The sequence below is a fragment of the Hippocampus bargibanti genome, unplaced genomic scaffold (genome assembly GCF_051943395.1).
Source record: "Hippocampus bargibanti isolate YZ-2025 unplaced genomic scaffold, ASM5194339v1 Contig00139, whole genome shotgun sequence".
Lineage (NCBI taxonomy): Eukaryota > Metazoa > Chordata > Actinopteri > Syngnathiformes > Syngnathidae > Hippocampus > Hippocampus bargibanti.
Genome location: NW_028297012.1, coordinates 13378 through 79023, shown reverse-complemented (window position 1 = coordinate 79023; position 65646 = coordinate 13378). Strand labels below are relative to the sequence as shown.

Sequence of the window (65646 nt, the reverse complement as noted above, 5' to 3'; positions counted from 1 at the left end):
AAGCCTAGGTGTCATTCTTGACAGCGCACATCTTTCCCTCCCATCTAAATAACTGAACCCGGCCACCGATCAATATCAATCGTCTTCGCCCCTCTCACCCTACACCACTGCTATCCCGTTCTGTCTTGTCACCTCCCGGATTGCATATTGCAATTCACTTCTCTTTGGTGTCCCTCAGGAATTCTCCACAAACTTCAACTTATCCAAATTCTTCAGCCCGGATCACACCAGAACCTCATCCTTTCACCACATCACCCCCGTCCTCCAAGAGTCCACTGGCTCCCGGCAAATATAGAATCAACTTTAAAATTCTTCTTTATACATTTAAAGCGTCCATAACCCCCCCCCATATTACTGACCGCTTCAAATTTCTATTCCCTCCGTTCCCTCAGATCCCTTCCCCCCTCCACCTCTGTGTGCCCCCCACTCCCGTCTCAAAGACGGCTGACAGGCCTTCACTGCGCTGCCCCCAAACTTTGGAACTCACTTCCCCTAACATTCGAACATTGATTCTCTTCCACCTTCAAGTCCCATCCAAAACCCACCTATTTAAAATTGCATTTTCGTTTAGCTCCTCTCTTGTTTCTAATTATAAGTATTTTATTTATTGCTTCTATTTTGATTGTATTTTATTTATTAAGTCTTATTTGTCTTGACTGTAAAGTGTCCTTAAAGCTTTGAAACGTTTAAAATGTAATTATTATTATTATTATTATTATTATTATTATTATTATTATTATTATTATTGTTGTTGTTGTTTTTGTTGTTGTTATTAATAATACATTATTATTATTTTATTAATTATTATTATAATAATAATAATAATAATAATAATAAATAATAATAAAAAAAATAATATTAATATTAAATAAAATAATAGGATCTTAAAATAACTCTAAAATGTAAGAGAGCCATGAAGGGATGCCAATAAGGGCTTGTGTCCCGCTTCAAATCAGTTAAAGGCAAGCGGCAGCATTCAGACCCGGAGACGCTTTAGGAGGTTGGCTTTCTCTAAAGAAATGCATTATGTATCCCGGGGGGACAAAAAAGAATTACAAAGTACTCATAAAGGTGGGGTTTACTTCAATGAATTACTAAATCGGACTTGTGCTCAGCAGACCCTCCCAGGAAGCGTGCGGACTCACCAATTCTTAGCCTCGTGGGAAGCGGCGACCAGAGAGGAAGTCAATGGAGGTGCTTAGCGTCACAGAGGGAGGATCACCCGTCCCGGTGGCGAGCCATTACATGGCCATGACAAGGATGGTCAAAGGTAGGAACTAAACTTTTGACCTGAGACTTTCTTTTCACCTTCACAAAAGTTCTGAACTTTGCAATTTAAGATAAGATCTCCAGCACAATAAGAGTACTTTTATTAGTGCAACGTTTACTTTTCTAATCTCAAAAATACAATTATTTCCATTCTTTGATACTTAAAATTTCCTGAATTCCATCCAAAATAGTATAAAAACAAAGACGCTTTCCGGTCCTACCAATCCTATTAATTCAATACTGGGCACTTGTCTTTGTATTTTCAACTTTCCCAGCTTCACCAATCAGCAGGTTGTAAAGTTATTGTTGATAATCTTAGTCGTTATTTTTAAATTTCTTTATCATTATTATTAATTTAGTTTGATTGTAGCATTGCATGCTTGTTCTGTCGGATTTTTTTACAACAGCCTTTCTTTTGTCATTTTTCTTTTTTTTTCTCCACCCTCATTTTTAGCAAATCGTTTTCAGTAAAACCTTGGATATCCAAACCTAACTCCGCAAGGAAGAAAGGCATTCATCCATTTTACTTCCATTTGTTTGTTTTCGTGGCGTCCCCTTAACCCTTCTCTCTGAATTTCATGACTATTTTTCTGTAGTGAAAGGCTCATCAACAACTTAGCATTCTTATTGTACAGTATTGAGTTTTTTTCTGAATATGAACTCGGTGGAATTGATCATTTATAGCAAGGAAGAAACGACACTGCTTAGAATATCTTGTTTTTATTCTTTCACCCCCACCCCATCCCCATCCCCTTTCAATTGCTCTGGACTGCAAATTTCCCCATTTGGGACAAAAAATGTCACGGTTTTGCGAGGTGGTGATGGCGGGTTCGGACCCAAAAAGCAGGCAGGAAGCAGGAGGTTGTTTGACAAATTGTATAAAATAAAGTCGCAAACAAAATGTAAAACATCAAAATGATCTGTAAAAATCAAATCAACAGAAAACCCAATTAAAATCCGCCAAGGTTAAACAAACCATAAAAGCATGCTGAACCAAGCAGCAAACAAACAATGAATCGGCCCGGTACGTGCCAGGTGTTTTTAATTTATTATTATAACGACCACCCTCGGGCTGCCGGCAGGGTGACGTCGCAACCGCTTCGCCAATTGATGGGACACCAGCATTAGGTGCCGGGGCCCCCTTGGTCGCCAAAGAATGACAGTACCCCCTTCAAGGGGCTCTTCCGAAGTCCCAAATCCCAAAAGGTCCTGCCAGGGAACGGTCGGTGGAGAGGGCAATGCCTCTCCAGCACATGGGGGCCCGGTGATAAGGGACCGGCCGGGGTGGACGAAAGGGACGGTCGTCGTGGGCGTGAGTGCATCCCTCTCGACGTTCAGCGACGGCGCATGGCTCTGCTGGACGTCGAACCTGCCAGGCCAGAATGGCACCCCGTACGGTATGGGACCAAGGCGCAGCTGGACAAAAGTCAGGCTTCATGGCTTGCTACTGCCCCAAGCTTAAACCTGGGAGGGGTCGTCCACAGGGACCGCAACCTCGTAATAATCCCCATTGACGTTTATGTATGAAGTGTATAATTACCAATAGATTTGTGTGCAGGTTGAAGGTGCATCATTTTCAAAAAGAGGGGTATGAACTTTACGAAAGTAAAAGAAAATATGCAAGTATTGTGGGTTGTGTAAAATGAACCCCCAAGTTTTGTGATTCGTCAGATTTGCCTTACTTGGATTTGCCCTATGACCACCCTGAAATAATGCAAATAAATAATGTAGGGAGGATTGCTGGCAAATGTGTACAGTAATACCTCGGTTTACAAACCCCTTGGCTTACGAACTTTTCGGTTTACGAACGTTACATTTATGAAAATTTTCACCTTGGCATATGAACTTTACTTTGGCATACAAACTTTTTTCGTACACGGAGCTGCCTCAATGAATGATGTGTCGTTCGCGAACGAGCTTTTCTTCTAACAACAAAATGGCAGTGACATGTTTTTACATCTATTCACTGCCTCCAGTCTTCGGTTAAAGCCACGTGATTGGTCAAGAACGCAGCAGTGAGGGGGGGTGGTTTAAACATTAAAGAGAAAGGCAGACGACAGTGAGACAGTTTCAACTTTGATAGTTCAAAGGCAGAGTGTAGACTGCAAAGTTAATATATCCCATCAATCGGGCTCCACAAACAACCAGCACAAGCCATCTGTACACTTGATGCAAAAAGCTATCTTCTTCTTTTCCTTCGGCTTTTCCCTTCAAGGGGTCGCCACAGTGAATCAGTAACCTCCATCTTCAGAGGTATGATACGCATGTTTGTTTTGGCCCAGCTTTTACGTCGATGCCCTTCCTGACACAACCCTCTGTATATTTATCCGGGTTGGGACCGGCCCAGAGATTAATGTCCCTTTGTGGCTACAGAACAAGCACCGCACTCAGTAAAAGGGTCAAACACAAAATGGTCATGAAGCAAAAGCATAATCATAAAAAAGAACAATACTCACCGATGATATTCATCTGATCTTACCATGAAAGGCATGTCTTTCCCTATATTACATTACAAACAAGACTTCAAAGTCTACGTTTTACAGCTCATTGAATTATCTACTATTCACTCATTCACCACAGTGACCGAAGGCCATGATCAAATTCTATAATAATAATAATAATAAAAATAATAAGTAGGATTATAATTAAGGGTATGCGATTGCCTCGCAGTTCAGAGTTTCAGAGTTTAAATCTCAGCTCTACCTTTCTTGTGTCGGTACTCCGACTTCCCTCAACATTGCAGACTCATGCATGCTTACGTACCGTAATTGATGTGCTGTGAATGGATTTTTTTGTCAATACATTTCCCACAATTAGCTGGACAACATGTTGTCAAGAAGATTTTTTACCACACAGAAATAACAAAGTTCTGTTTTTTTGTTTGTTATTTTACACATCCAGTCCGTATGTGACTGATTTTCCTCGATTATCTTGCATTTTCCTGTGCTTCCCTCCTCAAAACCAACTTGTGAAAATTTTGAAAAGATTCTATTTTCTTACGAGATGAAGTAATTGCATGCATGTGCGTTGCATAAAATACATTTTCCGTTACAGATACTTATGTAAAACGAGTACCCCATTCAGCCTTAGTGTTTACCATTCTTTGCTGTTATGTCAGTGTATTATTATAATGATCATGATCATGATTATGATTATGATTATGATTATGATGATGATGATGATGATGATGATGATGATGATGATGATCAGAATCAGAATCAGAATCAGAATCATCTTTATTGCCAAGTATGTAGGACACACAAGGAATTTGTTTCCGGTAGAACACGCTGCACTAGTATCGTTGTCAAAAAAACTGCTAAGTGGCACTATACAGTTCCATTTTGGCTACTTTTGAAAGAGTTCAAAGAGTTAATGGCTTGGGGGAAGGAGCTGTTTAAATGTCTGCTGGATTTGGTGCGCATGGATCGGTAGCGCCTGCCTGAGGGGAGTAGCTGGAAAAGGTGGTGGGCAGGGTGCGGAGGGTCCAGTAGGATTTTCCGCGCCCTAGTTTGGATTCTTGCAGTGTGCAAGTCCTCGAGAGTGGGTAGGGCGGTGCCAATGATTTTTTCCGCCGTCCTAACTGTCCGTTGAAGTCGGATTTTGTCCATTTTTGTGGCGGTCCCGAACCAAACGGTGATGGAAGAACACAGGATGGATTCGATGATGATGATGATGATGATGATGATGATGATGATGATGATGATGATGATGATGATGATTATTATTATGATTATTATTATTATTATTATTATTATTATTATTATTATTATTATTATTATTGTGAGTATAGTTTTGCTTTTTTGAATGTTACTGTGCCGATGACCATTTTGTGTTTGTGAGCCTTTTACTGATCATCTTCATCTTTATTAAGTTCATAATAGGGTTGCTTGTTCTGTAGCAACAAGGGGACACAAGCTAGTGTCTTATTGTGCCGGTCCCAAGCCCATAATCAGAAGGGTTGTGTCAGGAAAGGCATCCGATGTAAAAGCTTGGCCAAAACAAACATGCGAATCAAACCTCTGAAGATGATCTTATGAATTGAATAATTAATGCCAGGTGACTTTCATTGTTTTGTGCACATGTGTAGGTCGCGGTCAATCAGTGGAGTATCCCCTGGTCTTTCTATCAGTCCACTCAGCAGTCCAAGGGTAAGCGTCTCTACTTGTTACCAATTGATCTCCATCATTGCAGCCACACTGACTTGCTACGTAGCCATGCCACCTTGTGCACATACATGCAGATACTTTATTGTACAGGTAATACAGGAACATTAGAACAATGTAAAAATATTCATCCATTTCAGTAGTTCAACTTAAAAGGTGAAATGAATACATTATTTAGGCTCATAACAGCCATTGCAAGACATTTCAAGATTTTATTTGTGAGAATTTTGATTTATTATGGCTTACAGCTTATGAGAACTGCAAAAATCAGAGATTCAAAAATTTACAAATGAAAACTCGTGGTCATTGAACCAGGCTTTTGGACTTTTAGCCGAGTGAGCATGCAGACGAATCCTGGATATGTACTTCAAGTGTCGTATTCCTCCGGTTAAGCTACTCCTGAACAAAAAATACCGCCAGAAACGTCTTACCTGGGCCAAAGAAAAAAAAGAACTGTTCTGTGGCTCAATGGTCCAAAGTGCTCTTTTCTAATGAAAGCAAATTCAGCATCTCCTTTGGAAATAAAGGTCCCGGAGTCTGGCGGAAGAAAGGAGAGGCCAACAACCCAAAATGCTTGAAGTCCAATGTGAAGTTTCCACAATCTGTTATGGTTTGAGCTGCCATGGTGTTGGTCCACTATTCTTTATAAAGTCCAGAATCAATGAAGCCAGGTATCAAAATATTTTAGAGCACTTCATGCTTCCTTCGGCAGATCAGCTCTTTGGAGATGCTGATTTAATTTTCCAACAGGTCTCCGCACCCGCTCACTTGGCCAAAAGTACCAAAGGCTGGGTCAGACCATGGGATTCCTGTGCTTGATTGGCCAACAAACTCACCTGACCTCAATCCTCAATCCTCAATCCCATTGAAAATTGTGGTCCATCGTCAAGAGGAAGATGAGAAACATGAGACCGATCAATGCAAAAGAGCTGAAGGCCGCTATTGAAACATGCTGCTTTTCCATAACACCTAAAGAGTGCCACATGCTGATATCAAACATGCCACGCAACATTGAAGCAGTAATTCAGGCAAATGGGCACCCAACCACGTACTGAGTACTTAAAATAATTATACATTTATGATGGCTGACATTTCAATGATTTAAACTCATTTTTCTGTTAATTTCATGTGATGTTGAATTTTTTTAGACTGATTTTACGGTTTTCATAAGCTGTAAACCATAATAATAACAATTCGAACAAATAAAAGCTTGAAATATCTTGCAATGCATGTTATAAGTCTAAATAATATATTTATTTCACTTTTTAAGTTGAATTACTGAATGACTTAAATTACCTTAAATTACTTAAAATAACATGATTAATTTTCTGAGTATTACATGTACGTAGGTCACTCATCATCAGCTCAATCAAGTTTGATTTGCTTTCGCGGGCCGAATAAAATGACGTGGAAGGCCAGATTTGACCCCTCGGCATTGACTTTGACACCGATGCACTTGACTGAAGTCTGTACTAAAAATACAATACAATACAGCTTTATTTAGATAGTGCCTTCACACCAGCTGCGGCTGTAATTAAGCGCTTAACAGATTATTTTTTAAACACCATGTCCAAGAAATGTGAATATTGATCCTTATATACAATCCAAAATGCTTCTCGGTGCACCTTACATTGTGGGAAATATGGTATTTAAGGCTTGCTGTTTTCTTTCATTTTCACATGCACAGACATATACTTGGTCTGTGAAAAACCATTTGTGGTAAAGTGGCTGGCAAACATCTTTTATAATGTTGCCACAAGAACAAACTGAATGGTTATATCAGACTGTAGCAAATAAGTGATTGACCGTCATGTGATGAGCACATTGGCATTGATAAATGATGAGTGTGGGTCAGGGGGAAAGGGGTGCCAATAGAAATGAGACCTTTTCGAAGCTATGCTTTGTTAAAATTACAGTGATACCTCGGTTTACAAACCCCTTTGCTTACGAACTGTTCGGTTTACAAACGTTAAATTCATGAAAATTTTACCTTGGCATATAAACTATTTTACGGGATACACACGGAGCTGCCAAAATGAGTGATGTGTCGTTCGCGAATGAGCCCGTTCTCCTAAAAGAAAATGGCAGCCGGCTTGTTTTGGTCTTCTATTCCCCGCCCCCAGTCGTCGGTTAAAGCCGCATAATTGGTCAAGAACGTAGCAGTGAGGGGAGGTGGTTTAAAAATCAAAGAGACAGGCAGACTACAGAGAGAGAGGTCTGTGTAAGCTCTCAGTCGTACAGGAGTGGTCCATCGATGAGAAGGTTTCTTCAGCCGTCATCTGTACAAAAGTGAAGGTTTCGGACGTTTCGCCTCCTATCCAAGAGGCTTCGTCAGCGAACTAAAGTCTGACTGGTCGTATCGGCCCCATATATATAACCCTAATGTCCAGACCTGGTGGCGCCGGACACAGCTATGATAGGTCCCTACTCTCAGGTTGGGGGGGGCGCGGGACCCCCCCCCCCTGTGGCCCCACTGATTGTTCCTACATTCCTGACTAACGATTGGCCTATTACCCCCACTCCCCCCGGTATCACCTCATCAGCATAACGACCCTCATCAGCATTGCGAAAGTTGCCTAACCTGTTTTGCCTGAGCAGGCTATTGTATGAACGATCCAAATTGAACCTCACACCACCAGACCGGTTTAATGAAGGATTTTGTTGTTTTATAAGAATCGCCTCTTTTACCCCCCTTTCAAACCATCTATGTTCTTTCGCTAAGATTTTAACCTCATTGTCGTCAAATGAGTGGTTGCTAAGAGTGACAAAATGGATTGAAAACAGTGAAATTTGGACTTGTTTCAACTTTGATTGGTCAAAGGCAGAGTGTAGACTTCAAGGTTAAAATTCCCATCAATCAGGCTCCACAAATCAATTTTCAGTTCAATTTGAAATGAAAAGACAAGCAAGGGAACCAGCTATTAATGATGTTTCTAGTGTGTCTGCTTGCATATGTTGCTGTTGCTATATCACAACTTCCAAGATGTACCACCCAGAGCTCATTGAGACACTATGCAATCATGCATCAACGACCATCACAAAGGTAAATAAACCGACTTTATTTTACATTACAGTTTATTTATTTAATTATAATACCATATCACATTTATTATACATACAATAGGCTATATTTTGTGTAGTTTTAAGGCTTAGAAAATTATGGGGACCAGTGAACGGATTATTCTCATTTTAATAGTTTCCTATGGTAAATTAATTTTTGGAATACACACTTTTCGCCTTACACACTCTGTCTGGGAACCAATTAAGTTCGTAAGCCAAGGTATTACTGTATTCAGAGGGATTAGAGTCTTGGGAATTGTATTTTTTTTAAATGATGGTAAGATAATAAAAATCTACACCCGTAACGGTTGGATTGAAAAATAACCAAAAATTTAGTTCAAAAAACAAGGCAGAGATAATTCCAACTTTATGAGCGATTCATTGAACCTACAAAGAAAAACCAAGCCCAAAAAGTTGCGTGATTTATTCATTTGACACAATAAGTAAACACTAAAGTTCAATCTGTCTGTTTTTCGTTCTTTTTTTTTTTTTGTTAACCTAATTTGAGTTAATTTTGACCTAGCAGGTCAAAGGGTCATATAAATCCATAAAATCGGTCAAGTGAGTGGAAACTCAGGTCTGCTGTTATGATTTCGGTGAATCTCCGCTCTTAATGCATCATGAATGCTGCACTGCTGCCTAATGATTGGCTGATAAACACTTTGCTAATCGCATGTTCTGTTTTTTTTTCTTTCTTGCACTCTCACCACTTCCTGCCTGCTCCACTTCTCAAAACACGCCTTGTTTTGCCATTCCCTGCTGTGTTTTATTCATGTTTATGAACTATTGGGCGATGGTGATGCCGCACTTACTCTTGGCTGACTCTGTTGTCATGTTCACTGATGCATGACAAATCACAGCCCAACAGGCGTTTTTTCATCCCACCCCAGTCCCCAGACCTGTGTCAGTCCCCCAATTGCAGCCCCACCCATTCACTTGAGGTCCGCCTTAATGGAGTAGGCGCTCGCACACCCAACTCCTTCCAGCCCAAGAGAGGGTCTCCCCAAATGCACCCTCAAACTCAGACCCTCCCTGCCAAACCCAAATTGTCTGCAAAACCTCTGCTGACAACCAGATCCAACCCACCGTCCAACACAGCTCAGACTTCCTGTACTCTCAAGTCTAAGCCCTCGACACCCAGCCAGCCTTTAGCATCCTGCACCCCCAACAGCCCCCATGTGAGGTGCCAACCCCCACTTAGCATCCCCCTAAAGCTCTCCATTCCCCTTTCTCCTATGCCACCTATGTCACCCCTGCGGCACCATCACCTGCACCCTGATCACAATGGCAAATCTTTCCCCAACTCGCAGGTTACCCCCCATCCTTCCCCCAAAGAAAGCCCTCTCCCCACTCCCAAAGGCACCCCGGTGCACACGCCCAAGGATAGCCCAACCGGCACACCTAGGCCAACACCTCCACCCAGCCCCTCGATCGGGGGAATGCCCTGGAGGACGCGCCTCAACTCAATTAAAAACAGCTTCCTGGGCTCCCCTCGTTTCCATCGCAGGAAAATGCAAGGTAAAGGTCGGGCAGGGTTGAGATCGGGTCATTATATATGTACGGTATGCAAGACAGCAATATCAATTTACTGATCTAATAGTAACTGTAACCCAAACATGAAAGTGACATGACTTAATAAGATATACAATGGATGATGTGGTGATAAAAAGTACAATTTTATTTGTATACATACAAAATCTATGGGTAAAAACTGAGATGTGCTTGTCTGAGATGATTCATTACCAACGCTTATCGCATCGCTTTTAACTGACGCCAATTCGTTGTCACAATGTGTTGTTCACACACAGTTGTACATGACAAAATAACACCTATGGTTAGTGATAATGCAACAAAATACTTTTTCAATGCACATGATGATGTTCTTTCAACAACACAAACACTCAAAGGGGAGTAAAAGAAGCTATTTTTGTAAAACAGCAAAATCCTTCACTAAATTTCTCCACTGTGAGACTACTAAAGGCATATCCAATCCAATCCAATCCAATAAATCGGCATGGTGGGGGTTCAATTTGGATCGTTCGTACAACAGACTTCTTAGGCAAAAAAAATCCAATGTAAAAAACGTGCCCTGGTTCAAAAAAGGTTGAAAAACACGGGTTTATTCAATACATTGTAAAAATGAAGATTGCATTGGTGAGACATTGGGGAGACTAAACAAATTCTTAAAAAAATAGTTTGTCAACATCGCAGGGATAATACTAGTGGGCCTCAATCTGCAATACATATGCACCTGAAAGCTAGCAACCACTCATTAGGTTAAAATCTTAGCGAAACATAATAGATGGTTTGAAAGGGGAGTAAAAAAAACAGCAAAACCCTTCACTAAATCGCCATGGTGGTGTGAGATTAAATTTGGATCGTGCTTACAACAGGCTTAGTTCATAGGCTTAGTTATGCTGATGAGGTGATACCAGTGCAAATGGGGCATTCAGGTCAGTCGTAGACCTCATACTCAGGCAGGACCATAGAAGTAATCAGTCAGGACAATAGAAATAATCAGTGTAGCCGCAGGGAGTAGTCCTCTGCTACCAGTATAAGACTTTAGTTCGCTGACGCGGCCTCTTGGATAAAAAGTGAAACGTCCGACACCTTCAAACAACTACAGATGACGGCTGAAGAAACCTTTTCATCGAAACACTCATTTTGTATTATTTTGAGAAAATAATTTCATTGACCCAGATCTTCAAAACAGACAGCTCATAATATTTTTGGGTGTTAAATCAATTAGTTCATTAGCACATCAGCCTCACAATTCAGAAGTTGCGAATTTGAATTCTCGCGTGGACTTCCCATATTCTCACAGATATTTTGTGGGTTTTCTCCTCACATTCCAAAAACATGGATGTTGAGTTCGCTGAAGACTCGAAATTGTCCTTTGGTGTGAATTGTTCTCGGTCTATTCTTGGTGTTCCCTGTAATTAATAGGTGACCAGATCAGGGTGTTGCCTTGTCTATAGCTACAAGTCAGCCGGAATACACTTCAGCATGCTGTACATGCAGCCCCAATTGGGAAAACTGAATGTAGAAGGACAACCGACACCATTTTTTGTTTCCTAACTGACATCTGAAAAATGTTTTATAGCATCTAAAATACCCGAAACATGCAGGATGATATTTTTGTCAAACGCAAAACACCAATAAAAATGACTTAAAGTTGCCCAAAACTGCCACTAATGGCTCAAAACTGGAGAGATTCAGAAAGTCCCGCTCCCAGTTAGTGTCGATCATCAGGATACCCCTTCACAAACTGCCTTGCTCCCAAATCAAAACAATGGCCTCAGAGAGTTCAGATTCAGAAAAAAAGATCATTTCTTGTTACTCATCCAGTTATGAATATGATTCAAATAGTTCTGAAGAGTAAAGCATAAGTGTTTGCGATTGATTAAAGAAGTCCTTCCATATCAATTCAAACCGTGTAAGCAAAGCGACAAAACTGGTGAAGGACACGACATATGAAGCATATATGAATCTCCGTGAATAAGCAATATTGCATCAACGTGGGTGATATGTGACATAGAAGGACATGAATAACAAATAATATGCTACAAGATGTAAACATCAATGCAGATTGTTTAATGGTTGTCCATGCAAAATGGTGTTTAAACTTTCAAGATGAAGAGTTACAAACTTATGTATGAATGACAGCTGTTCACTCCGGTTAGCTCCTCGTTGCAGCAGCTGAATTTTTGTCTGATTGGTTTGCTCCACTATTATGACGATTGCTCTCTTTCACCACTGGAAGCAACTTTCTACCCATTGTCAGGCTGAGAGGGTGACGGCAGTTATCCAAGCGGGGATTCACACACTCCGGGCAGCTCCTCGGCTGGCGCCATACTGCCCTGTTCCGTTGGAAATGGCTGGTTTGTCCGCTGGGAATTTGTGTAAACTTACAACTTCTTTATGTGTGTTACCGCAATTGGCTGCCACACAACAATTCACCATCGCATTATTTATGTAGTTTTCCTTCTAATTTCATGATCAACACAGTGTTTTCAAAGTAAACAAAGTACCCAAAATGCACTTTGTATCGCTTTCTCGGTCAGGGGCGTACCAACTGCGATGTCACTTCCGGCATTGTCATCAATTCGAAAACAATACTTCATGAAAATTCAGCAGTTTTAAAACAGAAAATATAGCTACATGCGGAATGTGGAATCTGTGGATTCTTTGTAAAAGGCGGTCAGTAGAAGTCATTTGAAGTGATTTTACAAATTATGGACACAACTTGTCTGGGGTGTCGGTTGTCTTTTAAGTTAAAGTTAAAAAAAAAGTTAAAGTGATGCTATATTTAGTAATACTAATATTATCTCAAGGCATTTGGCTCTAAAAAATATTTCATACTTTCATCACAATTTGGATAAAAGCTCTACAAACACAAATGCATATACACCTCCCCCACCATGTCCCAAATGCTGCACACACACACACACACACACACACACACACACACACACACACACACACACACACACACACACACACACACACACACACACACACACACACACACACACACACACACACACAAAACCATTCAAATGTCTCCTGACCAACTTCTTGCATGTGCAATGCCCACACAGGAAGACTTGTCCAGTCTCACGCCGGACTCTTCTCCAGAGTGAGTAACACACCAGTATACTTTCGGATTCTCCAGTATCACCAAACACTTGGAAAATTGTTTTTTTGTTTTTGTTTCTTTCTTTGTTCGTTTGTTTTTGGTTGTTTTTTTTTTTGGGAGGTTGGGGGATGAAGAATGAAAACCTTTGAAATATGATTTTTTTTTGATTGTATGATTGGGTATTTGTCTAAACTCAAGCAAATAATAAAACTTACAGAAGTTATGTCGTTTCAAAAAGTCGTGTTAACTGCAGAAGCATATTTTATTGATGAGACCTGCTTTCTAAGCTTCACTTTTGATCTCATCTGTCTCATATCCCTGTAGACTTGCAAAAAAGGCATGGTTTGGTAACTTCATCAACATGGAGAAGGAGGAGCAGATTTTCATTGTGATCAAAGATAAACCTCTCAGCTCCATAAAGGCAGACATCGTCCACGCTTTCCTCTCTGTAGGTCTCTTTTTCTCTCTTCTCAATAAATCCGCTTGAAAAGTACTGATATTAGGGTGGCCCAGTAGCCGAGTGGTTAGCACACCGGCTCCACAGTGCAGAGGTCCCGGTCCAGCCTCCCTGTGTGGAGTTTGCATGTTCTCCCCGGACCCGCGTGGGTTTTCTCCGGGTCCTCCGGTTTCCTCCCACACTCCAAAAACATGCATGGCAGGCAGATTGACCACTCCAAATTGTCCCTAGGTGCGAGTGTGAGAGTGACTGTTGTATGTCTTTGTGTGCCCTGCGATTGGCTGGCAACCAAATCAGGGTGTCCCCAGCCTAGTGCCCGAAGACAGCTGAGGTAGGCTCCAGCAACCCCCGCGACCCTAATGAGGAATAAGCGGTACGGAAAATGAGATGAGATGAGAAGTACTGATATTTACATCATAATGTTTGCTTAAGAAGATGACATGTTTGCTTTAAATCCACGAGGTAGCGGTGTAACAAAGTGGCAAAGCTGACTTGAAGATCTGTCAGAACCAATGCAGAAAATACAGTGAAACTCCTCTAAAACAAAATGATGTTTGCAGCAAGATATTTTTCACAATAGAAGATATTTTTCACGATAGTAAATTTTATCTCTGATGTAAACAAACACACACACTTGCACATGCCCACACGTGCGCGCTCACACGCACACACACATATGTTTTCAGGATTTACAAAATGTTCTGGTCAACAAATTAAGTTATTTGCTGGTCAGACACGTTTAGAGGCGAGATTTTATATCCATTAAAGATAACGTCTGTGTAAGCTCTGAGTCGCACAGGAGTGGTCCATCGATAAAAAATGTTTCTTCAGCCGTCATCTGTACTTTTTTGAAGGTATCGGACATTCCGCTTCTTATCCAAGGAACTTTGTCAGCAAACCAAAGTCTTATTGGTAGTTTCGGCCCTATATATATCCCTACTGTCCAGATGTGGTGGTGCCGGACTATGCTATGATAGGTCCCTGCTCTCAGGTTGGGGGGAGCAGAGGACTAATCCCTGCGGCTCCACTGATGGCTTCTACTGTCCTGACTAACGAATGGCCTGATTGCCCAATTCGCCCTGGTATCACCTCATCATGATGACTATGTTGCCTAAGCAGTCTATAGTACGAATGATCCGAATTTAACCTCACCCCACAATTACGGTTAAGGGAAGGATTTTGCTATTTTATGAAAATAGCTTATTTTACTCCTCTTTCAAACCATCTATTGTCTTTCGCTAAGATTTTAACCTCATTGTCGTCAAATGAGTGGTTGGTAGCTTTTAGGTGCATATGTACTGCCGATTGAGGCCCACCAGTATTATCCCAGCGATGTTGATAAAGTATTTTTATGAGAATTTGTTTAGTCTCCCCAATGTATAGCTCTTTACAATTTTCATTATTACAATGTATAGAATATACTACATTACTTTGTTTTTCATTTGGCAGCCTGTATTTTGGATGCACTATTTTTTGCCTTAAACTGTTTAGCAGTTTGAAATAAGTAGGAATTTTGTGTTGCCAAATGACTCTGTAGTTTTTCAGAAACTCCTGCAATGTAAGGTACTGCTACTCCTCTCTTTTTTGTATCTTCAGAATTGTTGTTTCATTTCTTATTCTTTCCTTTTGATATTTGTTAATAGACCACTGAGGGTAACCACAGTTTGTGAGTGCTCTCCTGATATGTTTTGACTCCTTTTCACGACCTTCAATGCTTCTTGGTATTAGTTTAGCTCCTAGTTTGTGTTGTAGAGTGAGGTTACAATCGAAAAGTAAGTATTGGTCAGTGTGCGTAGCCTTCCTAAAGACTACTGTTTTAGCGCTCTGTCCTCTTTTATAATTACTTTACAATCCAAAAAGGCTAGTTGGTTCTCTTTAATGTCCAGCAGGACATTAAAGAGAACTAACGTTTGAAGTTTGAGATACATCATTCAGTCGTGCGTTGGGTTAGCAGCATAATGCTCTTCCGTAGCTGACGGATATGGTCTTGTTGAAATGGACGAGTTAATCAGTTGTTACTTTCAGATCGGGTTTGGTAACAAAGAGATCCTTCAAGTCTTGCCACAGAATCACAATGTTGTGATTTATATCAGGAGTTTGAAGAGGTGGTGCCGTGTAGATATTTTGTCCTTTTTGGATTGTAAAGTAATTATAAAAGAGGACAGAGCGCTAAATACATACGTCTTTAGGAAGGCTACGCACACTGACCAATACTTACTTTTCAATTCTAACCACCCTCTACAACACAAACTAGGTGTTCTCAGAACCCTCCAGCATCAGGCTAAACTAATACCAACAATCGTCGAAGGTAGAGAAAAGTAGTCAAAACATATCAGGAGAGCACTCACACACTGTGGTTACCCTCAGTGGCCTTCTAACAAATGTCAAAGGGAAAGAATAGGGAATGAAACCAACAATTCTGAAGATACAAAAAGGAGAGGAGGAGCAGTACCTTACATTGCAGGAATTTCTGAAAAACTACAAAGAGTCCTTTGGCAAAACAAAATTCCTACTTATTTCAAGCTGCTAAACACTTTAAGGCAAAAAATCCAAACGATGGGCTGCCAAATAAAAAACAAAGTAATGTAGTATATTCAATACATTGTAAAAATGAAAATTGTAAAGAGCAATACATTGGGGAGACTAAACAAATTCTCAAAAAAATAATTTATCAACATCGCAGAGATAATGCTAGTGGTCCGGCACTACATATGCACCTAAAAGCTAGCAACCACTCATTTGACGAAAATGAGGTTAAAATCTTAGCGAAAGAAAATAGATGGTTTGAAAGGGGAGTAAAAGAAGCTATTTTCATAAAACCGCAAAATCCTTCCCTTAACCGTAATGGTGGGGTGAGGTTAAATTTGGATCGTTCGTACAATAGACTGCTTAGGCAACATAGTCTTCATGATGAGGTGATACCAGGGCAAATTGGGCAATCAGGCCATTCGTTAGTCAGGACAATAGAATCAGTGGAGCCGCAGGGATTAGTCCTCTGCTCCCCCCAACCTGAGAGCAGGGACCTATCATAGCAGAGTCCGGCACCGCCACGTCTGGACAGTAGGGACATATAATTTAAAACAGATTCTTATCTTACAGACAGTGTATTGTCGGTGTTCAAATACCTGACATATTTCGGCGTCTACTTCTGCCTTCGTCAGAGTGTCACGGATGTTGTTGTGACGCGCCATTTTCAGCTGGTGTTGCTATGAGGGTGTGACCTACCTGTCAGATCGGAGTAGACGCCGAAACATGTCAGGTATTTGAACACCGACAATACACTATCTGTAAGATAAGAATCTGTTTTAAATTAGATATCAGGTAGACAGGATGAACTTAATACAACTAGTAGGGACATATATATAGGGCCAAAACTACCAGTAAGACTTTAGTTTGCTGACGAAGTTTCTTGGATAAGAAGCGAAACGTCCGACACCTTCAAAGAAGTACAGATGACGGCTGAATAAACCTTTTCATCCATTAAAGATAACTAAATATATTTAAACGGAGAATTTCATCACAACACAAAACTATTAACAAAACTACATTGGAATACAATGGTTACTTCACAATCTTGGTTTCGTTTCTGATTGTCTGGTAGACTGTCCCCCTTGCGCTCAGTGTAAAAAAAAAATATTTGCGTGGCTGCCTGTACAAGTCTCGTCATTCGTGTTTAGGGTTGTGCTGTGCCTATTTCAGCATTTTTGTACATGGACTTTCCTCAACCCAAACTCATCATACAATTTGATTACAGAAAGTAACCCGCACTCGGCATAGAACTGGGGGGGCATTGTTTTTTTTTTTTTGTTTATTCAAGAGGGACACAGGTCTAGTTAAGTACGTTTACGCGTTTGCTCGACACTCTGTTCCTCAGTGCACCATCAGTGCATTTGCAAATTTATCAAAGTAGACAGTTTTAGATGGGATAAAAAGATGTCTATTGTACAGGCCAGGTGGGTTTGCCGATTTTGGTGTATTTGATCAAGGCGCAGCTGGACAAAAGTCAGGCTTCATGGCTTGCTACTGCCCCAAGCTTAAACCTGGGAGGGGTCGTCCACAGGGACCGCAACCTCGTAATAATCCCCATTGACGTTTATGTATGAAGTGTATATTTACCAATAGATTTGTGTGCAGGTTGAAGGTGCATCATTTTCAAAAAGAGGGGTATGAACTTTACGAAAGTAAAAGAAAATATGCAAGTATTGTGGGTTGTGTAAAATGAACCCCCAAGTTGTGTGATTCGGTCAGATTTGCCTTACTTGGATTTGCCCTATGACCACCCTGAAATAATGCAAATAAATAATGTAGGGAGGATTGCTGGCAAATGTGTACAGTAATACCTCGGTTTACAAACCCCTTGGCTTACGAACTTTTCGGTTTACGAACGTTACATTTATGAAAATTTCACCTTGGCATATGAACTTTACTTTGGCATACAAACTTTTTTCGTACACGGAGCTGCCTCAATGAATGATGTGTCGTTCGCGAACGAGCTGTTCTTCTAACAACAAAATGGCAGTGACAGTGTTTTACATCTATTCACTGCCTCCAGTCTTCGGTTAAAGCCACGTGATTGGTCAAGAACGCAGCAGTGAGGGGGGGTGGTTTAAACATTAAAGAGAAAGGCAGACGACAGTGAGACAGTTTCAACTTTGATAGTTCAAAGGCAGAGTGTAGACTGCAAAGTTAATATATCCCATCAATCGGGCTCCACAAACAACCAGCACAAGCCATCTGTACACTTGATGCAAAAAGCTATCTTCTTCTTTTCCTTTCGGCTTTTCCCTTCAAGGGGTCGCCACAGTGAATCAGTAACCTCCATCTTCAGAGGTATGATACGCATGTTTGTTTTGGCCCAGCTTTTACGTCGGATGCCCTTCCTGACACAACCCTCTGTATTTATCCGGGCTTGGGACCGGCACAAGAAGACTTATGTCCCTTTGTGGCTACAGAACAAGCAACACACTCAGTAAAAGGCTCCCAAACACAAAATGGTCATGAGCACAGCAACAATCAAAAAAGCAAAACTATACTCACCATTTGATGACAATGCTCTGATCTTACCATGAAATGGGCATGTCTTTCCCTTACCATGAAATGGCCATGTCTTTCCCTATATTACATTACAAACAAGACTTCAAAGTCTACGTTTACAGCTCATTGAATTATCTACTATTCACTCATTCACCACAGTGACCGAAGGGGCCATGATCAAATTCTATAATAATAATAATAATAATAATAATAATAATAATAATAATAATAATAATAATAATAATAATAATAATAATAATACAGTACTGTATTTAAGGAGACTAAGTATTGTGATGTTCTAACCTGCTCTATATAACACAGCTTGATATATGTAAGAACTAAAAATGAAAAGTTCAATTGACCACAAACACATCATTGGAATAAATTGGAGGTGAATTTATAATAAGCGTGAATCAAAGTAAGAAAAACACTGGGCGACATGAGGGAGGGAGAGAATCCAATTTCTCATTGGGCCCAATTTCTCATTGGGGCCCAGAGGAAAGGAGAAAAAAAGGTGTTAATATCGGGGACAGAGTGGAGTACTGTATATCAAAAGATGTGAGAGAAAGGCGGCCTTTGTTTGACAGGAGGGACATCTGATATAGAATTGGGAGTGAACAGAAAACTACAATTAAAAGCAGCAGAGGTCATAAGATGGAACCGTGGTATAAAAAAAATCTAATTGGAAAATGGGAACAGATGTGCTGTATATGGAAGATATAAAATGCAAATTCATCATCTGGATTTATTTGAAAATTGGGGACATTTTCTCCCCTTTCTCCTAAAACTCCTAAAAAGGCTGTGTCATGATCTAACAGAACATTTTGTCTATCCCGGGTTTCCCAAACTAAGTACGTATTATATTCACGATTTGTGGAAGTAAAGTGCAAAGTTATTTTAGCGACCATCCAGTTTTTGCCATCTGAAAGTCTCGAAAGGGAAGAAAAACAAGATGGAGCATGCTCCACGTGGATTCTTTTGAGGCCATAAAACCCCACGAATTCTTTCAACCAGCCCACAAAGAAAGGTTTCAATATGTAATGGATTGGATTGGGTTGGATTGGATTTGCCTTTATTAGTCCCACAGTGGAGAAATTAATGGATAGCACAACTCTATTTACATCCCATCAACGGGCACAGAACACAATTGATGAGGAACTAGATACAATTATCACAGAGAAAGCACCTACAAGGGATCATTCCTCAAGATGGTGAAAGAAAGTTACGTTCCTCATCAAGAGTTTAATGCTGATGAAACCGGCACTCAATTCCATCAAGCCATCAACGACATCACAAAGGTAAATAAAACAACTTTATTATACAGTACAGTTTATTTCTTTAATTATGATACCATAGCACATTTGTTATACATAAAATAAGGTATATTTTGTGTAGTTTTAAGGCTTAAAATTTTAGAAAGTAGAATATTATGATTTATGGGGACCTGGGAACGAATTATTGTCATTTTAATGGTTTCCTATGGGAAATTAATTTTTGGGATGCACCCTTTTCACCTTACACACTCTGTCTGTGAACCAATTAAGTTCGTAAGCCAAGGTATCCGGCCTTTCATCCGGCCGTGGCACATTTAGACGCAAATGCCTTGTTTCTACCAGGATGACAACTCTTCTGTACGGAAAAGCATTAGAGCTGGGTTCAAATATATATATATTTTTAGAGATGGATTGGATTGGATTGGATTGGATATGCCTTTATTAGTCTCACAGTGGAGAAATTTACATTTCACAGCAGCAAAGTGATGAAAGGAATAGGGGTATTATTATGAGAAAAAAAGTGGCAAACTAGCGAGTTTCAAACTTGCAAATTTGCTACATTTAAAGTCACAAATTTGCTTGATTTAAAGTCACAAAGTTGCTAGATTTAAACGTTAAAAAAAACGTTCAGAGTTTGAGATACATCATTCGGTCGTGTGGTGGATTAGCAGCTGCGCTTCCGTAGCTGACTGATATGGTCTTGTTGAAATGGACGAATTAATCAATTGTTACTTTGAGATCGGGTTTAGTAACAAAGAGACATTGTGATTCTGTGGCAAGACTTGAAGTCTTGCCACAGAATCACAATGTTGTGTTTTATATCCGGAGTTTGAATAAGCGGTGTCGTGTTGACATTTTGTACGTAGTTAGGCCATGAAAACCTGATAAAATAAATGAATTATGATACCTTGTGCAGCTGTAACTGCAACTCCACAGGTTCCCACTTCTGTTCTGCAAATTATCTCGTCACACAAGGCTGCTAACGCTAACCCACTGCACGACCGAATGATATATCTCAAACTCTGAAAGTTTTTTTAAACTTTTAAATCTAGCAGATTTGTGATTTAAATCTAGCAAATTTGCTACTTTGCATCTAACAAATGTGTTACTAAATCGAGCAACTTTGCAAGTTTGGTCTAGAAAATGTGTGACTTTTTTTCTCAGAATAACACCCCATCTCAAAAAGAAAAATTTCAACCTGGCCCTAATGCTCTACCGTACTTGTGTGCCCTTTTTTGCTACATGCTACCATGACATCTGCTTCACTGATGCAGAAATGCTTTTGTCTTCTCCTCAGATACCCAGTCTGAGCCACAGTGTCATATCTCAAACAAGCTTTCGAGCTGAGTACAAGTCCACAGCTGGTCCAACAGTTTTCCAGAAGCCTGTAAAGTTCCAGGTGGACATCACCTACTCAAAGAGTACCAGTGCCACAAAGGAAAATGGCATCTATTCTGTCACCTTCACACTGCTCTCAGGTCAACTACTTAGTGCACTCCACAACATTATTTTATGATGCAATGAGAGTTTATTAAAGTAACCTTACTCTGAAAAGACCTTTGCACTCAAAAGAAAATACATATCATTCATGGAAGGAAAAACTACAACTCAAAGTAAACTAAATTTAGTTCATACAAATGCTATAAAGTATGTGAGGCCCCATTGTACCTCATGTGAAATATTATTTTATTCATTCATTCATTAATTAATTCATTCATTTTATGTTCTGCTTAATTTTGTCACGGTTTGCAAGGTGGTGATGGCGGGTGCGGATCCCAAAAAGCAGGCAGGAGGGAGCAGGAGGGTGTGTTTGACAAAGTGTATGAAAATAAAGTCAACAGGAACAAAATCTAAAACGTTAAAGTCGTTCAAACAGAAAAATACAAAGTATCAAATAAAGACCAAGAGTAAAAGTCTGCTAAGATGAAACAAACACATGCACAGCATACAATGCATGCACAATGCATCCAATTGCATACAATGACCCGACGCCGAATGGTCGCGCCGGGAGTCCTTTTGACTGCCACTGAGTGTAATGACCAGCACCTGCGAGGCTGCAGGCAGGGCTGACAGCGCTACCTGTTGGTCGCCAATCCGAACGTGGCAGTCTGCCACTGATCGGGACGACCAGAACCTGTGCAGGTGCAGGTGCAGGCGCGGCCGACAGCGCCACCTTTTGGTCGCCAACCAGATCATGACAGTACCCCCCCTTCAAGGGACTGCTTCCAGAAGTCCCAACAGTCCCGCAAAATGTCCAACTCGCCAGGGAACAATGGTGGAGACGGTAAACGTTGCCTCTCCAGCATATGATGGGCGGCGGCCTGATGGGAACGGGACTCGGCCTGACGTTGACCTGGACGCGGCACTGATCGTTGTGGGCGTGAGTGCAATCCCTCTCGCACATTCACATGACGACACATGGCTCACCGCGGACGTTGCACTGCCAGGCGCAGAGTGGCACCCCGGACGGCCATATGGGAATAGATCTCGGCCGGACGTTGACGTGGACATGCAAGCGGCACCGCTTGTCGTGGACGTGAGTGTGACCCTTTTCACACACTCACGGGACGAAGCATTGGCTCGACATGGACGTGCACTGCCCAGCACAGGGGAAACGAGACCAGTCCTCAGCCGCTTCGGGATCCAGCGGTGAGTGGGGTATCGGACTGACGTGGACGTGGACGTTGCACGGCTCGTCGTGGATGCAACACAATTCAACATACATGACGACGCGTGGCTAGACGTGGGTGTGCACTGCCAGACACCCAGTGTCACCCTGGACGGCCACCTGGAAAGAGGTCTCGGCTGGACGTTGACGTGGACGTTACGGCTCGTCGAGTGACGTAATTCAAACTTGACGCGGCGCGGGCTAACGTGGACGTTGCGTTGCCAGGTACAAGGTGGAAATGAGACGGTCCGTTGTACCTGCGGGATCTGAGGGTTGGTCGGGTCATTCTGTCACGGTTTGCCAGGTGGTGATGGCAGTTGTGCATCTCAAAAAGCAGGCAGGAGGGAGCAGCAGGTTATATTTGAGAAAATTGTATTAAAATAAAGTCAAGAGGAACAAAATCTAAAACGTTAGTCATTCAAACAGAAAAATACAAAGTATCAAATAAAGACCAAAAGTAAACGTCTGCCAAGATGAAACAAACACATGCACAGCATACAATGCATACACTGCATACAATGACCCAACGCCGAATGGTTGCGCCGGGAGTCCTTTTGACTGCCACTGGTGAGGACGACCAGCACCTGTGCAGGTGCAGGCGGTGCCGACAGCGCCAACCAGATCATGACATCACCATGACGAGTAATGATCCGTTGCTCGCTTTAAAATCATCAATAAACGGTGAACTTGCAGGTTGCCGCATGATGATATCAGAGTGAATTTGCCGTGCAACACACGCACCTTTAATAGCTTCTCTGTTGCAAAGTATAGTAGCAATGGTGGACTTAGCATATCCGTACTGGGCCGCTAAATCAGACAAACGCACACCTCGTTCGTGTTTTTCAATGATCTTCTTCACCACTGTAATTTTGTTTTGTGTCTTCTTCGGCTGAACACGAGCCTGTGGTGGGGTCTTTTTCGGTCCAATAACAGCAAAATTATCTTCGAGAAAATCCTTGGAGACGATCGATGTGTGCACTCAAGAGAAAGCGGGTCTGGAAAGGTAGGCCAGCTGGGGCGCTTTTCGGTCGTGTGCGTTGGTGTTCTTCCGCAGAAGATTACTCCGCCAGCCGTGGTGGGGCGGCGCTCCCTGTGTATCAAGAAAAGTAGTGCATAATCCAACGTTTAATTTTCATAAATTTAACGTTCATAATCCGAAAATTTCATAACGCAAGGTTTTTCTTAACCGAGGCCCCACTGTACCGTATGGCAGGTTTATAAAAACACTCCAAACTCCCTTGCCTTGCTCTAGAATCAAAACAATGGCTTCAAATTTGGAGAAGATGATTTCTTGTTACTCATCCAGTCATGAATATGATTCAAATAGTTCTGAAGAGGAAAGCATAAATGTTTGCAATCGATTGTGTGTGATTGTGAGTGTCAATTTTTCTCTGTCCCTGCAATTCAGTTTGGTTGAGAGTGTACCCTGTTCTGCTACGACAAGACAGCTGGCAAAGTTTCCAACTCTACTGTGACACTCGGATAATAGATACTGTATATCAATGGTTCTATTTCATTATATCCCACACTATTTTATTCTAACCAATGTACTTGTATTGCACATTGATTGTGTCCCCATACAGAAAAATAGTTAGCATCCAGCATAGCACTGGGTTACCTCAAACTCTACTGCCATCCTCCTGTGATCAGGACTTAAAAAAAGAAGCATCCTAATTTTATTTGTCATGTATGCACGTGAAATTTGACCTCTGCATTTGACTTATCATGGGGGTGGTCAAGCAAACACATATTGTTTGTGACATGCACGACAGCAGGGGGCTACTTAAGTGTTCAAGAAACATCTTATTACTTCCGTCTTTTTCTAAATGACACCACAGCCATGTACCCAAAGGTTGTGCTAGGTGGATATGTTTCTTGAAAGAGGTCTAGATACTTACAAACTGCAGTACTTGTTTGATACAAAAACATGTTGCGGAGTAAGAAGGTTTCATTTGGAGTTTGCCAGGGTGTCAAGAGATCCAGATACTTCAGTTTCCTCCTAAATCCCAGCCAAAAAGTCAATGTTTAATTCCCTTAAAGGACAACCGACACCATTTTTTGTTTCCTAACTGACATCAGACAAACGTGTCTAAAACACCCAAAACATGCGGGCTGATATTTTTAGTCAAATGCAAAACACCCATAAAAATGAGTTAAAGTGTCCCAAAACTGCTTCAAAATGACCCCGGAAATTGTGAGTTTCAGAAGTTCCCGCCCCCTTGTTCCTGACGTCACGCCAGGATGTCTTTGCCTTGCTCTAGAATCAGAATCAAATGGCTTCAGATTCGGAGAAGATGCTTTCTTGTTACTCATCCAGTTATGAATATCATTCAAATAGTTCTGAAGACGAAATCATAAATGTTTGCAATCGATTAAAGAAGTACTTGCGTGTCAATTCGAGCCGTCAGGCCTCCAATGTAGCGTCCCAGAAAATGCACAAGATGTCGCCCAAGCTCAGTTGGAAATGGGCTGATTTGTCTGCTGGGAATTTGTGTCAACTAGAATTAAATAGTAATCTTGGTGCAACACACAACGATTCACCATCGCGTTATTTATGTGTTTTCCTTCTAATTTTGCCATCAACACGGATCAACACGAAGTTTTCAGACCAAACAAAGTCAGGGGCGTTTCAGACGGGACATCATGTCAGGCATTGTCATCAACTCTAAAACAAGACTTCCTGAATATTCAGCACAAGTCTTAAAAGGTAAAATATAGCTGTATGTGGTGGAATCTTTGTAAAATACGCTCAGTAGAAGTCATTTGTAGGGATTTTACAAATTATGGACACAACTTGTCCGGAGGCCTCGGTTGTCCTTTAAGACTAATTCAGTAGAAAGTAAAAGTGTGAATGTGTGGTATTCATTTGAATAGAAAGTCAAAGTCTTTCGGAAGTCAATCTTTCAAATCAATAAAACGCTACAGACCGTGTTCCAATTCAGTCGAGATTCCAATCAAGAGTCTGATGTTTTCCTCGCTGTGTCTTTGATGACGTTCCAAATATTATGTGAATAATGTGCTCCATCATCAGGTCCCAGTCGACGTTTCAAGCGTGTGGTGGAGATAATTCAGGCCCAATTGCTAAGATTCAATAAACAGTGAGGCATCCAGCCCCAGATGTCTGGTAAGTTATAAAACTCCCTCTTCTCCTTTATACCCCAAACCTTTTCTACACAGCTCCTTGCTCAAGATCCTGGCATTGATCACAGCCATACTCAGCTTAACCCAATCAGCTCGGCTCAGAGCACTGCTATTGCATACCGCATCCCAAAATGCATGTGGTCGCCAACAAACCATACTCTGCATCCACAGTCAATATGAGGTAGTCACAAGGCTCGCAAAGCGTAAAGGCTCTTCCATCCTCACTGTCTTTCATCCCAGTTGAGCAAAAATCACACAGGCATTTGACGAAGCACGTTTCATGTCTGAATGAGATTTGTCCTTTTTTGTGGTTTATCAACTGGTACCTTAAATAACTACAATAATAAATGATGGTATGCAATCAGACTTTGCTTTGGGCTGCCTGAGGACAGATGGATTTTTGAAGAAAAAAAGTCTCACTTCATGTTCTATGTTTTAGTGTGGCATGGTGGAATTCTCCCCATTTTGTGGCGATTGAGTTATCATGGTTCCGTCTTGTGATGAAACAGAATAAGAACCCAGACAACATTAGAAACACAATGCTTTCTGTGAGTTGCTTAGATTGCTGCCATTGCCATTTCATATGTTTGCCTGGCTGACAGGTCCAAGCTTGAGTGTAATGCTTTTTAAATGAAGCATGGCCTGTGATGTATTATTAACATATGTCAAGAATCTCAATCCAATGTGTCCACGCTGGACATGAGGGTCTGTTATAACAGTAAGAAGACAAATGTCTTTCAAGCGCAGAAACATTGACCACATTGAATTTCCCAGTAGACTATCCTCCCCAAGCTTTGAGTTCGTGAAAACTAACTTGATACCTGAGAAGAGTGAAATATTTTTTTATCTTTTTGTATTTGTTTGTGTATACATACACAGTATTGTGAGTATACATTGTGTACATAGTGCTTTTTGGTTCCATTATAAAACACGCGAAAAATACTCCATATATCAATTTTCTGATTTGCTTCTTGTGCTAACCAGCCTGCTTAAAGGCCACCCATCTACTAAGCATGTATAGCTAAAAATCTCAACGCCACATTGTAATCTTAAATTTAAATTGCAACATCGTGTATGCAATAAAATACATCCTAATCTACAAAGCTAACAAAACTGTTAATATAAAATACAAACGCCCAACACATGACACAGCAAAAGCCCAACACATTACACAAACACAACAGTCATGGAATCCGAACCACTTTTCTCTCATTTGCTTTGTTGTTTAACGCAGTTTGAGATGAAAGAGGAGTCAAAGTGTCCTTTCACCACTGTATCACAGAATCAAAATGAGCATATTTTGGCCACAAGCTAAGTTTCAAAGTAAACAAGAAGCTATAACATCCACTGAGAAGAAAAAAAAGGAGAAGAAAAAAAGAGAGTGGCTCACTTCTCCTGTCTCGTGTAAATCCATTTCATTTCCAAGTGGCGACTCTCAGTTCCAAATACGCATCTGCACTCCGTGTCACGTTCCGAACGAGGCAGAGAGCAACCGACTCGTCGGAACGAAATTTAATGTTTGGATCCCCAAGCAGGCGACAGAGACAGAGGTCCGATAATCTTTAATAAGAGACAACACAAAGCGCTGGTCCCAAAAGGAGGACCAGGGGAATAATCACAAATAAAGAACACCAAAAAACTCGGAGGAGGGGGGCAATGGGGAACCCGACCCACGTACGACGCCAATCGAGAAAAGCAACTCGCACACGGTGGTGCAGAAAAGTTCACAATCCGGAAAGATAACACTACTTGAGGGACGTGGGGGGTGAACCTCGGGCCGGGTTAAACACGAGCACCGAAGATATCGAAAGTCCAGGGTACTGGATGACTCTGGAGAGCAATAAAAGAACAAGCACAACAGGAGCACCATAAATCAGCCATCACGGACCACTGCAAAAGAGAAAATCACATCATGGACTGGGAGAAGGCCAGAGTCATCCACACCGAAGAAAACAAACATCAGCGCTGGATCAGGGAGGCCATTGAAATCCGGAAGCGAGGACCAAGGACCATCAACAGGGATGAGGGAGCTTACATGCTCTCTACTACCTGGAGCAGTATCCTGGAGGGACGAGCGGACAGCGGGGGGCCTGGCTTGCCTGTCAGATCAGACAGGTAGGTCACACCCTCATAGCAACACCAGCTGAAAATGGTGCGTCACAACAACATCCGTGACACTCTGACAAAGGCGGAAGTATACGCCGAAACATGTCAGGTATTTGAACACCTACAATACACTGTCTGTAAATAAAGAATCTGCTTTAAATTAAAACTAAAAACATATTCTCGCTTTTTCGCTGTTCATTTCCTGTTTCTGCGGCAGTTGGCTCGCTTTTTCGCTGTTCATTTCCTGTTTCTGCGGCAGTTGGCGCAAAGCGCAATTTTGATTGGATGATACTGACCTATGCCGTTGATGTCGAAACAGGTAAACACCCCCTTTTAAATAAGCCTGACGAGTTAAAAAAATGAAGAGTAACGTACACTTCAGGTTGAAGGATTCCCTTTGTGGAGAGAAAACGTTCTGCCATGATTCTAATTTGCAATGAAACAATACCATGAATGAAACAGTTGAATATCAGTGGCACTTTGACAAGCCCCATGCTAACGTTAGCATCAATATACTTCTGTGAGAGACAGCAGAAAGCAAGCGTGCAAGCTAAGGAGCAGTGTACAGGCGAGCTAGCAGTAGCTTCGCCTATGGACTGTAAGTTGACTTTCATTCTGATTGTTTGGCTTTTTTTACCAATAATGAGGAACGGAAAATGATTCATATTAATGGTGAGTATTATCACAAAGTTTTTTTTTTAATCATATATTCTGACAGTTGGTTGAAATCACGTGCGTGCCTATGTGTGTGTGTGTGTGGCTCTCACTGAAAAACATTTCTAAATATTTTACTTTTATGGCTCTCTCAGTCAAGAAGGTTCCCGACCCCTGACCTAGAATAACATGCATAGTAAAAGGGCCCTATCAAAATATATTTGACCAGATAAAAGAAAGAATACATCAAAACAATGGCAGATATCTTCAAAATTTGTTCATTTAAATACCAAGTCAATTGACAAGATTGTGTCAGTGCTAAGATATGTGTACCTGTGCAAACCTTGCATGGTAATCATTTACACCATGTTGTACGTCACTTCTCATCAGCTTTCCATTTGAAAAATACAAGCAGTGAAACATGATGTGTCATGCAAGTCTGTGTTTCTGGAGAATTAACATGGTAAGTGAATCACAACAACAAGGCGACAAGATAGATATTTGGAGACCAACCCAAAAGCATCTAAGTAAATGCATTTATTTGTCGGTTGTACTGATGCATGTTCTCTCCACTTTTGACTGTGTTACTGCACTTACCAATTGCCTTTGTCTTAATGGATGAGTGTTGTTGTGATGGAAGTAAGATGGCAAGCTAATAGGAGCTTTGGAAGACGTTTCTACAATGAAAAACAGTTTAAAAAACCTTAAAATCAGACTTGTGGTTGTTACAAAGTCTGTAGGTAAAATACTCAAAACACAGTCAATGGAATAACTTAAAACAATAGAAATGAATTTAAAAAATACATTTATGCAATATTATCAACATGCGATACAAGACATTCCTTCGCCTTGGTATTTTGTATACAGGAGGTCAAGAGTTTTTCCCTCTTGTTACATAGTCTAGATGTTCTTTGAATTTGCTTATGTATTAGAGAGATGTACAAGAAACATCTTTAGTGTCTAATGTCAGGTCGCCAGAATCTCGAAAATTTAATAATGTACTACAGTGTCTGAAACTCATGACAAAAAGTTAGCGGACACCAGGGCAGACAACTCTGAAAAGTTGCCTGCCCGGTCATTTTGCACAATGCAATGTTTCCGTTGTCTGCTACAACCCACGTGAACTCCTCTTTCCTCGATGCTTTTAATGTACGTTCAATTTCTAAGCTCCTTTCAAAACTCTCAAGGACACGGGATACATTTTGTAGCATCATAAATGTTAGCTTATTTTGAATCTTTCTTCTGGGGCTGAGGTTCTGCGCATCTACTTTGGAAAATGATATGCAAATGCATGACCTTATAATGCTCGGGAAAGTCCAAAGCATGAAGCAGGATTCTGATTGACTGCCGTGCAGATTTCGAAATCGGAATAATTTATTCCGATTTCGAAATCTTCGTTCAAACGTTTGCTTTATTGAAATAGGCAAATATTAGATTTGAAGAAAAAAACTTTTATTTTATTTTATTTATTTTTTTCAGAAAAGTTGTCCGCCACCTGGGCGGAGACATTTTGTAAGTTGTACGCACAACGTAAAAGTTGCACGCCCCGGGCATCCGGGCGGACAACCTTTTTTTTTACTCACTGGGGACAACTTTGAATGCAATAAGATTTCCAAACAAGCGGCAACTAAAAGTGGTGTCAATCAAAGCCTAGTAATTCACAAATGTGTGTCTTATTTATTCTTTTCTCACTTTCCAGAATTAGTCAAAATAACCAGCGGTGCAATAAATGATCCACATCTAAATGTACCAATTACAGAGGTGGCTGTATAGCCAAATGGGTTGTGCGGTTGTTCTGTGGGCCACTGTCATGAGTTGTCTTCCACTGTGCCAATTAGCTCTCCATCGCAGCAGAAGAAAATAAGACTCTGATGCAACCAATTTGACATGCATTTCTCACCAAGGTTTACAACATCCAATATCTGCTCTCTATGGACAAGTGTCTTCACTCATCTTTTAGAGTGCTTTCAATCAGTGACCTAGTAATTGAACTGCACTTCATTACTAATCATTTCTCAAATCTCTATTCACTCTTCTTGTATTTTGAGGATGTTACAATTTTGGGAGGGGGTTTACCAACGTGAACGTCTCACAAATGTATATAGGAACAAATATATATTTGATAAAACATTTTATTACAGAAGGTGCAAGACTGACAAAGGACAAATTTGGTTGCTGGTACTCAGAATTAGAAAGAATCAAAATGAACAAGAATCAGAAGGCAGGGAGAATATAGCTTGAATCACCTGTCGGAAAAATACAATGAAATCCATGGGGAAATACAAATGCAATGCAATGCAATGCAATGCAATACAATACAATACAATACAATACAATACAATACATAATAATACATACATTTAATATCTAAGCGCCTTTCAAAACTTTCAGTGTCACTTTACAGCTTAAAATGTAATGTATTATTATTATTATTATTATTATTATTATTATTATTATTATTATTATTATTATTACAGTCACAGAAGTTTTTCTGTGGATGAGCAACGGCAGCCACACGCGCCAGCGTTCACTCAACCCGGAAGTAACTCAAACAGATAGAAAGATAGCTGTCTAGCTAATAGATTGCTAACAGATAGCTATTACATTGCTAGCTAGATAGCTAGCCAGCCGGCTAGACAGCTAGTAGATAGCCAGTCCGTGGGCCAAACGAGCATCATCATCACCATCATCGTTGATTGCAACTAATACTTGCGCAAAGTATCTGGCTGGCTATCTATTTGCGATCTGGCTAGCTATTTGGATAGCTATCTAGTAGCTATCTAATGGATATTGATTTATATCGCGCTTTAAGAACAGCTGAAGCTGCAACAAAGCACTTAACATGGACAGGCATTCATATACAGGAAATAAAGAAACCCTCCAGCATAGGGCTAAATTAATACCAACTAGCATTGAAGGTAGAGAAAAGGAGTCTAAACATATCAGGAGCGCACTCACTAACTGTGGGTACCCTCAGTGGTCATTTAACAAATGTCAGAAAGAAAGAATAGGGAATGAAACCAATAATTCTCAAGATACAAAAAGGAGAGGAGTAGCAGTACTTTTCATTGCAGGAGTTTCTGAAAAATTACAAAGAGTCCTTTGGCAACATAAAATTTCAACTTATTTCAAACCTATAAACACGTTAAGGCAAAAATTAGTGCATCCAAAAGATAGGGTACCAAATGAAAAACAAAGTAATGTAGTTTATTCCATACATTGTAAGAATGAAAATTGTAAAGAGCAGTACATTGAGGAGACTCAACAAATGCTCAAAGAAAGACTTTATCAACATCGCAGGGATAATACAAGTGGGCCTCAATCGGCAGTACATTTGCACCTAAAAGCTAGCAACCACTCATTTGACGACAATGAGGTTAAAATCTTAGCGAAAGAACATAGATGGTTTGAAAGGGGGGTAAAAGAAGCGATTCTTATAAAACAACAAAATCCTTCTTTAAACCGGTCTGGTGGGGTGAGGTTCAATTTGGATCGTTCATACAATAGCCTGCTTAGGCAAAACAGGTTAGGCAACATTCGTTATGCTGATGAGGTGATACCGGTGGGAGTGGGGGAAATAGGCCAGTCGTTAGTCAGGAATGTAGGAACAATCAGTGGGGCAACAGGGAGGGGTCCTCTGCTCCCCCCAACCTGAGAGTAGTGACCTATCATAGCTGTGTCCGGCGCCGCCATGCCTGGACATTAGGGATATATAAATAGGGCCGATACGACCAGTCAGACTTTAGTTCGCTGACGAAGCCTCTTGGATAGGAGGCGAAACGTCCGAAACCTTCAAAATTGTACAGATGACGGCTGAAGAAACCTTCTCATCGATGGACCACTCCTGTACGACTGAGAGCTTACACAGACGTACAGGAAATAAAGCACTCCCAAAGTTAGTAGAAAGCACCAGGGACTGAAACAAGATCAAGTCGGAATCATGCCGAGTCGAATGCCAAGGAGTATAAGTACATTTTTAGATGGGTTTTAAAGATGCGCAGTGAGGGGGCTAGCCGAATGGCAGCAAAAAAACATTCTCATTTTTTAAGAAACAATTGAATATGTCTGCAAAGTGTAACAACAATTCGTTGCAGCAAACTGTTGTTATTATTTGAATGTAATGGATAATGGAAATTATATCAGAGCTGTTGAGGCACATTGGAAATCTTCAAAGCAAAAAATAACAAGTAGAAACTAGTAAGAAATATTGTGCAAGTCTGTTCTCTTTGTTTTCTGTGTGATACCGTACAATATCGAAATAGCACAGGATTGGTTGTGCAGTAACGAAAGAAAATATAAAATGTTTGTTTGTTTTATCCCACGATCCTAATGAGGATTAAGCGGTCTGGAAAATGGATGGGTGTTTGTTTTATGTATGAATATTTTTTTTTTTTATTAAAATCATTGACATATTAGAAAAATACATTTTTGTGAAATACTGTTTTTTCATTTGCAATTTAGAAATATCATGCTCCAATTAATGTATTTTGGTTTATTTCAATCACTTTTGTGTGCCCATCCATTTTAGAATGTGGCCCCCCTTTCAGACACAAGGGTGGCAACTCGCCGCATTTTTTAATTTCCTGATACAAGGGCTAGGAGAAAGGCGACCCACCTACAGAAACAATAAATTCATAAATTAAGATTTATATTCATGCGCTTCAAAATGAGCAAAATGTAATGTCATGAATTATTCACAATTAAGTTGATGATTTTGACAGTTCTACGTAACACGTCATGGAAAATACTTCTTTTGAATATGGTCCAAATTTCGTCATTTACAGTATTTCCTTTTTTTAAGTGAAAAAAATTGACCAGCCAGACCATTCTGATGATGTGCTTCATCCGAGAGCATCTTATAATAATAATAATACATTACATTTTAAGCGCCTTTCAAAGCTCTCAAGGACACTTTACAGTCACGGACAAACATAGGTACTATAATAAATAAAATATAATCACAAATAGAATGCAATAAATAAAATACAATTATAAATAGAAACAAGAGAGAGAGAGCGACACAGAAAATGCAATTTTAAATAGGTGGGTTTTGAGATGGAACTTGAAGGTGGGAAGACAATCGATGTTACAAATGTTGGGAGGAAGTAAGTTCCAAAGTTTGGGGGCAGAGCAGTTGAAGGCTCTGTCACCCATCGTGCTGAGACGGGCAGTGGTGGGGCACACAGAGGTGGAGGGAGGAATAGGATCTAAGGGAACGAGAGGGAATAGAAATTCGAAGAAGGTCAGATAGGTATGGAGGGGCTCGGTTATGGATAGCTTTAAATGTATAAAGAAGAATTTTAAAGTTGATTCTATATTTGACCGGGAGCCAGTAGAGCTCTTGGAGGACAGGGGTGATGTGGTGAAAGGATGAGGTTCTGGTGATGATCCGTGCTGAAGAATTCTGGAGGAGTTGAAGTTTGTGGAGAAGTTTCTGAGGGACACCAAAGAGAAGTGAATTGCAATAGTCAATCCGGGAGGTGACAAGACTATAAACGAGGATAGCAGTGGTGTGAGGAGTGAGAGACGGGCGAAGACGATTGACTCTGAAATTAAATCCTGGTTTACCCATAACTGCCTCAAATTTAACAGTGAAAAACTGAAATTTGAGAATATTTTATGCCTTCTTAAGGATGTGTCAGAGATATGACAGTCAGACACCGTGGACAGAGACTCGGAACCAGAAAGATTGTCCCCACTGCCGGCAGGAGACGCAGTCATCAAATGACATACGTCTGAATTCTGCGCCCCTCTGCCAAGCTTTTTATTGAGAGTATATGTAAATTAAAATGATTAAAGTCCATGAACTGCTAAATTTGTAATCTGGCGCTTGTGCAGGATGTTTAAGCCGTAAATAACTTTGGTGAAAAAGTCGTATCCCAATCCCTAAATTCTGGCTGGACCTTCTAGATGGAGCCAACAGTTCACCTTGCCGTGTCTGTTTCACTCAGATTTACTGTGGCCATCTGCGCTTTGACTGTGGGCCCATTGTTTAGTTGGTCAGCAAAGCATGGCACTTTTAAACATGATAAATTCTTATTCTCCATCAGAATGTCACATTTTTCGTGACACTGTCTCTGTGTCATTATTTTGGATGTAGATTGTGGTGGCAGATTTTTTTAAGTTGAATTGCATAGGCAAAACATAAATAAATAAATAAATAAATAAATAAATAAATAAATAAACCAAGAGCGGATGTGTGACCATCACAAGCCAGTCGGATGCAATATACTCACACGTCCCTCTCAGATGTGCAAGAGTCTCATTTTCCCCAGCTCCACTGTTCCTCTCATCCCTCTCCTCATGTAATAATCCCATTGCTCATCTGTTTTTTGTTCTCTCTCTCTGTTTTTTTTTCTGTTCTTTATCCATCTTTTTAGGCAGCCCGTTGAGTAACTTCTTTGACATAATTAAACAGTTTTTTTTCAGACGACAAGAACACCCAAGCATCCCACTCCCCCGGCGCTCCTGTTGAGTCTAGCTCCCCCGCCAAGCATGCGCCTGGCAGAAGGTCCCACCAGCCCCCGCCCAATGACTCAAAATGCCCCAATGGCAAAGACCAAACAAAGATGGCTACCAGGACACAGGAGCAACCTTAAGGAGTAGTAGCTGTGCATGTCTAGAAAAGAAAGGTTGTTAATGTGTCAGGAAACAAAATGGAGAGCTGCTTCTGTTACCCTTTAGATGGGACACATCACTCAAATATGTTTTCTTTCCCTCTGGATTTTATACAGGATTATGGGAATGGCTATTTCAATTAATTTGGAGCAATTGTACCACAGCTGTGTTGGCTCTGCCTTCTGCCATACTTTCACCCTGGGTGGTGTGTTCCTCCCATATTTGATAATAATAATAATAATAATAATAATAATAATAATAATAATAATAATAATAATAATAATAATAATAATAATAATAATAATAATAAAATGGCGTCTGCTACACGGGAGCTGGTCACGTAACCAAGACACGTGACCAACTCACGTGACCAAGTTGACCAATGGCACGACCGATACAGCGACCGATACAGCGACCGATACAGATTTCGATAATTGTGGTACTGTATAGAAACCCCTAAGCAAATATCTATTCACCGTAAGTATCTTTTGTATCGATATAAACATAGCAAAATGTCCGGCGGGAGATGAAAAAGAGCACCGTTGTAACCGGATTATCGTAAAAACCACGAATCGTACTAAACTGAACGAATTATACATAAAAAGACTAGAAATGTGCACGGGAAATGAAAATAGTGTCGTAATAAGCAGTATTATAAATATAAACGATATCGATATAACGAGACTTTACTGTAATAATAATAATAATAATAATAATAATAATAATAATAATAATAATAATAATAATAATAATAACAATACATTTCATTTACAAGCACCATTCAAAACTCTCAAGGACACTTTACAGTCACATGATATTTTTTCTGGGGGTGAGCAGCGGCAGCCACACGCAGCAGCGTTCACTCAACCCGGAAGTAGCACAAAGTAAAAAAAAAAAAAAGTAAAAAATACTAAATAACACATAATATGACAACACAGAGACACAGAGAGTCATTTATTCTTCTGCACTTTCGTACCCTCTTTGTGACATGAAACAGTTTTAGATGAAAGAGGAGAGGATCAAAGCGTCCTTTTCACGAGTGGAACAGGGACATCGTGGTGGAATGTGCAGTTCTACTACAAGCTAAATGTTGAAAGCAAACAGGAAGCTGTAGCATCCATTGACGAAAAGAGATTGTCTCACATCTCCTGTCCCACATAAATCCACTTCAATTCTACATACGCATCGGCGCTTGTCTCTGTCACCAGGGATCATCCACAGTAACTATTAACCTCGGCACCTCCTTGAGAACGGCCTACAGCGGCAAGGCTGGTTGCGGCCCTCCGTCACCATCAGCATCTGCAGAAAACTCTGAGCACCCTCCCTCACTTGGCTCCACTTTCCACTCTGCAAGCCCATTGCCACTTCAGTCCCACACCACCCCAGGCCAAACTCTTCCTGGAAGAGTTGTAAGAGGAAAAAAAGAAAGAAATAGTAGCCTTAAGACAGTTTGTCCATTCGCACCCATCTTCGACTTCATTTTTCCTTCAGTTCCTCTCATGTGTACATGAAAACACATAGATGTGAAGAAAACAAAAGTGTGGTATGTATTAACAAACAACAGAAAGGGGAAGGAAGCAGGAGGAGGTTGGTTAGACGGTGAGATTCTTTCTCAAGATCACTTTCTTTTTATTTTTAAGCTTTGGGTCATTTGTTTCGAATGCGGGCCAAACGTGCACGGCATTAAATTAATTATCTTATGTTGTACAAATTAAATGTTGTTTTGTAGCTTCATAAACTGTTGTTGTGATATGTTTTTCGAATAATTTGGAGATGTTCTCTTCTCAGTAGTGAAGGCCTGGTCACATTTGGAACACATCTATTAGAAAACATTGAATCCATAAGTCATTTTCTAACATTTGAAATTGCAAAGATGATGTTTGAAGGGCGGGAGGGGGAGGGGGTTAGAGTTTGTTGTCCATTGGAAAACATTGTATCTCAAGAGTTAAAGGACAACCACTTTTTTGTTTCTTAACTGACATTCAAAGTGATGCCGGTTGCCCCTGACCGAGAAAGCGACACACAATGCATTATGGGTACTTTGTTTGGTCTGAAAACATCGTGTTGATGGTGAAATTAGAAGGAAAACATAAATAATGCGATGGTGAATCATGTGTTGCACCAAGACTACTATTTGATACTCGTTGACACAAATTCCCAGCAGACAAATCAGCCCATTTCCAACTGAGCTTGTGCGCCATCTTGTACATTTTCTGGGAGCCTCATTGGAGTCCAGATGCCTCAAAATGATACGGAAGTAATGCTTTTATTGATTGCAAACATTTATGTTTGCCTCTTCAGAACTATTTGAATTATATTCATAACTGGATGAGTAACAAGAAAGCATCTTCTCCAAATCTGAAGCCATTGTTTCGATTCTAGAGCAAAGGAAGACGTCCTGGCATGATGTCATGAACAGGGGGGCAGGACCTTCTGAAACTCGCAATTTCCATCATTTTTATTGGTGTTTTGCATTTGACTAAAAATAGTTTTGGGTATTTTAGATGCTATAAAACGTTTTTCTGATGTCAGTTAGGAAACAAAAAATTGGTGTCGGTTGACCTTTAAGCCCATTTGAAATGTGTTTTTTTTTCTGACACGTTTAAACAACTGTATTTATTTTTATACTTTATTGTTGTTCTTAATGTATTCTCTTTTATTTATTAAATACGTCAAAGCGTTTTTGGTCCTGTTACTGTGTTTGCTTTTGCTGTGGTTACGTTATATGGCTGCAGATATATTTTGTGGAATTCAATTTGTTGTCTTTCTCTGGTGATCCCGCTCATTTGTTATACTTTGAGTCCATGTTGTGTGCTATGTATTCCGAATGTAGAAAAAAGAGATAAGCAAACAATGAAATATATTGCTTTTACCTGCACGCTGCCAACAGTCACACCGCTGAGTGTGTGACCCGGTCGCTTGCGAGGTCCCATGTGGAGAGACACAAAGTCGGGAGGTAAATGGTATGTACATCAACGAAAAGAAGAGTTTAAGGGTCTGAGGAAAATGTATACCTAAATAAAATCAAAGGACATTGCCAAAATAAATGAGTTGAAAGATAAAATGGAACGGGACAACAAGTCTTACAAAAACATGCAAAGAAAAGACAAAAGCTGAACATGCAAACAACCTTTGGAGGTCAAAACTAAGTAGGAATCGTGCTCGTATGTAAAAACAAGTTTGTGAGCAAACTTGCCTTGTTTACAAGATGAGGGCTTTGTGATAGTTAACAACAAAGGGATTGTTCCTTTCAAAGAGCTAATTCTACATTCTTAAACTAGGGTGAATCCTTTCCCCCAAACATACCGTATATTACTGGGTTACTTTCATTTAGACCAGGGGTCTCAAACTCAATTTACCAGGGGGCCGCTGGAGGCAGAGTCTGGGTGAGGCTGGGCCGCATCAGGATTTTCACAAGAAAAGCACAGATAAAACATTCCAATGTTCTCAGAATCTTTATTTTTAACACAAAAAAATGAATTAAATAATTAATTGGAAAAATGAATAAAAAATAAATTAACCAGGAATAAATAAATAAAATAATTATAATGATCATAAGGCAGATACAGACGACTGAAAAAAAAAACACAGGAAACTAATTATTTTAATAAAGTTTCAAATGTCTATTCACAGTTCTTTAACCTTTACCTTTCTGAACATAAATAAAATATTGAACATGAACTGTCCTAAACATGGCTTCTATTGCCTACTTCTTGCTGCTAGAGACGTGGCAGCGCTTCTTTTTGCAAAGCCGAGCCACATTTGTCTTGACGGAGGAGAAACATGGTAGAGAAACATGGTCCGCTTGAACATTCGGGAAAGTTCAGGGAAGCTGGAGGTTAACTCTCTCAAACATTGCCCAAGCTTGTCTGCTTCTCCATTCACATCCCTGAACTTGGCTTTGAGTGCAGAGTGGCACTGTAGGTCACAGAGCTCCATTTGGAACACAGGAGGGGCATCTTGCACATCAAAAGCGAACGGGTCGGCAAAAAATTGAAATGTGGCTTTGTGCGTCTTGAAGTCTGCAAATCTGTGATTAAATTCCCTCTGTAGCTCCAAAATGGTGGCTTGTTCCATCGTTTGTTCAGCGGTTTGTACAGCAGTTTGTACACAAGTTTCATTCACATCAATCATGCGGGCCGCACTAACATTAATCTTTCATGTCGAGGTGGGCCACAAAATATTATTTCGGGGGACGCAGTTGGCCCGCGGGCCGCGAGTTTGAGACCACGGATCTAGACCCAATGCAATCCCTCGTGATGTCACTGTGAAAAACTTCAGTGGAAAAGGAAATAAATCTGTTCACTTTGGAAATGAGTAAACTTTTCTTAAAGTGTTTACACATCAAGGTTTTACACATGTGTTATATTGTTGTCCTGCATATTTGCTGTGACCTTGGATGATGATCATGGAGACAAACGTCAAGACCATTATTCTTAAAGTTATATGAGATAAAGGCAAATCCAATCCAATCCAATCCAATCCAATATATATATATATATATATATATATATATATATATATATATATATATATATATATTGGATTGGATTGGATTGGATTTGCCTTTATTAGTCTCGCAGTGGAGAAATGTACATTTCACAGCAGCAAAGTGATGAAAGGAATGAAAGTAGAAATACATGAGCTGCTGGAAAGGCAGCCACTCTCGCAGCGCCGTCTTGAAGTCAAAAGAACAACAAAAAAAAACTAACAAATAATATGACAACACAAAGACAACATGACAAAACAAATACACAGAGAGTCATTCATTCTTCAGGACTTGCTGTACCCTCTTTGTGATGACATGAAGCAGTTCTAGATGAAAGAGGAGAGAATCAAAGCGTCTTTCCACCAGTGGATCAGGGACATCATGGTGGAACGTGCGCGTCGACTACAAGCTAAATGTTGAAAGCAAACACACAGCTGTAGCATCCATTGACGAAAAGAGATTGTCTCACATCTCCTGTCCCACATAAATCTGCTTCAATTCCAAACCACAACAGTGCCTCATACGCATCGGCGCTCTGCGCTGACGCTGCTTTCTTCTTATCGCGGGCTCCTCAAGCCATGCATCCATCCAACCGCAGACTGTCCAACAGCACCGACCTTTCCGCTGAACATAGCGGGGCTGTGAAGATGCTGTCCCGCAGTTCTGGTGAGTCTGGTCTAATGGCAAATATTCACATGGCAGCAACAGATTGCGGTGGAGTATCCTAGATCTGCCCTTCCCCCTCTCAGGTTTCAGCTCATAAACTGGAATGTCTTTGCTGACTTGACGAACCACTGTCTGAACAACATCCTCCCAGTGGTTTCTCAGTTTGCCTGAACCTCCGCGTGGGGTTAACTTTCGAACTAGAACATGATCACCGGGCAACAGAGTAGAATACTTTAGTTTACTGTCATATAGTCTCTTACTCCTGGCAGCAGCTTTGTTGTTATTTTCTTGCGTGATCACATACGCTTCCTCCATACCCTGTTTCCACTTCTTCACATAGTCCTTCTGGTTGATGTCACCCTGGTTAGAGTCTGGATTCAAACTAAACAACATAATAACTGGTAAACGTGGTAAACGTCCATAAAGTAAGTAAAAAAGGTGAAAATCCTGTCACCTCACTTTTGGTACAGTTGTAAGCATAAACTAGTTTGTTTAGTGAGTCTTTCCAGTTACTCTTTTGTTTCTCTGTCAGTGTCTTTAACATCTGGATCAGTGTTCGATTAAATCGTTCAACCTGTCCATTTCCCTGTGGGTGGTAGGGGGTTGTCCTTTAACCCGCAACCCCACAATATTACTTCAGTTCAGCAAAAAGTTGATTTTCAAATTCACCACCCTGATCATGGTGAATCCGAAGGGGGAACCCAAACTTTATAGCATAGTCATTAAATATTTTGTTAGCCACTGTTTTGCCAGATTTGGACGTTGTAGAAGATATTCACATATGAACACTTGGGTCATCCATCATACCAGCCCTGAAGACCTGGGGCAAATGTCTTGTATACTTGCATACCCCACGACTCATTATCTAGTGCGACCTGAACCCTATTACTACCCTACCTCGACAGTATAGACTTATTAGACAGCAGACTTGCATTTGAATGTGACTGACACCACCCTACGGAGACCAGACAGATGACTGTGCTTCTACTGGTACTTGACTACTTGTTGTTGGTATAGTCAAGATGTCGGGGGACATCTTTTAAAGCAGGGGAGAGTGTAGGGGGTTAGAAACGACCTCCGTTACTGTATGTTATTCGATTAGACTACCAAGTCAGGAGAGGGCGCTACGCGCCTGTGAATGGAACAGAGGAAGACGATGTAGGCTCAGCTCACGCATGCGCAGTTAGTTATAAATGCTGCTGTGTGAAGCTGATTAACTTTGTTGTCTCGTCGTCTTTTCCTCGTCGTTCACAGGTACTCAAAATAATAAGTGTAGACATCCTCAAGATGTTAAAGTAATTGGGGACTTGTTGGGCGATGCTATATATGAAACCTTGTTTTGTGGTTTTGATGAATGTTTTGTGGCTTTGATGAATTTGGATTTTTGGATGTCAATTGTAGTTCCCAGTACAACACACAGGAGCGTGCGGACGTGCATAAGCATGTGCGAATGTGGAGGATATATATACAATGTATAGATGTTGAATGTATAGATCTACACATGAATGTATTCTGATATTGAAATTGCTGAATTGATGTTTTGATGAGTAAATGAGTTAGTCATAAATGCCGCTGTGTGAAGCTGATTAACACGGTTGTCTCGTGTCGTCTTTTCCTCGTCGTTCACAGTGCTACCTGCCTGTGACGCCTTTGGTCCGACCCAGGTATCCCCTAGGCCTGAGGCCGGTTACACATAAACTTGAGCAAAACGTGTAAAATGGTCTACTAGCACAAACACGTATTCATAACCACCCTTACATTTGTCAAGATGCAAAAAGTCAACAGAGACAAGTTCAAAAGGCTGAGTAGTCACCATATTAGTGAGAGGGGCTCTGGCCTCGCGGTTGGGCTTTTTGTGTTTTAGGCACACACACACTCTCAGTACATAGTCCTCTATTTCTTTTTGCATAAAGGGCCAGTAAAAACGATCCCTTACAAGGGAAAGAGTCCTTTCTACACCATGGTGGCCCATTTCATCATGCAGCTCTTTTAACACTGTCACCTTGTGTTTTTCAGGAAGCAGTGGTAGGGTTCTGTTTGCCGTTTTTCTGTACAAAACACCTCTGTCATTAAAGTGCAGCTTATCCCATTCCCTCACAAAACAAACAATTTGAGGACAATGCTTTCTTAGTTCAGTACCTAGCGGTTTCGTCTCTGCCAGTTTGTATCTAATAATATGTCCTATAATGGGGTCAGTCTCTTGATCTAGCTTGATCTGTCCAACAGTAAATGGGGCTATCGGTGTGTTTAGTGACACCTCGGCACACGTAGCTGAGATTCCCATCAACCAAGCTCCACTAGACTCGTTCTTTTGGTCAACTGCTTGTACGGCAGCACTCACAGTTTTCTTTTGTACATCCTTCCATACATGTTACCATATCAAGAGGCATCCTAGATAAACTGTCTGCATCAACATTTTCCTTACCAGGACGATATTTAACAGTAAAATTAAAATCAGAAAGTTCTGCGACCCACCTGCACCCAGTTGCATTTAACTTGGCAGTCGACAGTACATAAATGAGTGGATTATTGTTACTAAACACAGCGAAGAATGGTGCACAGTACAAATAATCACGAAACTTGTCTGTGATCGCCCACTTAAGCGCCAAAAATTCCAACTTGCCCGAGTGTAAGTTATAATTCTTCTCAGCTGCAGTTAAAGTCCGAGAGCCATAGGCTATCACACGAAGTTTGCCATTTTGTCTTTGGTACAACACAGCACCTAAACCCCGGTCAGAGGCATCTGTATGCAAAATGAAAGGATGTGCGAAGTCAGGAAAACCTAAAACTGGTGGTTGAACGAGACAGTCTATTAGCTGCTCTAACACTGACTGCTGCTCATCACTCCACTCAATACGTGTGTTGGAAGACACACTGTTATGTCTCACTTACCATTTTTTTCTTTGGTGCTGCTGAGTCTCAACATTGAGAGGGGCTTTAAGCAAATCATACAAGGGACTAGCAATACAAGAGAAATATTTGATGTATTGCCTATAATAGCTTAATAGTCCCAAAATGGCTCGAATCTCACCGACAGTGCCTGGCTGCTTGTTTTTCAGGGCACGCACTGCGGCTGTATCTGCCGGGTCCATTCTGCTCCCCTCAGCAGGGACAATCCTCCCGAGGTACCTCACTTCCGGCTTGAAGAGGTCACACTTTCGGGATTTGAGTTTTATTCCATTTTCTCTGAGACGTCGCAACACTCGCCTGACATCCTCAACGTGGTTGTCAAATGTCCCGCTGAAAACAAGAATGTCATCAAGATAGGGGACACATATTTCGTCCCGTAACCCCTCCAGACATTGTTCCATACACCGCTGGAACGCTGCTGGTGCATTCATGAGTCCAAAAGGGATTCGAATCCATTCATAAAGGCCCCAAGGGGTCACGAAGGCGGTCAGGTGTCGGCTCCCTTTGGACATTAACCCCTGGTGGTATGCTTTGCCTTGGTCCAGCAGCGAGAAGATGGTGTTACCCCCAAGGTTGTCCACCACGTCCTGTACCCGTGGGATGGGGTGCCGGTCAGGGTGTGTTTTCCGATTCAGCTCTCTGTAGTCAATACATAAGCGCAGTGTACCATATTTTTTCCTGACACAGACGACAGGGGATGAGTAGGGGGAAGTGGACTTTTCCACCCACCCCTGCGCTATCAATTCCTGCAAAGAGTCTTTCACCTCTCTGTACAGTGGCTTTGGGACAGACATACAGTAAAGTCTCGTTATATCGATATTCAAGGGAGTCCGAAAAAATATCGATATAACCGGGACTATCGATATATCCGACCCTGTTTGCATGTAATTTTCTCCGTGCGTGCATAGAAATAGTATCGATATAACCGGGACTATCGATATATCCGATATCGATATAACGAGACTTTACTGTATATGTCTTTGAAACGGGCTCATTGTCTTTTAACAAAATGTCCATTTGTAGGTTTTCCACAAACCCTTTGACGTCGTCCGATTTTGAAAATGATGCTGATTCCTCTCTCAACATCTGCTGAACGGTCTTTCTTTTATCTTCGTCCAGATGAGAAATGTCAATTTGGGGGTTCCACAGCTCACTGAGAGGGATGGTGGTATCCTGGACATGGACCTCATTGACAACCGCTGAAGGAAGGTCTCTTTTAAATATGTTAGCTGGGTAGACAGACCTTACTGACTGCACTGTACCAATAATAGTGTTTACTGGAAACCTAATGTCATGGTTAGTAGGGTTCTGGACACTAACAACTATCCTAGGGATAGAACCTGCCTTTACTGAGACCAACGAGTCACAAAACTCGAGGCCATCTGGCCACTATGGGTTTTCACTTGGCTCATGGAATAAGAGGTGACCTATGCCTAGCTATAGCGAATCTCTCATTTGTTGTTTTTACACGGTACTCATGCGCTTGTCCCACACTAACTGCTTTTATGAAAGTGGCAGCTTCATTGCGCTTAAGGTGGGGAAAAGCTAGTCTAACCTATTTCAAGAGCTTTTCTGTATCCCCTGTTTGTGTCTCATTAGAGAGGCTATCTAACACAAGACGCTCAATGACATTAAACCCTATGATAGGACACTGTTGCTGGTCACCTTTTAGTACTAAAACTGGTACAAGTAGCCCTGGATCATTAACAGCAAGTTTAAATGGTATCTCAAGCCATCCTACATAAGGCATATCCGTTCCATTAACTGCCACAATATTGAGAGTATTATCAGGGTCAATAAGCTCATTCACATTTTTCAATGACACGTCAGGTAAGTTCGTTTTTTTCCATAACTCATCTACAGAACACACCTGGAACCCAGAGTCCCAGAGTGCTTCAACCCTTTTGTTATCCAAAAAGCACCGAATAAGACATTTCTTTCCCACTAACTCCCTGACCCAAGGTAATTTGCCACACTGTTTCTTATCTGTACGCTCGACAAATGACTGCTTATGTCTCTTCTGAACGGGGCCACATGTGTGGGGCTTACATTCCATTTTCAGAGCACCACTGTAACACTGGGACTCTGTGGTCACACCATGTCCCACTGGGGTAACCCTTTCTAGTTTAAAGCATGGTTACTGGCTGAGTTCTGTGCTTTGCAGCCTGCCCTGAAATGTTCACTACTTCCACATTTAAAATAGTGCTGACAATATTCTTCACCTGTTTTGAATACAAGAATAACACCTGGGCTGAGGGCGACGGGGCATGTAGTACTGCTGAGGGTCGAACGGCTGCTAGAACTGTGCTGGTCCCCTCATCGTCCTGGGACCTGGTGTTGGGTGGTACTGCTGAAGAGCTGATGGGGAGTGTTGGGTGTAGTAGTGCCTGGCTGGTGGATATACCTGATATGGTGAAGGTGGAGTGAAGACGACCTGTTCAGGTCCTCCGCTGGTGGGCTGAGAAGTGGCTGTTTATTTCTGAATAATCTCTTTGATCTGGGACACTTCTGCCCGCAGCCCCTTTAAAAGCATCATCTCTGACGTCATCTATTTGATCTCTGAAAGGAGTTCATTCGGCACAGTAACGGTATTCTGCTTTAAACTGTCTTCTTCCCAATCGGGGCTGGTGTGTCATCTAACTGGACAGTGTTCACCGTTGTCACCCGTGCAGCAGCATTTTTCTTTTTTTCCTGTCGCTCCTTTCATTTGCACATTCTATGTTGAATTTTTCTAACAGTACTTCATCTGATGTGGTGGTTAGCAGGAGGAAAGGTTGTCACTATTTACATTGTCACTCTGTAACCCTGTCAGAACTGTGTGCAGGAATAAACTCTGGACCAATGTAGGATCATACTTCAAACCTGATTCGGCCTCTTGAGATGCAAAAATAATCCTTTGACGAAGATCCATTGCACGGAGTAGAAAGGTCTGCGGGGTCTCTTTATTAGACTGCACTACCGATGAGAGCTGCTTGTACAATTCAGTGGCTCCTCTCTCCTGATAGAGAGATCGGAGAATCCTTTGTAAAGAAGGTAGGGTGAGGTTTTCTTTCCCTTCGAGGTAGCTTCTCAACTGCAGACCTGGTGTTATGGCACGAACAGCTGCATCGATGATCTCATCCCCCTGGTAGCCTTTACTGAGCCTACTTTTTATCTGTCTCACCAAATTAGAAAATGTGAGTTTATCTTTTTGTCCAAGCTCACCTATTTGTCCAGATATATTGAAATATTTGCGCCAGGGGACAGTGTCTGGGGGCACTATGCTTCTCCGCACTGCATCTTCACCTTCTTCACTTGGTTTGGGTATTCCTAGTTCAAAATCTTTTATACGTTCAATCAAGTCCTTTACACGTAGCAAATCTGACATTCCTCCTTCTTCTAGCTGTAATTCAGCTCTTTCAATGTAGTTTGACACAATATTAATTAGTTGGCCTCGAGTCTTTCCTGTAAATTGCTCTCTTTTCAGTCCAGATATTTGGATTTCAGCACATAACTCTGACAACTGTTGAAAATTCAGTCCAAATAATTTGCCTTTGATGTCCAACTGTAATTCCTCTAACTCCATTTTCGAGAGGGTACACGCAGTTCAAATGGCCGGATTCACTTCATAGTCTTCCAGTGCCCTCTAGTGGTGGATGTACGCAGAGAGATGCAACCAGAGCACATGTAGAAAAAAAAAAAAAACAGTAAACGGCGACGCCACTCCGGGTTGATTTGGGGATATTCGGCGCGAGCTTCTACCCACGGCGAGTAGACAACACTCGAACGCAAATATCCCAGTGGTGCCTCCAAAATGTTGCGCTCTCCCTATGGTAAAGGAGATACGGTGTTGTGGGATCCAGAAAAAAAAAACACAACACAAGCAGTGTGATACGTCTTGACTCAACAGTGGTTTACTTCGAATGCCCAGATGTAAAGCAGTCCTATGCGCACAACAATTTCCTGTCCAACGATCTAAATCGGTCCGACACGAAGCACTAACCGAAGCAGGCTTTCCTTGTTTAAATAAACATTTTCGATATATATCATTTGTAAACCAATATAACTACGCGAATGTAACCAAAATACGAAATAAGATACTTTACAACCTGTCACACTAATCTGACACTTATACAGGTGAAAACATGAAGATTCAGCCTTTTGTTAAGCTGTGATGATCATATGAACTTTTTATTGCCTTAAACGCATTTTAGAGAAAGAGAAACACGTTTTCTGAACAAAATAAAAAACTTCGTGGTTTTAAATTTTATGATGAAATTAGTGTCTATTTAGGCTGCAGAGTGCTAATCTGAATTTTGCAAATGTCCCCATTATGGGACGAATAAAGCTAATATAATAATATAAGTGAAAACATGAAGATTAAGCCTTTTGTTTAGCTCTGGTCCGGTGATCATATGGTCTTTCAACTTTTTATTGCCTTAAACGCATTTTCAGAGCAACAGAAACACGTTTTCTGAAGTAAATGTTTTCTTCATGGTTTTATGTTTTATAATAAAATTTGTGTGTATTTAGGCTGCAGCGTGAAACATGTTTTCTGAAAAAAAAATATTTTCTGCATTGTTTTAATTTTATGATGAAATTAGTGTCTATTTAGGCTGCAAGAGAGCTAATCTGACACTTGTACAAGTGAAAACATGAAGATTAAGCCTTTTGTTTAGCTCTGGGGATCTATGAACTTTTTTTGCCTTAAACGCATTTTCAGAGCAACAGAAACACGTTTTCTAAACAAAAGGTTTTCTGCATGGTTTTAACTTTGATGTTGATCTATTTAGGCTGCAGAGTGCTAATCTGACACTTATACAAGTGAAAACATGAAGGTCAAGGCTTTTGTTTAGCTCTGAGGATCATATGAACTTTTTTATTGCATTAAACGCATTTTCAGAGCAAGAGAAACATGTTTTCTGAAGTAAATGTTTTCTTCATGGTTTTAAGTTTTATGACTAAATTTGTGTGTATTTAGGCTGCAGAGTGCTAATCTGACACTTATACAAGTGAAAAACATGAAGTTCAGCCTTCTGTTTAGCGGTGAGGATCATGTGAACTTTTTATTGCCTTAAACACATTTTCAGAGCAAGAGAAACACGTTTTCTGAAGTAAATGTTTTCTTCATGGTTTTATGTTTTATAATGAAATTAGTTTCTAAATAGGCAGCACAGTGCTAATCTGACACTTATACCAGTGAAAACATGAAGATTAGGCTTTTGTTTAGCTCTGGGGATCATATGAATTTTTTATTTAAACGCATTTTCAGAGCAAGAGAAACACGTTTTCTGAACTAAATATTTTGTTCATGGTTTGAAGTTTTATGATGAAATTAGTTTCTAAATAGGCTGCACAGTGCTAATCTGACACTTATACAAGTGAAAACATGAAAATTAGGGCTTTTGTTTAGCTCTGGGGATCATGTGAACTTTTTATTGCCTTAAACGCATTTTCAGAGCAAGAGAAACGCGTTTTCTGAACAAAATGTTTTCTGCATTCTTTTAACTTGTATGGTGTATGTATTTAGGCTGCAGAGTGCGAATTTGACACTTATACAAGTGAAAAACACGAAGATTCAGCCTTTTATTTAGCTGTGAGGATCATATGAACTTTTTATTGCCTTAAACGCATTTTCAGAGCAAGAGAAACACGTTTTCTGAACTAAATATTTTCTTCATGGTTTGAAGTTTTATGATGAAATTAGTTTCTAAATAGGCTGCACAGTGCTAATCTGACACTTATACAAGTGAAAACATGAAGATTAAGCCTTTTGTTTAGCTCTGGTGATCATATGAACTTTTTATTGCCTTAAACGCATTTTCAGAGCAAGAGAAACGCGTTTTCTGAACAAAATGTTTTCTGCATTGTTTTAACTTTTATCGTGTATGTATTTAGGCTGCAGAGTGCTAATCTGACACTTGTACAAGTGAAAACATGAAGATTCAGCCTTTTGTTTAGCTGTGAGGATCATATGAACTTTTTATTGCCTTAAACGCATTTTCAGAGCAAGAGAAACACGTTTTCTGAACTAAATATTTTCTTCATGGTTTTAAGTTTTATAATGAAATTATTTTCTAAATAGGCTGCAGAGTGCTAATCTGACACTTATACAAGTGAAAAACATGAAGATTCAGCCTTTTGTTTAGCTGTGATGATCATATGAACTTTTTATTGCCTTAAACGCATTTTCAGAGCAAGAGAAACGCGTTTTCTGAACAAAATGTTTTCTGCATGTGTTTTAACTTTTATGGTGTATGTATTTAGGCTGCAGAGTGCTAATTTGACACTTATACAAGTGAAAACACGAAGATTCAGCCTTTTATTTAGCTGTGAGGATCATATGAACTTTTTATTGCCTTAAACGCATTTTCAGAGCAAGAGAAACACGTTTTCTGAACTAAATATTTTCTTCATGGTTTTAAGTTTTATGATGAAATTAGTCTGTATTTAGGCTGCAGAGTGCTAATCTGACACTTATACAAGTGAAAAACATGAAGATTCAGCCTTTTGTTTAGCTGTGATGATCATATGAACTTTTTATTGCCTTAAACGCATTTTCAGAGCAAGAGAAACGCGTTTTCTGAACAAAATGTTTTCTGCATGTTTTAACTTTTATGGTGTATGTATTTAGGCTGCACAGTGCTAATATGACACTTATACAAGTGAAAAACATGAAGATTAAGGCTTTTGTTTAGCTCTGAGGATCATATGAACTTTTTATTGCCTTAAACGCATTTTCAGAGCAAGAGAAACACGTTTTCTGAACTAAATATTTTCTTCATGGTTTGAAGTTTTATGATGAAATTAGTTTCTAAATAGGCTGCAGAGTGCTAATATGACACTTATACAAGTGAAAACATGAAGATTCAGCCTTTTGTTTAGCTGTGTGGATCATATGAACTTTTTATTGCCTTAAACGCATTTTCACAGCAAGAGAAACACGTTTTCTGAACTAAATATTTTCTTCATGGTTTGAAGTTTTATGATGAAATTAGTGTCTAAATAGGCTGCACAGTGCTAATCTGACACTTATACAAGTGAAAACATGAAGATAAAGCCTTTTGTTTAGCTCTGGTGATCATATGAATTTTTTATTGCCTTAAACGCATTTTCAGCGCAAGAGAAACACGTTTTCTGAACTAAATATTTTCTTCATGGTTTTAAGTTTTATGATGTATTAGTTTTAAATAGGCTGCACAGTGCTAATATGACACTTATACAAGTGAAAACATGAAGATTAAGCCTTTTGTTTAGCTGTGAGGATCATATGAACTTTTTATTGCCTTAAACGCATTTTCAGAGCAAGAGAAACACTTTTTCTGAACTAAATATTTTCTTCATGGTTTGAAGTTTTATGATGAAATTAGTTTCTAAATAGGCTGCACAGTGCTAATATGACACTTATACAAGTGAAAAACATAAAGATTAAGGCTTTTGTTTAACTCTGGAGATCATGTGAACTTTTTATTGCCTTAAACGCATTTTCAGAGCAAGAGAAACGCGTTTTCTGAACAAAATGTTTTCTGCAATGTTTTAACTTTTATGGTGTATGTATTTAGGCTGCAGAGGGCTAATTTAACACTTATACAAGTCAAAACACGAAGATTCAGCCTTTTATTTAGCTGTGAGGATCATATGAACTTTTTATTGCCTTAAACGCATTTTCAGAGCAAGAGAAACACGTTTTCTGAACTAAATATTTTCTTCATGGTTTGAAGTTTTATGATGAAATTAGTTTCTAAATAGGCTGCACAGTGCTAATATGACACTTATACAAGTAAAAACATGAAGATTAAGGCTTTTGTTTAGCTCTGGGGATCATGTGAACTTTTTATTGCCTTAAACGCATTTTCAGAGCAAGAGAAACGCGTTTTCTGAACAAAATGTTTTCTTCATGGTTTTAAGTTTTATGATGTAATTATTTAGGCTGCACAGTGCTAATATGACACTTATACAAGTGAAAACATGAAGATTCAGCCTTTTGTTTAGCTGTGAGGATCATATGAACTTTTTATTGCCTTAAACGCATTTTCAGAGCAAGAGAAACACTTTTTCTGAACTAAATATTTTCTTCATGGTTTGAAGTTTTATGATGAAATTAGTTTCTAAATAGGCTGCACAGTGCTAATATGACACTTATACAAGTCAAAACATGAAGATTCAGCCTTTTGTTTAGCTGTGAGGATCATATGAACTTTTTATTGCCTTAAACGCATTTTCAGAGCAAGAGAAACACGTTTTCTGAACTAAATATTTTCTTCATGGTTTGAAGTTTTATGATGAAATTAGTTTCTAAATAGGCTGCACAGTGCTAATATGACACTTATACAAGTGAAAACATGAAGATTAAGGCTTTTGTTTAGCTCTGGGGATCATATGAACTTTTTATTGCCTTAAACGCATTTTCAGAGCAAGAGAAACGCGTTTTCTGAACTAAATGTTTTCTGCATGGTTTTAACTTTTATGATGTAATGTATTTAGGCTGCAGAGTGCTAATTTGACACTTATACAAGTCAAAACACGAAGATTCAGCCTTTTGTTTAGCTGTGAGGATCATATGAACTTTTTATTGCCTTAAACGCATTTTCAGAGCAAGAGAAACACGTTTTCTGAACTAAATATTTTCTTCATGGTTTGAAGTTTTATGATGAAATTAGTTTCGAAATAGGCTGCATAGTGCTAATATGACACTTATACAAGTGAAAACATGAAGATAAAGCCTTTTGTTTAGCTCTGAGGATCATATGAACTTTTTATTGCCTTAAACGCATTTTCAGAGCAAGAGAAACACGTTTTCTCAAGTAAATGTTTTCTTCATGGTTTGAAGTTTTATGATGAAATTATTTCTAAATAGGCTGCACAGTGCTAATATGACACTTATACAAGTCAAAACACGAAGATTCAGCCTTTTGTTTAGCTGTGAGGATCATATGAACTTTTTATTGCCTTAAACGCATTTTCAGAGCAAGAGAAACACTTTTTCTGAACTAAATATTTTCTTCATGGTTTGAAGTTTTATGATGAAATTAGTTTCTAAATAGGCTGCAGAGTGCTAATTTGACACTTATACAAGTCAAAACACGAAGATTCAGCCTTTTGTTTAGCTGTGAGGATCATATGAACTTTTTATTGCCTTAAACGCATTTTCAGAGCAAGAGAAACACGTTTTCTGAACTAAATATTTTCTTCATGGTTTGAAGTTTTATGATGAAATTAGTTTCTAAATAGGCTGCACAGTGCTAATATGACACTTATACAAGTGAAAACATGAAGATTCAGCCTTTTGTTTAGCTGTGAGGATCATATGAACTTTTTATTGCCTTAAACGCATTTTCAGAGCAAGAGAAACACGTTTTCTGAACAAAATATTTTCTTCATGGTTTGAAGTTTTATGATGAAATTAGTTTCTAAATAGGCTGCACAGTGCTAATATGACACTTATACAAGTCAAAACACGAAGATTCAGCCTTTTGTTTAGCTGTGAGGATCATATGAATTTTTATTGCCTTAAACGCATTTTCAGAGCAAGAGAAACACGTTTTCTGAACTAAATATTTTCTTCATGGTTTGAAGTTTTATGATGAAATTAGTTTCTAAATAGGCTGCACAGTGCTAATATGACACTTATACAAGTGAAAACATGAAGATTAAGGCTTTTGTTTAGCTCTGGGGATCATATGAATTTTTATTGCCTTAAACGCATTTTCAGAGCAAGAGAAACACTTTTTCTGAAGTAAATGTTTTCTTCATGGTTTTAAGTTTTATGATGAAATTTGTGTGTATTAGGCTGCAGAGTGCTAATCTGACACTTATACAAGTGAAAAACATAAAGATTCATCCTTCTGTTTAGCGATGATGATCATGTGAACTTTTTATTGCCTTAAACGCATTTTCAGAGCAAGAGAAACGCGTTTTCTGAACTAAATGTTTTCTGCAATGTTTTAACTTTTATGGTGTATGTTTTTAGGCTGCAGAGGGCTAATTTAACACTTATACAAGTCAAAACACGAAGATTCAGCCTTTTATTTAGCTGTGAGGATCATATGAACTTTTTATTGCCTTAAACGCATTTTCAGAGCAAGAGAAACACGTTTTCTGAACTAAATATTTTCTTCATGGTTTGAAGTTTTATGATAAAATTAGTTTCTAAAGAGGCTGCACAGTGCTAATATGACACTTATACAAGTAAAAAAATGAAGATTAAGGCTTTTGTTTAACTCTGGGGATCATGTGAACTTTTTATTGCCTTAAACGCATTTTCAGAGCAAGAGAAACGCGTTTTCTGAACAAAATGTTTTCTGCATTGTTTTAACTTTTATGGTGTATGTATTTAGGCTGCAGAGGGCTAATTTGACACTTATACAAGTCAAAACACGAAGATTCAGCCTTTTGTTTAGCTGTGAGGATCATATGAACTTTTTATTGCCTTAAACGCATTTTCAGAGCAAGAGAAACACGTTTTCTGAACTAAATATTTTCTTCATGGTTTTAAGTTTTATGATGAAATTAGTGTCTATTTAGGCTGCAGCGTGCTAATTTGACACTTATACAAGTGAAAAACATGAAGATTCAGCCTTTTGTTTAGCTCTGAGGATCATATGAACTTTTTATTGCCTTAAACGCATTTTCAGAGCAAGAGAAACACGTTTTCTGAACAAAATGTTTTCTTCATGGTTTTAAGTTTTATGATGAAATTAGTATTAAATAGGCTGCACAGTGCTAATATGACACTTATACAAGTCAAAACACGAAGATTCAGCCTTTTATTTAGCTGTGAGGATCATATGAACTTTTTATTGCCTTAAACGCATTTTCAGAGCAAGAGAAACACGTTTTCTGAACTAAATATTTTCTTCATGGTTTGAAGTTTTATGATGAAATTAGTTTCTAAATAGGCTGCACAGTGCTAATATGACACTTATACAAGTCAAAACATGAAGATTAAGCCTTTTGTTTAGCTCTGGGGATCATATGAACTTTTTATTGCCTTAAACGCATTTTCAGAGCAAGAGAAACACTTTTTCTGAACTAAATATTTTCTTCATGGTTTGAAGTTTTATGATGAAATTACTTTCTAAATAGGCTGCATGGTGCTAATCTGACACTTATACAAGTGAAAAACATGAAGATTCAGCCTTCTGTTTAGCGGTGATGATCATGTGAACTTTTTATTGCCTTAAACGCATTTTCAGAGCAAGAGAAACGCGTTTTCTGAACAAAATGTTTTCTGCATTGTTTTAACTTTTATGGTGTATGTATTTAGGCTGCAGAGGGCTAATTTGACACTTATACAAGTCAAAACACGAAGATTCAGCCTTTTATTTAGCTGTGAGGATCATATGAACTTTTTATTGCCTTAAACGCATTTTCAGAGCAAGAGAAACACGTTTTCTGAACTAAATATTTTCTTCATGGTTTGAAGTTTTATGATGAAATTAGTTTCTAAATAGGCTGCACAGTGCTAATATGACACTTATACAAGTAAAAACATGAAGATTAAGGCTTTTGTTTAGCTCTGGGGATCATATGAATTTTTTATTGCCTTAAACGCATTTTCAGAGCAAGAGAAACACGTTTTCTGAAGTTAATGTTTTCTTCATGGTTTTAAGTTTTATGATGAAATTTGTGTGTATTTAGGCTGCAGAGTGCTAATCTGACACTTATACAAGTGAAAAACATGAAGATTCAGCCTTCTGTTTAGCGGTGATGATCATGTGAACTTTTTATTGCCTTAAACGCATTTTCAGAGCAAGAGAAACACGTTTTCTGAACAAAATGTTTTCTGCATGGTTTTAACTTTTATGATGTATGTATTTAGGCTGCAGAGTGCTAATTTGACACTTATACAAGTGAAAAACATGAAGATTCAGCCTTTTATTTAGCTGGGAGGATCATATGAACTTTTTATTGCCTTAAACGCATTTTCAGAGCAAGAGAAACACGTTTTCTGAACTAAATATTTTCTTCATGGTTTGAAGTTTTATGATGAAATTAGTTTCTAAATAGGCTGCACAGTGCTAATATGACACTTATACAAGTAAAACATGAAGATTCAGCCTTTTGTTTAGCTGTGGGGATCATATGAACTTTTATTGCCTTAAACGCATTTTCAGAGCAAGAGAAACACTTTTTCTGAACTAAATGTTTTCTTCATGGTTTTAAGTTTTATGATGAAATTTGTGTCTATTTAGGCTGCAGAGTGCTAATCTGACACTTATACAAGTGAAAAACATAAAGATTCATCCTTTTGTTTAGCTGTGAGGATCATATGAACTTTTTATTGCCTTAAACGCATTTTCAGAGCAAGAGAAACGCGTTTTCTGAACAAAATGTTTTCTGCATGGTTGTAACTTTTATGATGTAATTAGTTTCTATTTAGGCTGCAGAGGGCTAATCAGGCTTTCCTTGTTTAAATAAACATTTTCGATATATATCATTTGTAAACCAATATAACTACGCGAATGTAACCAAAATACGAAATGAGATACTTTACAACCTGTCACATACTCCCCCTCAAAATAGATGTTGTCCCCAACATATGTACTAGTAATTAAATAAATGCGCTGGACGACATGCCCAAAACAATTACGCATGGTATTATGAACTGCATCCAAATATGAACTATAATAATGAACAGTTTACAGACTGGAACTCTTTTCATACATTCTGTTTACATTATAACAATCAACAGTTCACAGACTGGAACTCTTTTCATACATTCCGTTTTAATTATACACATCAGGGCTCATCGGGCTCTTCTTGTTTCCATCTCACTGTGCTATCAAACAGAAGTGTCGATTAACCATCTCTGTAGTACTCCGTGGCATAATAGGGGTGTGCACCATACATCCAAGGCATTGTCTGTTCACCATAACATGGTACAGTCCCTACATTGTAACAAGATGGCGAACCATACGTGAATCAATTGGGTTTCCTGTGTTCTCGTCGTGGCCGTTGATTTCCCCCAATATCAGAATTACTGGGGAGTGGCTGGGGAAAAGGGGGACACACCGTCACAGGTGGATCATTTTCCGGACCAATGTTGCCCTCCTGAGGTTGGTCAACTTCCGCAGCTCCCCGCTCTGTCCCCGGCAGTTCATTCCCCAGTTGATTGTCATCATGGTGTTGTCTCCACGAAGCTCAAGTCCCGCAGTTCTGGTGAGTCTGGTCGGGTGCTCTGGCGATGCAACACTGGATAATACTCATCCTCCTCCTCATTCTCATCTGGATTTATCTCTGGCATCTTGTTTGGTCGTTGCCAAGTGGATTTTTTCTTGGACTGTGGCTGTAGTGAAGTCTCTAATGGCAAATGATCACATTGCAGCAAGAGATTGCGGGGGAGTATCCTAGATCTGCCCTTCCCCCTCTCAGGTTTCAGCTCATAAACTGGAATGTCTTTGCTGACTTTACGAACCACTGTCTGAACAACATCCTCCCAGTGGTTTCTCAGTTTGCCTGAACCTCCGCGTGGGGTTAAGTTTCGAACTAGAACACGATCACCGGGCAACAGAGTAGAATACTTTAGTTTACTGTCATATAGTCTCTTACTCCTGGCAGCAGCTTTGTTGTTATTTTCTTGCGTGATCACATACGCTTCCTCCATACCCTTTTTCCACTTCCTCACATAGTCCTTCTGGTTGGTGTCACCCTGGTTAGAGTCTGGATTCAAACTAAACAACATATCAACTGGAAAACGTGGTGAACGTCCATAAAGTAAGTAAAAAGGTGAAAATCCTGTCACCTCACTTTTGGTACAGTTGTAAGCATGAACTAGTTTGTTTAGTGAGTCTTTCCAGTTACTCTTTTGTTTCTCTGTCAGTGTCTTTAACATCTGTATCAGTGTTCGATTAAATTGTTCAACCTGTCCATTTCCCTGTGGGTGGTAGGGGGTTGTCCTTGAACCCGCTACCCCACAATATTCCTTCAGTTGAGCCAAAAGTTGATTTTCAAATTGACCAGCCTGATCATGGTGATTACGAAGAAAGAACCCAAACTTTAAAGCATAGTAATTAAAGATTTTGTTTGCCGCTGTTTTGCCAGATTTGGACGTTGTAGCAGATATTCACATATGAACACTTGGGTCATCCATCATACCAGCCCTGAAGACCTGGGGCAAATGTATTGTATACTTGCATGCCTTACCCCACGACTCATTATCTAGTGCGACCTGAACCCTATTACTACCCTACCCAGACAGTATAGACTTATTAGACAGCAGACTTGCATTTGAATGTGACTGACACCACCCTACTGAGACCCCACAGCTGACTGTGCTTCTACTGGTACTTGTTGTTGGTATAGTCAAGATGTCGGGGGACATCTTTTAAAGCAGGGGAGAGTGTAGGGGGTTAGAAACGATCTCCGTTACTTTATGTTATTCGATCAGACTACCAAGTCAGGAGAGGGCGCTACGCGCCTGTGAATGGAACAGAGGAAGACGATGTAGGCTCAGCTCACGCATGCGCCGTTAGTCATAAATGCCGCTGTGTGAAACTGATTAACACGGTTGTCTCGTGTCGTCTTGTCCTCGTCGTTCACAGGTATTCAAAATAATAAGTGTTAGACATCCTCAAGATGTCAAAGTAATTGGGGACTTGTTGGGCGATGCTATATATGAAACCTTGTTTTGTGGCTTTGATGAATGTTTTGTGGCTTTGATGAATTTGGATTTTTGGATGTCAATTGTAGTTCCCAGTACAACACACACGAGCGTGCAGACATGCATAATCATGTGCGAATGTGGAGGATATATATACAATGTATAAATGTTGAATGTATAGATCTACACATGAACGTATTCGGATATTGAAATTGCTGAATTGATGTTTTGATGAGTAAATGAGTTAGTCATAAATGCCGCTGTGTGAAGCTGATTAACACGGTTGTCTCGTGTCGTCTTTTCCTTGTCGTTCACAGTGCTACCTGCCTGTGACGCCTTTGGACCGACCCAGATATCCCCTAGGCCTGAGGCCTAGGGGATACCTGGGGATCCACAAGTGAAGAGGCTGAGAGGGTGAAACGCCTCGGTACTGTGACCATAAATCGATATGTGAATGTCCATGCTGCTCAAACTAATCAAACTGACCAGATTAACCAGACCACAGTTGACTCTGAATTACAGGCTAACTGTGCTGCCATTCTCGAGCTGACTGCACAAGTGACCGCACTCACCAAACACTTTGTCCAAGTTGTTAAACCTACAGAATCGGCGCCTCAGGTAGATCCATGTCTGTCCCTGACTCGATCCTCAACGCGACCCTAGACACCAACGAATGAGACAGGCAGGTGTCAGGTCTGTGTGCGAAAGAACATTAAGAGCTGCCCTCACTGTTTCATTTGTGGTCAGGAAGGACATAGAGCTGTGGGCTGTCTGCGAAGAAAGTCACCGGGAAACAGGGTAAGGTCACTGGAGTGAGGCTTCCAGTGATCAATGCCAATGACAAGCCTCCAGTACAAATCAACTCGGTTGAACCAGTAACATCCATAAGTCTGACGACGCAGTGTCAGTCAACATAAAAAAATACATGTAGCACAAGTAATTGGCAAGCGATGTATTGTCTCCTTTGCCCTCAATGGGGTCCCACTCCAAATGCTGCTTGACTCAGGATCTCAAGTGACCGTGGTGAGTAGGGCGTGGGTAGAGGAAGCACTGCCAACGTAACCATTCAGCCACTTTCATCCCTATTCCCGGAACAACCGTTTGAGGTATCTGCAGCGAATGGCACAGCGGTTCCCTTTGATGGATGGGCTAATGTTGGGTTGCAGATACGGAGTGGAAACCATGGACATGCTGACATACAAGTTCCCATACTAATCAGTACGAGTTGTGTTAACTGTCCTCTCGTAGGAAGCTATGTGATTGCAGAAATGATCAAAGAGAACAATGAACAGGTGGACCTTGCAGCCATACTGTAAGAAGCCATGAGTGTCAGCGAACGCACTGTAGAGACCTTGACTTCTGTTCTTCAGAAATTGGGCCCTAATGAGACATTCCTCCGGTACCGTGTGTGTGTTGGGAAGAACGGACTCATTATTCCTGCGGGCAAGATATGGGAGGTGAAGTGCAGAGTCAGAGCATGGCCCAAGGGGGGAACAATGCTATTTGAGCCCAGTATAGGGAAAAACTGCCCTGAGGGGCTAGAGCCGTTCTCTTCGTTAGTACATGTACCCAGTGGGCCGACAAAAATTGTAAAAATTCCCATTCAGAATGTTAGTAATTGACCAATCGCCACTGCCCAAAAACTGAAATTCCCAAAGAAATGTATCAATAATTGATTTGCAACCTGATCTGAACATGACATTCATCTTTCACAGAGAACTATTCTGGGCAAAATTGAGGAAGTTACTGGGGTCATGCCCTTTAAGGAGTGCTCCGACAATCCAAAGCCGCTAAACAGTCCCACCGTTAAAATCTGCTCGGCTCTGACCTCAGACAAGTGGCATCCTCCGGTTGACTTGCCACATCTCAAAGAGGAAGAACAGGGGATTGCCAGAGACATGTTTCATGAAGAGTCAGATGTCTTTGCAAGAGGTAATGCTGATATAGGTTGCATTCCAAACCTGCAACTCAAGATCCAACTCACTGACAACACGCCGGTGCAAAAGCGTTACAATGCCATTCCAAAACCCTTTACCAAGAGGTCAAAGACTATGTGCAAAACCTACTTCACCTTGGTTGGATAAGAAAATCCACTTCAGCATACTCATCTCTTGTCGTCTGTGTTAGAAAAAAAAGATAAAAAAGTTAGGGAGCTAAATCGCAAAACTGTCCCCGATCGTCACCCACTCATTCAATATCTGCTAGATAACCTGGGGGTCTACTCTTGGTTCTCAATACTCGAACAAGGCAGCGCTTACCACCAGGGCTTTGTTGATGACAGTTCCAGGCATCTAGCGGCTTTCAGCACCCCTTGGGGGCTGTACGAGTGGCTCAGCCTCCCATTTGGCATAACTAATGTGCCAGCAGCCTTTCAAAGATGTATGGAGGACGTTCTTGATGGCCTGAGGGACGAATGCTGCTCTCCTTATCTGGATGACGTGCTCTGCTTTTCAAAATCATTTCATGAACACGTAGAGGACCTGAGGAAAGTTCTTCACCGCCTGCAGGAGCATGGCATAAAGCTACGTCTGAATAAATGTGAACTGTTCAAACGACAAATGAGGTACTCGCGTCGTCTCGTGTCAAGTGATGGTGTCCGCATAGACCCTAAAGACCTGGAAGCCGTTTTGCAGTTAAAAGAGAGACACCACTCAATGTGGGGGAAGTCAGAGCTCTATTGGGGTTCTTGGGCTACTATAGATCCTTCGTACAGGACTTTGACAGGATTGCACGGCCGCTGTTTAAACTGGTATAGGTGGCCACTCAGCCTGACCAGAGGCCAGTTCACAACACCGCTGCACGCCAAATGAAAGTCACCAAGTTAGGCCAGCTTCCCTCTGGTAACCCTGTCCAGTGGGGCCCCGAACACAGTGCTGTGGTCTCCCGCCTGGTAGATATATTGACCGGTCCACATATTTTAGCCTACCCAGACTTTAATCTGCCCTTTGTGTTAAATCCGGACGCATCCGATGAAGGTCTGGGGGCTGGGCTTTATCAGCAGCAGGGAGATAAACTTCGCGTTGTTGCTTATGGATCCAGAACACTCTCACCTTCAGAGAAAAAAATATAATCTCCATTCTGGAAAGCTTGATTTTCTGGCGTTGAAGTGGGCAATCTGCGACAAATTTCGAGATTATCTCTATTATGCACCCACATTCACTGTGTACACGGACAATAACCCCCTCGCGTATGTCCTGAGCACGGCCAAACTCAATGCTGCCGGACATCGCTGGGTGGGTGAATTGGCGGATTTCCACTTCACAATAAAGTACAGGCCAGGCAAGGCGAATGCTGATTCCGACACACTGTCGCGTTATCCAGTTAAGCTGGAGGGACACACAGAGGAGTACACTGAAACTTTTCCTCCAGATGTGATTTACACCATATGGCAGGGGGACAAGGCTGTGGCTGAAGAGGATGTGCCATGGATGGATGTGTTGCAACTGGATGGATGTGAAGTAAATTTTTTCTTCATGGTTTTATGTTTTATGATGAAAATGTTGTGTATTAGGCTGCAGAGTGCTAATCTGACAATTATCTAAGTGAAAACATGAAGATTCAGTCTTTTGTTTAGCTCTAAGGATCATATGAACTTTTTATTGCCTTATACGCATTTTCAGAGCAAGAGAAACACATTTTCTAAACTTAATGTTTTCTTTATGGTTTTAATTATTATGATGAAATTAGTGTCTATTTAGACTACAGAGTGCCAATCTTACACTTATACAATTGAAAACATGATGATTCAGCCTTTTGTTTAGCTGTGAGGATCATATGAACTTTTCATTGCCTTAAATGCATTTTCAGAGCAAGAGAAACACGTTTCCCGAACAAAATGTTTTCTTCATGTTTTTAAGTTTTATGATGAAATTAGTGTTTTCTAGTCTGTACAGTGCTAATCTGACATTTATACAAGTGAAAACATGAAGATTCAGCCTTTTGTTTACCTGCTCGGATCATATGAACTTTTTATTGCCTTAAACGCATCTTCAGAGCAAGAAACACGTTTTCTGTACGAAATGTTTTCTTCGTGGTTTTAAGTTTTATGATGAAATTAGTGTCTATATAGGCTGCTGAGTGCTAATCTGACAATTATATAAGTGAAAACACGAACATTCAGTCTTTTGTTTATCTCTGAGGATCATATGAACTTTTTATTGCCTTAAACCCCTCTCAGAGCAAGAGAAACATGTTTTCTGCACAAAATGTTTTCTTCATGATTTTAAGTTTTACGATAAAATTAGTGTCTTTATAGGCTGCAGAGTGCTAACCTGATACTTATACAAATAAAACATGAAGATTCAGCCTTGTGTTTAGCTGTGAGTATCATATGAACTTTTTTTTGCCTTAACCCTTTACGGACGATTGGTTCAAATTCGGTACACTAAAGATAAATGCTTATAGATCGAGAAATTTAAAGGTAGCAGTTCAAGTGCCGATTGGAAGTTATGCAGCACAAGTTACATGTCCCTTTAAAACAGGTTATGTGCAGCTTTGCCTTTAAGAGCGTCAGTGACATCATCTCCTTCTTGCGCAACACAACGTGCGCTCCTCCATCTTCAAAGCTACTTTTTATCCTCATGTATCAAATATCACGTAAGTATATGTTGTGACGATTTTATGAGCTATTCAGAAGAGTTTACCTTTATACTGAAATGCATAAACTAACGCTAACTCGTTTATTTACCAAGAAATATTAAAAATAAATAGTGTCCCGTATTTGGAACATTCGGTGTGCTAACGCTATTTTCATGATGGTATTGTTGATCCTGACTTGGTACCCGATGTGAATAATTGTAAGTGAATGGTGCGTTTTACACTAATAGCTGTACCTCATAGCTTTGCATTCTCAATATAATTATTGAAATGGAGGTCCATATGTTTTTTTTACAAGTTTCTGTGAAAAAAATTACAGGAAAAGCTAAAAGTCTATATTTTATTGGGGGCAAATCAAAGACAGCAGAATTACTTCTGAAGGCCTTGAGGACATTAGATTGTCATGTCAACTAAAATCATCTGAGAGAAAGAATTTGTAATCAGAAAATGTAGAAGGTAGTTTTGAAGAACTTAATGGGTTGCATTTCCACTTGTGTTATGTAAGGTTTTGTTGCCACCGGGTGGACAAAATAGTCCCCTACTACCGTATATGCATTTACTACCGTATATGCATTTACTACCGTATATGCATTTCACATTCTCAAATACAGTACAGTGACTAGATGATAAAGCATCTGAAAGGACTGAATTTCTGTTTGTGATGTAATGTAAGGAAAGAGATGCCAATTTCACGGTAAGATAAGAGCATTGACATAAAATGGTCGGTATAGTTTTTGCTTTTTTGAATGTTACTGTGCCCATGTTTTTTTTCTAAAATACAAATGTACTGTATATCTTTCCAAATCCTGATGAGAATGAAATAGATGACCATGTTGATGAAGACATTTTGGCATCGGGACACAGTCGTGACTGTTGCAGTGATGAACTTCTATCACTATTCAAATATTTTCAAAGGACTTTCGATGAAAAAAATGATGGCTATTATTGTTGAACAGTCGAAATTCTATGCAATGCAAAACAACATCAACACGCCCCTGTGTCTCTCCAAAGAAGAGCTTGAGAAGTGGCTGGGATTGTTATATTGTTTCTCAATCTCAAAATGACCAAACACTCGGATGCATTGGGCTTGAAAGCTATCTCCACTAACTGATTATGCTGCAGAATGTACTGTATGTCAAGGGATCGCTTCGAAATTATAAAAAGGAACTTGCATATAGCAGACAACACAAAACAAGGAACTCGGGGAAGCCCAAATTATGATCCCTTGCACAAAGTAAGGCCAATGATAAAAGTTTCAAGAATTACCCAAATCACAGCGTTTGTCACTTGATGAACAAATTGTACTCTATGAAGGTAGATTTACACTCAAGCAGTGTCTACCAAATACACCAATGAACTGGGGGTTCAAGTTGTTTGTGCTGGCAGGTTATGATGGCTACATCTATGCATTCCATATACAGGAACGATAGATCCAGTCAGTGACTCCAAGGTTCCCGATCTGAAAGTGACCTCAAATGTTGTGCTCCATTTTGCCCAAAACATCCAACCAGGAAGGAATCATCAATTGCATTTTGATAATTGGTTTACATCTATCCCCTTACTCGAACATTTGGCAACAAGAAAAATCTGGTGTTGCGGCACAGTGAGGCTCAATCGATTGTTCAGCTGAACCGATCCTCACAGCTAAACAAAACGCTGAATCTTCATGTTTTCACTTGTAGAAGTGTCAGATTAGCACTCTGCAGCCCAAATAGAGACTAATTTCATCATAAAAGTTAAAACCATGAAGAAAACATTTTGTTCAGAAAACGTGTTTCTCTTGTTCTGAAAATACTTTTAAGGCAATAAAAAGTTCATATGACCTCACAGCTAAACAAAAGGCTGAATCTTCATATGTTCACTTGTATAAGTGTGAGATTAGCACTCTGCAGTCTAAGGAGATAAAGTAATAAAAGTTTAAGTAATAAAAACTTCATATGATACTCACAGCTAAACAAAAGGATGAATCTTCATGTTTTCACTTGTGTACGTGTCTGATTATCACTCTGCAGCCTATATAGACAATAATATTTTATCATAAAACTTACAACCATGAAGAAAATATTCTGTTCAGAAAACGTGTTTCTCTTGCTCTGAAAATGTGTTTAAGGAAATAAAAAGTTCATATGATCCTCACAGCTAAACAAAAGGCTTAATCTCATATTGTCACTTGCAGCTGCACTCTGCAGCCTAAATAGACACTAATTTCATCATAAGAGTTAAAACCACGAAGAAAACATTAAGTTCAAAAAACGTGTTTCTCGTCGATTTTTTTATCGTACCATTCGTTCTTTCCACTAATCCTGCACTCTGTGGATGGTACGCACAGTGATTCTTTAATGTAATTCCTAAGTGTTCGGAAATTTTGGTTATTACGTCATTACCATAATGTGGCCCATTATCACTCCAAATTATTCTTGGTATGCCATGTTCTGGAATAACATGTTTGCATAATGCTTTTAGCAACGGGTAATGTGTCGGATTTCTTTGAAGGCACAATTTCCACCCATTTGGTGAATGAATCAATTAGCACCAAACAGTATTTATAAGAACTACCTGTGCTTATTTCAATGAAATCCATGTGGACCACTTCAAAGGGGTGTGGCCCCTGTGGAAATGTTCCTCTTTGTGGTCGCATATTACCCTGTGGATTATGTTTACAGCATATCAAACAACTCCGTCAAACGTTTTTTTGCATATGAGTTGAAACCTCTGCTTAAATGGAATACCTTTCCTGCTATAAACACCATCCCTTCCGTTGATACATGTGACCTACCATGGCTCAACCGAGCCACCATAGGAAACGTGTTTCTCGGTAAACATGGTTTATTGTCTATTTTATACAGCCCATCAACTAGTTTAGCACCATCGGCCAGCCACAGATCTTTTTCGGATTTTATGGTTGACGCTTGCATATCCTTCAAAACTTGTGTGGGCACTAATTCACGTGTCTCTTGATTTACTAGATTGAAAAGAGTCTAAACAGCCTTTTTGGCAGCCTCATCTGCTCCTGCATTACCTGAGCTAATCCTGGCATTAGCCCTTGTGTGCGCTGCACATTTGCATACAGCCACACTTTTTGGAAGGAGGATAGATTTCAACAATCTTCTCAATAAATCTGCATGTTCAACAGTATTTCCTTCTGCCCATTTACACGCTCCCGTCAATGCAACAATTTCTGCTGCTTGCGTTAAATACGTTTTTGGTAATGCAATAATTTCAGCAATAATTTCAACGTGGATGCTGTCAGGTTAAGGTGTGTCTTCCAAATCAGGTTGTAGAAATGTAATCATCTTTCTTTCTTTTTTTATTTCCTAGAAG

General features: G+C 40.1%; 1 protein-coding gene across 7 annotated transcripts; it reads left to right on the top strand.

Annotated features, from left to right (window-relative positions):
• The first annotated feature begins 5066 nt into the window (after window positions 1–5066).
• LOC148881250 (serine/threonine-protein kinase BRSK2-like) lies at window positions 5067–37649 on the top strand. Of its 7 annotated transcripts, none has more exons than XR_016114048.1 (6): window positions 5067–5417; window positions 9353–10010; window positions 13094–13131; window positions 21194–21374; window positions 21650–22276; window positions 22344–23323. XR_016114048.1 is itself a non-coding variant. In XM_088989398.1 (6 exons), the coding sequence occupies exons 1-5, from the start codon at window positions 5319–5321 to the stop codon at window positions 25664–25666; spliced, it is 1047 nt and encodes a 348-aa protein (XP_088845524.1). In that variant the 5' UTR covers window positions 5067–5318; the 3' UTR covers window positions 25667–25688; window positions 36292–37649. The 7 variants fall into 7 exon arrangements, 6 of the variants coding, with proteins under 6 accessions (XP_088845524.1, XP_088845522.1, XP_088845523.1 ...); XM_088989398.1 differs by lacking the exons at window positions 21650–22276; window positions 22344–23323 and adding exons at window positions 25596–25688; window positions 36292–37649; XM_088989396.1 differs by lacking the exons at window positions 21650–22276; window positions 22344–23323 and adding exons at window positions 25596–25688; window positions 34895–37649.
• Window positions 37650–65646: the final 27997 nt, after the last annotated feature.

What these genes read in the sequence shown, in the direction of transcription:
- LOC148881250 (XM_088989395.1), top strand. Translation starts at nt 5,319, where the DNA reads ATGCCAGGTGACTTTCATTGTTTTGTGCACATGTGTAGGTCGCGGTCA. An exon ending in ACGCCGGACTCTTCTCCAGA is followed by an intron (nt 13,132 to 21,193) that starts GTGAGTAACACA and finishes TCTTCTCCTCAG; the next exon opens with ATACCCAGTCTGAGCCACAG. An exon ending in CACCTTCACACTGCTCTCAG is followed by an intron (nt 21,375 to 21,649) that starts GTCAACTACTTA and finishes ACGGTTTGCAAG; the next exon opens with GTGGTGATGGCGGGTGCGGA.